Source organism: Scyliorhinus torazame, chromosome 17 (assembly GCF_047496885.1).
Source record: "Scyliorhinus torazame isolate Kashiwa2021f chromosome 17, sScyTor2.1, whole genome shotgun sequence".
Lineage (NCBI taxonomy): Eukaryota > Metazoa > Chordata > Chondrichthyes > Carcharhiniformes > Scyliorhinidae > Scyliorhinus > Scyliorhinus torazame.
In genome coordinates this window covers 117,126,659-117,198,747 of record NC_092723.1, presented here as the reverse complement: position 1 = coordinate 117,198,747, position 72,089 = coordinate 117,126,659, and the positions used below count along the sequence as shown (strand labels likewise).

The 72,089-nt window shown below is 49.1% G+C and overlaps 1 protein-coding gene across 1 annotated transcript; it reads left to right on the top strand.

Moving 5' to 3' along the window:
- Positions 1-46,000: 46,000 nt before the first annotated feature.
- Positions 46,001-62,927, top strand: LOC140394098 (mesothelin-like protein). Its single transcript, XM_072480941.1, has 11 exons — positions 46,001-46,074; positions 49,006-49,120; positions 50,145-50,176; positions 50,575-50,641; positions 54,631-54,812; positions 55,361-55,507; positions 57,013-57,146; positions 58,560-58,693; positions 59,090-59,184; positions 60,639-60,825; positions 61,208-62,927. The coding sequence occupies exons 2-11, from the start codon at positions 49,057-49,059 to the stop codon at positions 61,291-61,293; spliced, it is 1,128 nt and encodes a 375-aa protein (XP_072337042.1). The 5' UTR covers positions 46,001-46,074; positions 49,006-49,056; the 3' UTR covers positions 61,294-62,927.
- The last annotated feature ends 9,162 nt before the right edge of the window (positions 62,928-72,089 follow it).

Sequence of the window (72,089 nt, the reverse complement as noted above, 5' to 3'; positions counted from 1 at the left end):
AGGAGTGAATCACAGGTTGATCAGCAAGACTAGCTGACGCTGGGTAAGCAGCTTTATATCTTCCACATGTGCCCCATCTCCCCAAGTTCAAGTTAAGCTGGCTGCAATGAGTAAGGTTCCAGTGATTTCACCCTATTGCAGAGGCTGTAGGCAGTAGGCAGTTGGGGGAGGAAGATAATTCTGCCCAGGGATTTGATGGGCTGCTTTAGGATTTTCACTTACTGTAGAATGAAAGGGGCTAAAGTTTGAATTAACATTTATATTTAAATTTTATATCATTCTGTTCACAACATCCCAAAGCCAATGTATTACTTTTGAAGTGTAATCACTGCTATTTGTGCACAATGGGGTCCCCCAAACAGCAAACTGATAAATCACTGACCTGAAATGTTAATTCTGTCACTGTCTCTACTCACACACTATCAGGCCTGATGAATATTTCCACCATTTCCACCATTCTCCAGTATTTTTCTTTTGTTAAATGCTGTATGACTCAAGGCTATTCATCAATGAAGTAGAGATGTTTACAGCACAGATAGAGGCTTTGCGATAGTAATTCAAAACCAATTCTAATGCCATAACTAATGATTTCTTGTTACTCAATTTACTCCATGCATCCAATTGAAAAAAAACCCATAATGCTGAATCAAAACTTGGAGAAGAAAGCATACCTTGTCAAATTTCCCCTGGACTTAATGAAAAGATAATCTACCAATTTATAGCAGTTCTGGCATAGATATTCCAATTACATCCAAGATCAATTAAATATAAACACTACTTTCCCATCCTGATTAAATCCTGCCTTGAATCAGCATATTGAGTAGCACGGTAGCATTGTGGATAGCACAATTGCTTCACAGCTCCAGGGTCCCAGGTTCGATTCCGGCTTGGGTCACTATCTGTGCGGAGTCTGCACATCATAGAACATAGAACATAGAACATAGAACAATACAGCGCAGTACAGGCCCTTCGGCCCACGATGTTGCACCGAAACAAAAGCCATCTAACCTACACTATGCCATTATCATCCATATGTTTATCCAATAAACTTTTAAATGCCCTCAATGTTGGCATAGTCCACATTGAGGGCATTTGGCAACGCACATCCTCCCTGTGTGTGCGTGGGTTTCCTCCGGGTGCTCCGGTTTCCTCCCACAGTCCAAAGATGTGCAGGTTAGGTGGATTGGCCATGATAAATTGCCCTTAGTGTTTAAAATTGCCCTTAGTGTTGGGTGGGGTTACTGGGTTATGGGGATAGGGTGAAGGTGTTGACCTTGGGTAGGGTGCTCTTTCCAAGAGCTGGTGCAGACTCGATGGGCTGAATGGCCTCCTTCTGCAATGTAAATTCTATGATTATCTATGATAATCTATGATGATGGTTAATATCAGGGAGAACAAGAACCAATCATTCAGAATTCCAAACTTTCAATGATCATAGCACTGAATCTCTTTCAAATATGTGTCAGAAATCACAAGGCATTACAGCACAGAAGGAGGCTATTTGGCCCTTTGTGTCTGTGCTGGCTCCCTAAAGGAAAATTCACTTAGTGCCACTCCCCACTTCTCCCTCTAGCCCTGCACAGCCTTCCTTTTCAGAACCCTAACCCCCTCTCAAATACCATATTGAACCTGCTTCCAGCATACTTTCAGGCAGTGCATTCCAAATCCTAACTTCGCTGCAAGAATCTGTTTTTCCTTAAGTTGAGGCAAACATTTGTTTTTAAAAAGTGATCTAACTTGCAGAACTTTGCATGTTGGATGTGGTATAAATATTTTGAGCTGTGCAGCACGGTGGCGCATTGGTTAGCACTGCTACCTCACAGCGCTGAGGTCCCAGGTTCAATCCTGACTCTGGGTCACTGTCCGTGTGGAGTTTACACATTCTCCCCGCGTTTGAGTGGGTTTCGTCCCCCCCCAACCTAAAGATGTGCAGGGTAGGTGGATTGGCCACGCTAAATTGCCCCTTAATTGGAAAAAAACATGAATTGGGTACTCTAAATTTAAACAAAAAAAAACAATAATAAATCTTGTCGGATAAATGCACAGGGTAGGCCATTTAGGACTGAAATGAAGATAATTCTCTTCACTCAGAGGGTGGTGTGGTGAACCTGTGAAATTCTCCATCACAGAAGGCTGTGGAGGCCAAATCACTGAATATATTTAAGAAGGATTTAAGATTTGTAGACTCTAAAAGTGTCTCGGGGTGTGGGGAGAATGCTGGAGTATGACATTGAGATAGAGGATCAGTCGTGATCATGTTGAACGGCGCTTCCAGGCTCAAAAGTCCGAATGGCCTACTCCTTTTCCTATTTTCTATGTTCCTATGTTTCTATTACACTTTTCTGAGGTGTCATTGCTTTAGAATTGTAACCTTCATTTTATCCTGGGACTTGGCATTCTTCCTACTAAAAATCAATCCTACACACTTCTCTCCATCAAATTTCACCTGCCGCTTGTCTGCCCATGTCACCAACATGTCTTTGTCCTTTAAAAAGTTCTACACTATCTGCTTCACAGTTCACAATCAAGTTCCATGTCATCTGAAAATTTTGAAATCGTGTGGGGTACACCATTGTTTAGTCATTATACTGGGAGAAAATCCTCCCCCCTCATGGCATGTTTCTTGGCTGGGGGAGGCAGACTGCCATTGGCCGATGGCGGGATCTTGTGGTCCCCGCCACTGTCAATGCGATTTCTCATTGAATCCACCCCACACTGCCGGGTCACCTGGAATACCCTGTTGGTGAGAATGGCTGGAACCCCCTATATCAGGAAGAGCAGAGGTCCTAACGCCACATTTTGGGGAATTCCACCATACTTTCAACCAGTCACAAAACAGCCGTTAACCACAGGCGGCACGGCGGCACTGTGGTTAGCACTGCTGCCTCACAGCATCAGGGATCCGGGTTAAATTCCAGCCTTGAGTCACTGTCTGTGTGGAGTTTGCACTTTCTCCTCGTGTCTGCGTGGGTTTAATCTGGATGCTCCGGGTTCCTCCCAAAGTCCAAAGCTATATGAGTAAGGTGGAGTGACCATGCTAAATTGCCCCTTGATATGCAGGTTAGGCTATGGGATTATGGGGATAGGGCGGGATGGACAGGGAGCGCTCATTCAAAAGGGTTGGTGTGGACCCGATGGGCCGAATGGCCTCCTTCTGCATTGTAGGGATTCTATGATTCTAATCATTATTCCCTGTTTCCTGTATGCATGTTGCTATTGTCCCTTTTATTCCACGAGCTCTAACTTTGTTCACAGGTCTATTGTCTACCACTTTATCAATTGCCTTTTGGAAGACCATGTACAACTATATCAACAGCATCGCCCTCATCAATCCTTTCTCTTACCTCATCAAAGAACTCCAGCAAGTTAGTTTAACATTATTTTCCTTTAATAAATCTGTGCTGGCTTTTCTTAATTAACCCACATTTGCTCATGTGACTATTAAGTTTGTCCCTTTCTCTTTGCCTCTGTGACCGTGACAAAGGTAAACCTTCCCTCCTTGTCCTTCCTGTTCAGTCTGTGACCTTTGACACCGTCTTCCTCCTCCCCAATGCCTCCTCGTTGTCATCCAGCTGGGTGGAACTGCTCACACATCTCTCCATTCTTACCTATGTAACCGTTTACAATTATTTTTTTATCCCATCCCTAAAGTTACAAACCCAATGTGCAGAGTGGACAGGGCAAACCCTTAATCCATCTCATTGCTTGCTCCAAAAACCAAATCAAATTTGAATCAAAACCAATTTATCGTCACCACCAGAGAGACATACAAGATCCAAGCTGACAAGAAAACACATTACACTTCATCTTGGGCTTGGTCTGACACTTGATCTTAGCCAAAAGGCCGAGGATTTACCTATGTAATCATAACCATAGAATTACATGTAACGCCTCTCTTCTTGTTTCCAAACCATTCACTCTGATGTCCCCCAAGGATCAGATGTTGATCCCTCCTAATCCTCTTTGACATGCTGCCCCTTGGCAACATTATCCAAAGACATACGGCTTTTGTTTTCACATGTACGCTGAAACCACCCAGCTCTGCCTCGCCACCCCTCCCTTGACTCCTCTCCTGTTGCTAAATTAGCAAGCTGCTTTTTCTACATTCATTACTGGATGGGTGAAAATTCCCTCCAATTGGACAATGGGAAAGTTGAAGCCATTGTTTCAGTCCATGCTACAAAAAAACTGTACCCTGACCCCATTCCTCTCTCTGTTTACAACCTTGGTGTCACATTTGCCCTTGAGATGAACTTCCAATTTTATACTTGTTTGATGTCTTAGGCCACTTATTTCAACCTCTGTAACATCGCTTGACTTTGCTGTTGTCTCAGCTCATCTGATGACGAAACCCTCATCCATGCCTTTGTTACCTCCAGACTCATCTACTCCAATGCACTCTTGGCTAATCTCTCATATTCTATCCTCCATAAACTTCAGGCCACTGTCTGTGTCTTAACCCACAGTAAGTACCGTTGACCTGTTCTTGCTGACATGCATTGTCTCCCAGACAAGCAGCATCTTGATTTTAAGATTCTCATCCTTGTTTTCAAAGTCCTCTGGTCCTTCTCCTCCCTAATCTCTGTAATCTCCTCCAATCCCACAATCCTCCAACATAACTGTGTTTCTCTAATTCTGGCCATTTGAGCACTCCCAGACCAGGCACAGTTGCGTCACCATTGGTGGCTAAGCCTTCAGTTGCCAAGGCCCCGAGCTCTGAAATTCCCTACCTAAACCTCTGCAGTGATATCATGGTTGTGTTGTAATTCATTGACTGACCACTAGGTGTCTCATTAGTATATAAACAAAGGACAAAGAAATGTACAGCACAGGAACAGGCCCTTCGGCCCTCCAAGCCCGTGCCGACCATGCTGCCCGACTAAACTACAATCTTCTACACTTCCTGGGTCCGTATCCCTCTATTCCCATCCTATTCATGTATTTGTCAAGATGCCCCTTAAATGTCACTATTGTCCCTGCTTCCACCACCTCCTCCGGTAGCGAGTTCCAGGCACCCACTACCCTCTGCGTAAAAAACTTGCCTCGTACATCTACTCTAAACCTTGCCCCTCTCACCTTAAACCTATGCCCCCTAGTAATTGACCCCTCTACCCTGGGAAAAGCCTTTGACTATCCACTCTGTTTATGCCCCTCATAATTTTGTAGACCTCTATCAGGTCTCCCCTCAACCTCCTTTGTTCCAGTGAGAACAAACCGAGTTTATTCAACCGCTCCTCATAGCTAATGCCCTCCATACCAGGCAACATTCTGGTAAATCTCTTCTGCACCCTCTCTAAAGCCTCCACATCCTTCTGGTAGTGTGGCGACCAGAATTGAACACTATACTCCAAGTGTGGCCTAACTAAGGTTCTATACAGCTGCAACATGACATGCCAATTCTTATACTCAATGCCCCGGCCAATGAAGGCAAGCATGCCGTATGCCTTCTTGACTACCTTCTCCACCTGTGTTGCCCCTTTCAGTGACCTGTGGACCTGTACTCCTAGATCTCTTTGACTTTCAATACTCTTGAGGGTTCTACCATTCACTGTATATTCCCTACCTGCATTAGACCTTCCAAAATGCATTACCTCACATTTGTCCGGATTAAACTCCATCTGCCATCTCTCCGCCCAAGTCTCCAAACAATCTAAATCCTGCTGTATCCTCTGACAGTCCTCATCGCTATCCGCAATTCCACCAACCTTTGTGTCGTCTGCAAACTTATTAATCAGACCAGTTACATTTTCCTCCAAATCATTTATATATACTACAAAGAGCAAAGGTCCCAGCACTGATCCCTGTGGAACACCACTGGTCACAGCCCTCCAATTAGAAAAGCATCCTTCCATTGCTACTCTCTGCCTTCTATGACCTAGCCAGTTCTGTATTCACCTTGCCAGTGAATGTTAGAGTCAGGTGAATAAGTGAATGTTAGAGTCAGGTGACCTCTGACTGACTAGGGACCTGGGTGAGAGTTGTTTGTCCATGATCATACTATTATTCATCTGTTGTTTGCATATATTTGACCCACAGTTAATGTTAATAAATTGCTCATTGCTTTATCTACAAGTGTTCTTGTAATATAAATCAGGCCACCTGACAAGAATATTACAACCGTTACCTCCTTTTCTTGCTTTAAGGCATTTCTTAAAACCTACCCCTTCAACCAGGCCTTTGGTCATTTCACCCAATACCTCCTTATATAAATCGGTGTCATACCTTTCTTTAAAATGTTCCTGTGAAACATCCTGTAATGTTCCATTATGTTAAAGCCTAAGAGAGAGAAAATCCTGAAAGAGTGAAACAGAGAGAGGGAGAGAAAAAGAAAACAAGGAAAAAAATTGAAATCCAGTTACTGATCTTTCTAAGCAGTTACAGTGTCAACAATTAGAAATAGTTTATTGACTGTGGACTAATTTGGAACATCCTGAGATAATCAAAGGTGCTATGTAAGTTCTCTCTTTCTTTCCTTCTATCTTTCTTTCTCTTTTTTTCACTGCCTTTCATTTTCTCTTTGATCTTTTCCCCTCTTTCGTCCTCTTTACTTTCTCTCCCTCTCTTTCCTTTCTTGCATTTATGAGGAGAGGCAGTGGCGTAGTGGTATTGTCACTGGAATAGTAATCCAGAGACCCAGTGTAATGCTCTGGGGACCTAGGTTTGAATCCCGCCAGGGCAAATGGTGGAATTTAAATTCAATAAAAATCTGGAATTAAAAATCAAATGGCGACCATGAAACCATTGTTAACTGTCGTAAAAACCCATCTGGTGTACTAATGTCCCTTTAGGGAAGGAAATCTGCCGTCCTTACCTGGTCTGGCCTACATGTGACTCCAGACCCACAGCAATGTGGTTGACTCTTAAATGCCCTCAGGGGTGGGCAATAAATGCTGGGCCAGCCAGCGACACCCACATCCCATGAACGAATAAAAAAAACCCATACTTTTCACCCCCTCAGGATACTCCAGAATATTCTACAGCCCATTTCTGATGTGCTAATTGCTGGGAAGGGTCAGTAACTAGATTTCAGTCAGAGTCAGTTGTGAAATACAAAAAATTAAAAGACAAAAACAAAGTAATTAGTTGTAAGGAATAAGTTAGAAATTGGTGAACTCCTTCATCAGGCGGGTTGCAGAGTTTCAAGAAAGCAGCTCGCCAACATCATTTCAAGAACAATAAATGCTGGCTTTGCCAACAAAGCCCACATTGGTTTTAATTAATGAATTAAAAATTAATTTAGGAGCAAGAATTTCAACAATGACACAGAATGTAACCTGCAAAGACTGACTGAATCAGTAGACCAATAGCCACACGAGGGCGCTGTAGGATGAGAATTTCACCTGGCAAGTCAACTGCGCAAGATTTAGTGCAGAATTCTCTGGGAGACGAGGGGCTGAAATCTCCGCCTCGTGGCTGCCGGTAGTGGAGTTACTGATGAGGCAAATGATCCAGCGTCAGAAGAAAACGGGATTGGTGCCGGACGTCAATCTATTTCCGATGCTGCGGCCCCTTGTTGGCATCGGGATTGAAGTTCATGCCTCATGCCAGCAGGAGGATGCAAATTGGCCGTCAAGATCCACTTGCATCCGCTTAACAGGCCGGGCACCATATTCCCCGAACCCATGTGATTCTCCGGTCCTCTGGGCCGGGAATCGTGTGGGCGAGAATCACAACTGGTCCTGACAAATGTGGCCCTGACGTGGTGGACCTCGCGGTGGGCCAAGGGGGTAACTCTTTAAGGGAGTTGCCCCAAAGTCCATCGGAGGGCCAACCAATACCCCCCCCCCACACACAATGTAAGACCGGCCCACACCACCCCCACCACACCCCCAGCGGAGACCCCCTAAATACAAAACGCCCGCAGAGAGCCTTAAATAAAGAGACCCTCCAGAGACCTCCTAAATAAAGATACCCCCCAGAGACCTGTAAATCAAGAGACCCAGAGACCGCCTAAATAATGGGACACCCCACAGAGACGCCTAAATAAAGAGACCTCGCAAAGACCCTCTATTGCTATTGAGCTACCCGCTCAAAATGGCAGCCTCATAGCGGGATTCCCTCGGATATCCCTCACAATCCTCGCAATGCCTAAATTTGCATGGCTAAGGATTGGAAATCCCTTCCTGATTTGTGTTCCCATCAGGTGCAAATGGGAATCTTGTCCTAAGGCTTGACGCCAGGATGGAATTGTATGTGGTTCGCGTTCCCATTAGGAGCGCTATTTGGGGAGCAATTCAGGACATGCTAATGGGCCAGCACTCTGCCCACGTGAGTCTAGATTTCCAATCCTGCCGGTATCTGATTCGCTGGGGCTGGAGAGCCTCAAGGCTCCACTCCACTCCCCCACACGTTCTCATTCCAGCCAAGAATATTTCTGCACAAAGACCAGTCCCCCAGTTCCTGGACTAGGACCTCGAGAGAATGCTTGATGCTGTGGAGGAGAAGCAGGACAGTCTCTTCCCCGGGGGGAGGGGGCAGGAAGCTCCAGCCCGCTATTGTGAACATGACCTGGGAGGATGTGGTCGAGGTGGTGAGTGCTGCCAGCCTCACCAGTGCCGGAAGAAGATGAATGGTCTCCTTAGGGCAGCTCAGGTGAACCACCCCCTCTGTGCCCCTGGCATCACTCCTATCCCTCACTCCTCACATCACCCTCAAATTCCCCTAGCGACCAATCAAAATCCACCTGCCCACATCTCCCTTACATCCCACCCTGCACCAAACCCCAACACCTGTATTGCCCTCTTTGGCCAGGTGCCATGCCCACCCATGCCACCAGGTACAGACCCCCCATGGAATCCGCCTCCATGCGTCTCATTGTGTTCTTTCTTTTTCTCATGGGAAAAGGCAACCCACAATCGCCAGGAGCGGGAGAAGACCAGAGGAGATGTCCGTCCAGAACATGGTGGAGCAGAGCGAGCTGGATCTAGCCAGGGAGCTGAATGAGAAGACTGGAAAGCAGATTCAAAACGCGCCTGGGCAGCGGGATCTGGGTGTCTTTGTTCATGAATCACAGAAAGTTGGTATGCAGGTACAGCAAGTAATTAAAAAGCCAAATGGAATGGTAGCGTTTATTGTAAATGGACTGGAGTATAAAAGTCGAGAAGTGTTGTTGCAATTGTATAGGGTGTTGGTGAGACCACACCTGGAGTATTGTGTTCAGTTTTGGTCTCCTTATTTGAGGAAGGATGTGGTGGCATTGGAGGCAGTTCAGAGGAGGCTCGCCAGATTGATCCCACAGATGAAAGTGTTTTTGATAAACAATTTTATTAAGACATTTTGGCAGAACTTAATTTTCTCCAGACCTAGAAAGCTCGCCATATTCGATAGTCAGGCCTCCAACTTCAGAGGCTTTGAGTCCCTCCATGCCAACAGAATTTGTCGCCGGGCTACCAGGGAAGCAAGGCTAAAACGTCAGCCTCTCTCTCCTCCTGGGATCCCGGGTCCTCCGAAACACCCAAAATAGCCACCTCTGGACTCATCACCACCCCTGTTTTCAGTACGTGGGACATGACATCCGTGAATCCCTGCCAGTACCCCCTGAGTTTTGGGCATGCCCAAAACATGTGGACATGGTTCGCCGGCCCTCCCGAACATCTGGCGCACCTGTCCTCCAATCTGAAAAATTTGCTCATCCGGGCCATTGTCATGTGGGTCCGGTGAACGACCTTGAATTGAATCAGGCTGAGCCTGGCGCATGTTGCGGTCGCGTTTACCCTACTCAACGCCTCTGCCCATAAGCCCTCTTCTATCTCACCCCCGAGCTCCTCTTCCCACTTAAGCTTCAGCTCCTCGGCCTGTGTCCCATCCGCTCCCATAAGTTCCTTATATATATCCAAGACCCTCCCCTCCCCCACCCATCCACTGGACATTACCCTGTCCTGGATCCCCCTAAGTGGCAGGCGTGGAAAGGATGGAATCTGTCGGCGTAGAAGGCCCCGCACCTGCAGGTACCTGAAATCATTCCTTCTCGCCAGCTCAAATTTCTCCTCTAACGCCCTCATGCTCGGGAAGCTCCCTTCCAAGAACAAATCCCCCATCCTCTCAATCCCAGTCCTCCGCCATGCTCGGAACCTACCGTCCATATTCCCCGGGGCAAACCGGTGATTGTCGCAAATTGGGGACCAAACCAATGCTCCCACTCCCCCCACATGCCTTCTCCATTGGCCCCAGATCCGCAAGGTCGCCACCACTATAGGGCTGGTGGAGTACCATGCCGGCGGGAGCGGCATGGGCGCCGTAACCAGGGCTGCCAAACTGGTGCCCCTGCACAAAGCGGCCTCCATTCGCCCCCAAACCGACCCCACACCCACCATCCACTTCCATATCATAGCTATGTTGGCCGCCCAGTAGTAGTTACTAACGTTTGGCAGCGCCAGCCCCCCTTGCCCTCGGTTCTTCTCAAGCATCAATCTCCGCATCCCCCCCCCGGTACCAGCCCCTTCCAGCCCCTAGAAGCTCTTGGGGCAATTGCCAGCAGCTCTATTGCTAACGCAAACAGCAGTGGGGAGAGGGGACACCCCTGCCTTGTCCCACAGTACAGTCTGAAATAGTCAGATGTCGTCCTGTTCGTTCTCACACTCGCCTCCGGAACCTGGTACAACAGTCTGACCCAGTCGATAAAGCCCTCCCCGAACCCAAATCATCCCAGCACCTCCCATAAATAGTCCCACTCAACCCGGTCGAAAGCCTTCTCGGCATCCATTGCCACAACTACCTCTGCCTCCCTACTCCCCGGGGGCATCATGATCACATTCAGCAGCCTTCTTAGGTTGGCCACCAGCTGCCTGCCCTTGATGAACCCGGTTTGATCTTCCATAATAACGTCCGGCACACAGTCCTCAATCCTAGCAGCCAAGAGCTTGGCCAGTATTTTAGCATCTACGTTGAGCAGAGAGATTGGCCTAAACGACCCCCATGCCTCTGGGTCTTTGTCCCGTTTCAATATCAGGGAGATGGTGGCCTGTGACATCGTCGGGGGTTAACCCCTCTGTCTCTTGCCTCACTAAAAACCCTAACCAGCACCAGCCCCACTATCTCAGAGAACTTTTTATAAAACTCCACCAGATACCCATCCGGCCCCAGGGCTTTACCCGATTGCATGGCCCTCAAGCCCCTCAATATTTCTTCGGTCCTGATCAGGGCCCCCAACCCGTCTACCAATCCCCTGCCCACTTTTGGGAAGGTCAGTCCACCCAGAAAGCGCCTCACCCCCTCCAGCCTCGGGGCGGGGGGGGGGGGTTCCGAGGTGTAAAGCTTACTATAGTGCGGGGCATGGTTCGAAATAGCGATCGGCCAATATTCTACGCCTGTCACCCCGCTAGCAAATCCCTGCTCATGATGAAAAAATAAATTCGGGAATACACCTTATGAACATGTGAATAGAACAAAAACTCCCTCCCCGTCGGCCGACTAGCCCTCCATGGATAAGCCCCCCCCCCCGCCATTTGTTCCATAAACCCCCTCAGCTCTTTTGCCACTGCCTGCCTCGTACCCGTTCTTGAACACGACCGGTCTAGGCCGGGGTCAAGGACTGTGTTAAAATCCCTTCCCATAATCAACCTGTGCGAGTCCAGGTCAGGTATCTTCCCCAGCAGTCTCTTAATAAACTCCACATCATCCCAATTTGGGGCATATACATTGACCAAAACTACCCTCATCCCCTCGAGCTTACCACTCACCATGACAAATCTGCCTCCTCCATCCGAGATTGTGCTGCCCGCCTCAAATTGCACCCGTTTGTTGACCAAAATCGCAACCGCCCTGGTTTTAGTGTCCAGCCCCGAGTGGAAGACCTGGCTAATCCAGCCCTTCCTTAATCTGACCTGGTCCGCCACTTTCAGATGGGTCTCCTGAAGCATTATTACGTCCGCCTTCAGCGCCCTCAGATGTACGAACACATGTGCCCTCTTCACCGGCCCGTTTAACCCTCTGTGTTCCAGATGATCAGCCTGGTTGAGGGGCACCTTTGCCGATCAGCCATCTCCTTTCTTGAGGCCGTCCCCAGCCCCTGTGTCACGCTTCCCCCTGCCCGCCTTCTGGCAGCCCCCACCTCCGACCTCCTCTATGATCGGGGATGAAAGTGTTGACGTACGAGGAGGGATTGAACAGATTGGGCTTATACTCGCTGGAATTTAGAAGAATGAGAGACAACCTGATAATAAGAATAATCTTCATTAGTGTCACAAATAGGCTTACATTAACATTGCAATGACATCCCGTAATCACCACACTCTGGTGCCCGTTCGGGTACACTGCGGGAGAATTCAGAATGTCCAACTTTTGAGGTACATAAATTACTAAAAGGGATTTGATAAAGTAAACGTAGACCAAATCTTCCCCCTTATTGGGGCATAGATTGAGAGGTCACAGATATAGGTTGAGAGGTGGTAGATTTAAAACTGGGATGAGAAGGAACTACTTCTCGCAGAGGGTGGTGAATTTGTAGAACTAGCTGCCCCATAGTGCAGTGGAGTCCGAATGATAAAATTGTTTAAAGAAGGAGATAGATATATTTCTGATTTAAAAGTGGGTAAAGTGATATGGGGAATAGATAGGGAAGTGGATCTGAGACCAGGAAGAGATCAGCCATGATCTGATTAAATGGTGTTCAGGCTCAGAGGGCTGAATTGCCTACTTCTGCTCCTAATTCCTATGTTCCTATGCTACCTCTGATGTGGAGGTCAGCATGCGTTGACCTAATGCATAATGATGCCACTCAAGCAACTGAGTCACCCGTCTCCCACAGACTAATCCTTCCCAAGATCTCACCATGTCTCCTTGTCTTTTGTCTTGCATGATCACCAACAGACCATGATGGCCTGTCAGGGGTACCCCGCCCCCAGCCAGATCCCCAGCACACCCTTGAGCACCGCCCTTGGGGAGACACCAACTTTTCGTCACTGCTGTTACCTCACCCTCCATCATCGCAGAGACTATCACCTCGGTGGGACATTTTAGTAATGAGGCTCTTGGGTCACGTTACACATGTTGTGGCACATCATGTAGGAACACCTGAGGGAGTGGACAGTTTTAGTGCTGCCCAATGCCTGGAACTAGCTGTAGTCTGGACATCGTGCTTCTGGAAAGTAAGATCCCATCACTGATGTAGATGCAGACGCAGAGCAAGGATTTGCAGAACGGGGGGTTTCAGCAACTTTCCAGCACCTGTAGGTGGAGTTGGAGGAGTCCAACCACCTTGAGGTGCAAGAGATCATGCCGACAATGCGTGGTACCCAGGCCAACATTTAATGGGTGGCGACTGCAGTGAGAACCTTAGGTCAAAAAAGTCACAGCCATGGGTCAAAATGTCCAAGGCTTGGTGCACACTGTGGACGAAGGCTGGGGCTCAGGACAGGGGAGCCCAGTCACCGACAGCCAGGTACTAGGCCTTCATGGATATTGCTGTGGCGCTCCAGAGCTTGGCACAGTAACAAATGGTCATGGTGGAGGGTGTCAAGAACATTGACCGGGCACTGACTGACTTGGGCCAGTTACAGAGGGACGAGGCACAGTCCCAGAGGAACATGACCAAGGCAGTGAGGGACATGACTCACTCGCTGAGGGACATGGCCCAGTTTCAGTGCTGCATGGTTGAGACCATCGAGACCCTGGTTGAGACAAGGGCAGACGTCTAGGAGGGCAGGTGACGGTGGATCCTCTGGAGCTCACTCCCATCTCACCAAGTCCCATGGAGTAGCCCAGGGGCCATTGAGCACCCCGAGTGAGGAGGAAGTGACGAGGCCAGTGCCGGTAACTCCTGCAGAGGAGGTGCTTGGACACCTCAACACTTCCGAATCCTCCCCACTTGACACGGGCGCATTTGATGGGCACCGGGCAAAATAGGGTGGCACATCATCACTTGTGACACCTGAAAGTCATCCGGGCCCATCCAGATCCAGGTGCTCCAGAGGATGGCTGATAAAGGTATCACAGGTCAGACGGTGAGAAATGTAGCAGGCCGCCTCCATGTCTGATGTGCTGTCTGCGGTCACACCTTGAAGGAGCATTCGCGCACATAAGATAAGAAAGTTAGACATCAGTTAAGTCGGCATGGGTACAGCACATAGATTAGAGTTAGGGGTTGGGGCACAACAATTGTATATAGTCACCATTAAACACCTTTTCACCAACATTCCGACCTGCCTCAATCGTCTGTCTGACGGGTGTGAGGGATCGGCTGTTTCAAGTGTAGAGGGTGTGCCGGATGGATCGTCTGGGAGATTGGTAGTGGGGAGTGCGAGGGCAGGGATGCATGTTGGAGGATGGCATGGGGCCAGGCCCCCAGGATGCGTGAACGTTCCAGCTGGGGTCACCCTCAGAGTTGGCAGGGAACGGGGCCAGAAGTGTGAGGCCACCTTCGAGGACAGCTTACCCAGTGAGTAGTCCACCATCTCCATAACTGAACCCCTCCAAAGGATATATGGGCTAGTGAGATGGAATGGCCAGCACACACACAGGGATCACTCAGGCGACAGTGGAATGTGATCCTGAGGGTAGGAGTCAGATTTTGGCAAACAATAAGGAGCACCAGAGCTTATCTCACAGCAAGTCGTCATCATCCTCCATCCTGTGGACAAGACCCACTGTTACTGCCTGCCCAGGACCAACACCCTGAGAGTAGGACCCTCAGGGGGGGAAGGGGAGCTGGGATGGTGGCATGGAGTGAAGGGCAGTGGGACAGGGGATGTGAAGTGAAGGGAGGAGGGAAAGGGGAGGTGAAGTGAAAGGATGAGAGACGGGGAGGATGTTAGTGACTATGGGGAAGGGGGCACCACTTGGAAAATTGGACGGTATGGAGAGTTGGGACGGGATGGGGGAGCTGCAGGTGGCCAGGCCATTTAGTTGGCAAATCGAGAAGTGATAAGGTTGTCCTGTGTGCGGCGGCCCTGGAGCACATGTTGGGTGGCCAGCTGTGCCGGCTGTGCCCCATGCCCAGTTCTCCCTGGTGACCCTTCTCATTCTCCATGTCAGATGGGACCTGGCGTTCCTCCTCCTCCTCCGACTTGTTCCTCCCTTTGCTGTGCGATGTTGTGCAGGATGCAGCAGGCCTGGGCTATATTGGAGATCCACACCGGAGCGGTCCAGGCATCGAAAGAGCATCTTGAGGATGTCGATGCACGGCTCAATGACGCAACCTGTCTGCGAGAGCGCAATGAGGCTGGAGAATCACGCCCTGTGCATCTCTTTAACCAGTCAGGCTGACAGGCTTTGCTGCAGGGTGAGTGATGTGGGTGTGGTGCATCGAACAGTGTTTAGAGATGGGTGGTGTTGAAGATTGGAATAAGATTTACCTTGATTTTTCTTTTGAAATGATTTCAATTTGTAATAATAATATTTACGTAAGGTTGAACTGTAATTTGTGAGTTGTCATTCAAGGAGTGAAAGGATGTGCCAAATACAAATAATAAGGGGGCAGAGCCACAGAGCAGCTGTCTTGGCATGAACTATGTCACTGACATTCACCTGATTTGGCAAAAGCTGTGTTTGCCTTAAATATCTGATGAGCTTTTTTTCTGGATGAATGTACTGATAAGTTACAAAGGTAGGATATTGTCTTTCTTAAGGTAGTAATCTGAGGAAATTTGCCTGACCCAAATGCAGTAATTCTAAAATGTAAGCTGCCTGTTTAAGCAAAGCCTCTTCTCATAATAGGAAGGGATCTGAAGGGAAGTCGATGAGATTGATAAATGAAGCTTGCAAACCACATCAGCAATTGTCACCATCTATAAAAGATACACGTGACCATGATGGTTCTTACTTCAATCCAGAGATTGGCAGAGAAACAACAGGATGTCTTTATGAAATGTTAAAGAAGATGAAGAAATATTCACCTAAAATTGAGCTCAAATGTTTAAACTTGATTGATAAGCAGAAGAAAACCAGAGTTTGAGCTGGTGTTATTTTTTTAATTCATTCATAGGGTGTGGGCGTTGTTGGCTGGGGCAGAATTTATTGTCCATCCCTAACTGCCCTTGAACTGAGTGGCTTGCTTGGGCATTTCAGAGGACATTTATGGTTTAACCATATTGATGTGGGTCTGCGGTCACATGAAGGGCAGAGCAGACAACAATGGCAGATTTCTTTCCCTAGTGTGGACCAAATGTTTCGGTATTATTGCATCAGGTGCTGTGGGGAATAAAAGAAGCGGGATTTAGTCAGTCAAGCACAGGATTAGAAGAGAAGAAGACAGTTTAGGGTGTGTGGGTGGATACCATTTTTGCTGAAGTCTAACACTTGTATCACCAGCGTCACTTGCATTATGGGCCAGGGCTTAGAGAACCCCAAAGTGTATCATGGAGTTCACCTGACCCACAACTTTTAATAGATTGTGGTATGGGGAGCACACGGTCCACTCTACAGGTGTGGTAGAGCAGAAATGGAAAAGTATTTTTTAAAAACAAAACAATGTTTATTCTATGAACTCAAGTTAACCTTTTTAAAACATACAGTGAACGTCTTAGCAACCATCAATTCAAATACGACCCCCAAAGAATACAACACTAAGTAATCTTTACTAACTTCCCAAACAACATCCAGAAGACAAAAGAAACGCCTTTTAACAGAAGCACATTAGGTTCACATTCACTACTGAGAACATTTATAATTCTGAATTCATCAAATGATCAAGAGATAGTTTTTTCATGGCAGAGCGATCAACAGTACACCTGCTCTGTCTGGCTTCAGCTCCAACACTGAAAACGAAACTAAAACACACCCTGCAGCAAACAGCCTAAAATGAAAGTAAAAAGCTGACAAGACATCCCAGCTCCACCCACACTCTGACATCACTGCAGTAATTTGAGCAGCCAAACATTTCTTAAAGTGACATCCTTGTGACACCTCCCCCCAAGAAAAAGAAAACCCTATCAACTTCAAGATGGTTTCATTTTTCACCTTTTCACTATCCTTTAAGAAATGAACACAGTAAATATACTTTTCATTACAAAAAACAACACACGCAAACAGTTCTAACCATTTTTTTTCTTCTTCCTCCAACTGAAATCCTTCTCGATTGACAGTCTCTTTGAACAAGAAGGTCTCTGCACAATCCGTCTATTTCTCTACGCTGCGGCATTTCTCTTTAAAGTCAGATAATTTAGTTCAATCTGATCACAGAGTCCCTTGTAATTCTCCAACACAGGAGCATTGGTTATTACCAATTGGTCGGGGCAGCACGGTAGCATGGTGGTTAGCACAATTGCTTCACAGCTCCAGGGTCCCAGGTTCGATTCCCCACTGGGTCACTGTCTGTGTGGGGTCTGCACGTTCTCCCGTGTCTGCGTGGGTTTCCTCCGGGTGCTCCGGTTTCCTCCCACAGTCCAAAGATGTGCAGGTTAGGTGGATTGGCCAAGCTAAATTGCCCTTAGTGTCCAAAATTGCCCTTAGTGCTGGGTGGGGTTACTGGGTTATGGGGTTAGGGTGGAGGTGTGGACTTGGGTAGGATGCTCTTTCCAAGAGCCGGTGCAGACTCGATGGGCCGAATGGCCTCCTTCTGCACTGTAAATTCTATGTGTATTACATCTTTCAGACCATCAAATGCCAGTTGAAAGTCCGCTGTCCACTGAAAATTTCGACATTTCTTCAGCAAGTGTATCAGTGGAGCAATCTCACTACAAAACCTTTGCACAAATGTTCGATCAAATCCACTCATGCCAAGAAATCGCATTATTTCCCTTCGTCTTGAGGGTATCGGAAACTCCTCAAGGAAAATGACTTGGGCTTTTCCAAATTCACTTTTGGCTAGGTTTATCACCAAACCCACCTCCTGAAGTCGATTCAATAACTCCATCAAATGTTTTAAATGTTCTGTCCATGTCTGGCTGAAAATTACCAGATCGTCAATGTATACTGCACAATTGGGTAATCCTGAAACAACTTTGTTAGTTAACCGTTGAAATGTGGCTGGGGCGGTTTTCATGCCAAATGGCACAACCTTGAATTGGTATATACCATCTGGAGTCGTAAAAGCTGAAATCTCCTTCGCCCTTTCGGATAAAGGTACCTGCCAGTAACCTTTACGTAAATCCAGTTTGGAAATAAAATCTGATTGTCCCACTTTCTCAATGCAATCCTCCAAACGTGGATAGGATAAGAGTCCGTTCTTGCAACTGCATTAACCTTTCTATAGTCCACACACAACCGTTGGATACCGTCTGGTTTTGGTACCATCACTATGGGTGAGCTCCATTGACTGCAACCCACTTTAATTGTGCCAGTTTTAAGCATAATCTCCATCTCTTTGTTAACCTGTGCCAATTTTAATGGGTTAAATCTGCATGGATGTTGTTTGATTGGAACAACATTTCCCACATCTACATCATGTATAGACATTTTAGTGTATCCCAATTTATCTCCACAAACCTGCCCATGTGATATCAATAACTCTTTCAGGTCAGTCCGTTTTTCCTCTGGAAGGTAACTCAACAATTGATCCCAATTTATAAGAACATCCTTGTTTTCCAATTTAATTTGAGGTATGCCAAATTCACAGTCATCTGGATTTGGTTCGTCACTTTGAGTTAGAATCATTAAAACCTCCTCCTTTTTCTCTCCTTCCCTTTCAAAGTACTTTTTAAGCATATTCACATGACACACTCGGTGAGTTTTCCTTCTATCTGGTGTTTTTACCACATAATTCACCTCACTTAATGTCCTTTCAATCTGATAAGATCCACAAAACCTTGCTTTTAAAGGTTCACCTACCACTGGTAACAATACTAAAACTTTATCTCCACTGGCAAAACTACGAACTTTGGATTTCTTGTCCGCTACCCGTTTCATCACATTTGTGAAACTTTTAAATGTTGTCTAGCAAATTCACCTGCCCTATTTAATCATTCCCTAGAATTTGACACGTAATCCAATAATGTAAGTTCCGATTTCTCACTCACCAATTTTTCCTTAATCAATTTAAGTGGTCCTCTTACCTCATGACCAAAAATTAGTTCAAAAGGACTGAATTTGGTTGACTCATTAGGTGCATCCCTAATTGCAAACAGTACGAATGGAATTCCTTTATCCCAATCCTCTGGATAATCTTGACAATAAGCCCTCAACATTGTCTTTAATGTCTGATGCCACCTTTCTAACGCTCCCTGCGATTCAGGATGGTATGCAGTTGTTTAAATTGTTTTATTCCTAAGATATCCATAATTTCTTTGACTAACTTTGAGGCAAAATGTGATCCTTCATCCGATTGTATTTCTGTGGGTAGTCCATATCTTGTAAAGAATTTAAGTAACTCCTCCACAATCTTTTTAGCTGTAATGTTACATACTGGAATGGCCTCTGGAAACCTAGGAGACACATCCATTATAGTCAAAAGATATTGATTGCCACTTTTAGTTTGAGGAAGCGGTCCTACGCAATCAATTAGGACCCTTGTAAAAGGTTCCTCAAATGCTGGAATGGGTATTAAGGGTGCTGGTTTTATCACTGCTTGAGGTTTCCCTATCACTTGACATATGTGACATGATTGACAAAATTTAACTACATCTTGATGTAGTCCAGGCCAATAAAAATGTTCAGGCCAATAAAAATGTTTCTGGATTTTAGCTTGAGTTTTCCTTATTCCCAAATTACCTCCCACTGGTATCTCTTGTGAACTCGCAACACCTCCTTTCTATACCCTCCTGGCAATACTACTTGATGAACTTCTGCCCACTTTTCATCCGCCTGCATAAATAAAGTTCTCCATTTCCTCATCAAGACATCACTTTTACGGTAATAACACTCTGGTATACACTCAGATCATCTTCGATGTATGCTTTCTGATACATCCGTTTTATTACTACATCTTTCTGTTGTAACTCCGCCAATTTTCCTGAACTAAAAATATCCGCCTCATCCTCCAGCTGTTCTTGTTCTTTTTCAACGATCTGATCAAAATCGTTTCTGACAATTGCACTTCAACGTCATCTTCACTCTTTGATTTTGCGTCTTGTTTTAACCTGTGACTTTGCGACCTTGTCACTACACAATCCGGAAAAATCCCAGGATATTCGTTCTTCAGCACTTCAGTTGTCTGATTTTCCACTGGCTTATCAACCACAGTAGGCATCACTCCCACCTGCGATCCAGCTATATCATTACCCAAGATAAACTGTATTCCTGGACAAGATAGTTTCTCTATTACTCCTACCACTTCACCACTCTTCACTGGACTTTACAACCTTACCTTATATAATGGAACACTACTCCTCTCACCCTGAATTCCACATATTACCACCTTTTCTGGCAACATTCTTCCCAAACTACACAACTCCTCATCTCTTACCATTAAAGATTGACTAGCTACCGTATCTCTTAAAATTGTGACTTCTTTACCTGCTCCTCCTGATACACATGAGTAAACTTTACCCACACAAGTAAATTCTTGAAAGCGATCTGGCACCTTCTTATCAATCACCTCTTGATCAGGCTGTACAATCTTTTGCACCTCCTTCGATTCACTTGGGCTTTCCTTTCCCACTTTAACAAACCCCACTGTCTTATCCTGTTTTACCACATCAGCCTTCCCAGTGCTTTTCTTCAACCAACACTATGATTTTACATGGCCTTGTTTATTCCAGTGAAAACATTTGAAACTTTTAATTTCTTTTCCACCCTCCTGGATTTCTTTTTTAATCTGAGGTATACTCTCCTTATTATTTCCCATCAGATCACCTTTGCCTCTACCACTTAAGTATTTCTCATGTCCCCAGTTTCCATCCCTCACAGGCTGAAACTGATGTCGGAAACCAAGCTTTGATTTATGAACTAATTCATAATCATCTGCCATTTCTACTGCTAATCTCGCAGTTTTAACCTTCTGCTCTTCCACATGAATTCTCACTATATCAGGAATTGAATTTTTAAACTCCTCCAAAAGTATAATTTCTCTGAGAGCTTTGGGTCTATTTTCAATGCCCTTATCCACCTATCAAAATTACTCTGTTTGATCCTTTCAAACTCCATGTAGGTTTGACCAAATTCTTTCCTTAAATTTCTAAACCTTTGTCTGTAGGCTTCAGGCACTAGTTCATATGCACCGAGGATGGATTTTTTCACCTCCTCATGTGTCCCAGATACCTCCTCCGGTAGTGATGCAAACACTTCACTAGCCCTACCTATACCTTTGTTTGAATCAGTAATACCCTGTGGCCATTTCATTTGTTCAGCTACCTTCTCAAATGAAATGAAAAAGGCTTCAACCTCCTTCTCATCAAACCTTGGCAATGCTTGGACATATTTAAATAGATACCCACCAAGCCTTCGACTTTGACGCTCTTTCTCACTTTCCTCATCACTATCCACCAACTGTACGTTTCCCTTTACGTCTGCCAATTTTAACTGACTGTCATGTTTCATGGCCATTTTCTGAAGTCCAAACTCTCTCTCTTTATCTTTTTCCCTGATCTGTATCTCCCTTTCTCTTTCTTTTTGTTCTGCTAGGGCTATTCTTTCTTTTCTCCTTTCTTCACTCCTTTTCTTTTTCCACTCTATCACTTTCTATTTCCTCTCTCTCTCTTTCTTTTTCCTTTCTATCTCTTTCTCTCTCTTTCTTTTTCCTCTCTCTCGTATTCAAGCTGCTTTAATTCTTTCTCCTGTTTCATTTGTTTAATTTGTAACTGAATTTTTGCCATTTCCAATGAGTCAAACTGTATCTCAGGCAACTTTAAATGATTAGCCACGCCCATAATTACCTAATCTTTTCACATTTTGTCAGGTAATGTTAACTGCAATGTTTTTGCCAAATCTAACAGTCTGCTTTTAGTCTCTGCCTGTCTCCACCCCCAAAAACGTCAGAGCCGCTGAAAGAGCCATTGTCCACAACACACTCCCCACTTAAACTAGAATACCATACCTGAAAAGCAACCGCAATATGCTAACCCCTCACTGACTTTAAGTTCACTAAGCCAATCCAATAGATAGACTGTTATCCCGGATGAGCCACCAATTTATAGGCCAGGGTTTAGAGAACCACAAAGTGTATCATGGAGTTCATCTGCCCAACAACTTTTAATAGATTGTGGTTTGGGGAGCACACGGCCCACTCTACAGGTGTAGTAGAGCAGAAATGGAAAAGTGTTTTTTAAAACAAAACAATGTTTATTCTATGAACTCAAGTTAACCTTTTTAAAACATACAATGAACATCTTAGCAACCATCAATTCAAATACAACCCCCAAAGTATACAACACTAAGTAATCCTTAATAACTTCCCAAACAACATCCAGAAGACAAAAGAAACACCTTTTAACAGAAGCACTTTAGGTTTACATTCACTTCTGAGAACATTTATAATTCTGAATTCACCAAATGATCAAGGATCAAGAGATAGTCTTTTCATGGCAGAGAGAACAGCAGTAAACCTGCTCTGTCTGGTTTCAGCTCCAACACTGAAAACAAAACTAAAACACACCCTGCAGCAAACAGCCTAAAACGAAAGTAAAAAGCGGACAGACAGCCCAGCTCCACCCACACTCTGACATCACTGCAGTAATATGAGCAGCCAAACATTTCTTAAAGCGACATTCTCATGACACTTGGCTTTCATCAATGAATCAGGCCCCTCCACCTCCCCCCCCCCCCCCCCCCCTCCCCGCTCCCCCTGAACAGCATTGATCAAAGATTTGGAGTATGTTGTCTTTTCGATGAGGTGTTAAACCGAGGCCCTATCTGCCCTCTTAGGAGAATGTAAAAGATCTTGCGACAATATTTCAAAGCAGAGCAGGGGAATTATCTCTGGTGTCCTGAATAATGTTCATTTCTCAATCAATATTGCTGAAAACAGATCACCATATAGAGGTTTGTGGGAGCTTACTGAGTGCTAATTGGCTGCTGAAATTCATACATTACAACACGGCCCACCCTTCAAATATACTCCATTGGCTGCATAGCACTTTGGGAATGTAAATGTAAGTCTTTCTTGTAAAGGTACATTGAACACCAGCATCTCATGCTGAGCATGCTGGTCAAATTTCTTTGACCCTTGGGCCTCCTGGTTCAGGTATGAGCTGCTTGTTCAGTGCCCTGTCTGGATATGAAATCGCGCATCACTTTATAATGATCAAAAGTGGGAGCCCTGTCTGATTTTTGCACTCTGTGAGGACACTGAGGTCACTTGCAGTGCCCCACTGATACCCCATTTGAGATGTTAATGCAGTGTTTTTCAAACTTTTTTTCTGGCGACCCATTTTGCAAAATGGCCGCCTCTCATGACCCACGCCACGTTATGGATTCTATAGACAATAGATTCTTCACAGTTACTTTTTAAAACATCATGTTCATTTTTGGCACTTCTGAATTATTGAATGTAAAAAAATTGCAAATTAAAATATGTTTTCTATTTTTGTTGTTATTATCTGGCTCGAGCTAGATCCTGTATAAGGAAGTACTCCAGCTATGAGTTATTGACTGAGGTACTTGTGGAAACATATTCCAGTCAGCATTCACTTGTTTTTGAGTGGGAGATGCAGGCCTGGAAAAAAAAAAGAGGGTGAAGCTCTGCTGGAAACTAGCATTGTGCAGAAGGAGTTTCTGTAGGAAATAAATTTAAAGATAATTGATTATTTTCTTTAAAACTCTTCAGTTGTATGTGCAGGTGCTGCCTAACGTGGCTGATCAGCTGCTGCAGAAACGGAGTGGCTGCTGGAGGCTGTGTCGGTGGCGGTGACTGTAACAGTGGCCCAGGGAGGTAGAAAGTCCACGGCACCGGCCTCTACCTCAGCCTATTGTGGCCACACACTACACTGTAACCAGAATTCACCCAGAGAGAAAATGGGGTAAAGGTTATGCCATCCCCGGGGATCATTTTTGGAGACCTTTTGGCGACCCGTTTTACATCATCCCGTGACCCACCCGTGGCACGCGACCCCCACTTTGAAAAACACTGTGTTAATGGATTCGAGTTTAGGGATTGAATTTGGGATCTTCCTACTACCTATAGCTCAGTATCCAATTTAATGTTTGTGTTGCCGAGTGATAACTATACACATTAGGGAGGGTGTATCCCTGGGCAGTGCATCATACCCACTCCAGCTCTGACTCTTATTCGTCATTGAGTGACATTTTAGGGTGGTATGGAACTGACACAGTGATTATGGTTTCAGGTATAATTATACGCTGCTGTGGGCCTGGTGATGCTGACAGGATGAAGGGTGGAGACTAAACCCTTCCCTATGCTAAGAATTTTTAAAAATATGATTTGAAAAAGCAGTAAGCAATGGCATATTTTGAAACAATTCAGGGATCTGGTTGACTCATTGTTTTTGCTGGCAGCAAATAATCAAGAGGAGCAACCGCTCTGCCCATTTAAAAATCAAAATGGCACAAAACCTGTCAAAATATTTTTTTAACGTATTGAAAGATGGTTCAAACTAGAAGGAAAAGAAAGGCTAAGCAGGGAGGAAGGGAAGAGAAAGATCAAGGAAGTGGAAGCAATAAGGGACATTGAGAGGTGGAGGGTTTTAAGCTTTAAGATAGAGGCATGCAATATTTTGACTTCCACCTGAAAGGGCAGGTAAAGCATCTGTTTAGCATCTCATCTGAAACGCAGGACCTCAGCCAGCGCAGCATGCCATATGCACTGAACTGGGATCAATCTAAATAGATAAAGTGCTCAAGTTCTTGGAGTGGGCAACACGGCAGCATAGTGGGCAGCACGGTAGCACGGTGGTTAGCACAGTTGCTTCACAGCTCCAGGGTCCCAGGTTCGATTCCCGGCTTGGGTCACTGTCTGTGCGGAGTCTGCATGTTCTCCCCGTGTCTGCGTGGATTTCCTACGGGTGCTCCGGTTTCCTCCCACAGTCCAAAGATGTGCAGGTTAGGTGAATTGGCCATGCTAAATTGCCCTTCGTATCCAAAAAGGTTGGGTGGGGTTACTGGGTTACAGGAATAGAGTGATGGTGTGGGCTTGGGTAGGGTGCTCTTTCCAAGGGCCGGTGCAGACCCGATGGGCCGAATGACCTCCTTCTGCACTGTAAATTCTATGATTCTATGATTCTATGAACCAACTGCATTTGGGCTCAGAAACAAGAATGCTACTGAGGAATTAACAGCTGATGTTGCAGGAGTTCAGTGACTGGAGGGAGAGGTGCAGGCAGATAAACGGGAGCTACTGGGGGGGGGGGGGGCGGGGGGAGAGGTAAACATGTGACATTTGACTGCAGGAATTTGCTGTGCTTGGCTGAGGCCATGGAAGGATTTGAAGATGGAAACAGTGATCTGGATATCAATTTGCCAGGTCGTGAAACGAACTAAGGGACAAATCAAGACAGTAGCCCCTTAAAGGGACACTGCCTCAAACTAAAACAAATCACAAAGGAACTTAAAACGTTAAATCAAAATGTGATTAACGGGGTCAATAAGATGATCCAGTCTCCACAGTGCCCACTGGGCACGGAAGGACTGCCAGGATTAAGGTGAGCCAGTGCTGCTTGGGAACTATAGAAACAGTGATAGACTGGAACAGTGGATGTGGGATTCCAGTGTGCTGAACAATTGTCATTCGTGAAGGCCAACAAGGAGACAATTGGAGGAATTGAACCTCCAGACGATGGGTAACAACAACTTGCAATTATATAGTGCATTTCATGTAGAGCAGTTAAACAGACAAAAGGGTCAAAGATTTGGCAGGGTGACTAAGCTATGTCAAAAGATAGCATCTTCGGGAGAGAGAAAGAGAGAGGTGGAGAGTTTTAAGGAGGATTAAAAGTTATGGATTAGAATTTCAGAAAAGATAAAGGAGAGGTAAAGCATTGATGTTGTTTACAAGCGTGAAAGAAAGCAGATGGTTAGCTGCAGGAAAAATGAAGTTGAATTTAAGATTTGGCGCTAATGCCTCAGCAGCAAAAGCAGTTGTTTCATGTCAATTCTAGCACGCCGGTCACTTACATCCTGAATCACATTTGAAACGATAAGCACAAATCCATTTTTTCTGACTCAGAAAACCTCTTTTGCCTCAACTGAACGTAGAAAGTGGATAAACAAAGTTGCAACTGGAACATTTGTGCTCTACTGTCTCATTGCAGCCAACTGGAGCCTATACGCTCTATATTTCAACTGCAATTTGCCACAATTGATAGAATGGCAAAATACTGCGAATGCTGGAAATCTGAAATATAGCCAAGAGGCTATACCTAAATATGAAATGATATGAAATGATTGGTGTTTTCAGTGTTCACTATGCTTTTTGACGGTGAGGCGTCTTTAGGATGGCATTTGGCTCTAAAGTGACTCAGATCCAGCTGAGTTAATGGGGTAGATGTTTTTGTTCCACCCCTGTGCCACTATCTTACCACACCCGTTGTACAAACAGCAGTCTCCGTTGCTAAGGCTTAGACATAATTGAGCAATTAGCTGAAGTATTAAAAGACGACTGCAGCTACGGAGCGAACGATTCGAATTCACAGAAGTCGAAGTACACAAAGATGAGATAAAACATGTAGAAACATTGGGGAAACATCCCAGACGTGCTGTTTCTGTGACCATTAAGAACAATATTTAAAGTTGAATGCCTAGGTACTGCAAAGGTATTTCATTAATTTCCGAAATGTAAATGACCAAATTGGATTCATGCCCTGAATATTTTTGCAGTACCTGACCTTAGAGGAGCTATACGTTTCACGTCAATAAACTCTTTTACCTCAACATTGTCACAATGTAACAAGTTGCCAAAAGGTTTTTGAATGGTTGAAGGTGACTTGTGACATTCCCTGCCTGTAGGGAAGCATGACTCTTGCGTAATGGCTTCCACGCATCTTTCTATGATAATTTTTTTATTAAACGTCTCGCCAACAGGAGGTCATGTTAATAGGTAGTAAAATATGTGCCGGGATTCTCCGCTTGCTAACGCCGAAATTGTGAAACGAGATTGGGTGGAGAATAGCCTCCGACGCCAAAAGCGGGGAAGGTGCTGGTTTGATGTCAAATCGGGATGCTCCGACACCCCGAAAATGGCATAAATGCGTCGCTCACTGAGCAGGGTGAAAGTACAGTAGGCATATCATTAACGGGCCTGACACCCTATGCTCCGGGGCCTCCGCGATTCACCACCTCCGATGGGCCAAGTTCCCAACGGCGTCGTTCACTTATGATTTTTAAAATCGTGAACCTCACGTCCTGGCTGCTGAGCAAGAGAGAGGAGGTAGGAAATGGCGTGGAGTGACTGTGGGCTGCCGGCTCCGAATCTGGCCATGCTGGCTGCGACAGGGGGGCCCCTGTCAGGGCCGGAGGAAGGGAGGGAGAGGGCGGGCTGAGCAGCCGGGGTGCCCTCCCACGGGACTGGGACGGTGCCCAAGCACCGACCACTATCTTGCTGAGCACCCACTGACCCCCTCACCCTTGCCCCTGGTTCTACACAGTGTTTATTGTGGAGAAAAATATAGTCTGTGCCTTAGCCTCTATAATTGAATTGTGCCCTGCACCCGAGCCAACTTAACTGATGTCTAACTATCTGGCCTTACGGGCCCTAACACTCCGCTCAGGTGGTTCCCCAGATGGTACAGCAGGAGCGGAGGGGGCCAGCTGTGACTCCTGCCCTGCGACAAGGGTCCCCATTGGCGCACGTCTACTCGGGCAACCCAGCCTGGATGGGTACGGCCGCTGCTCGAGCGTCCTGGGTGGTGTGGTGCCACCCTGTTCTGCCCACTGCCCACCAGATGCACCAGGGGCAGGAGAGGGGGAGTCCGAGATGCGGCAGTGTTCTGGCACCTCCACTGCGGGAGTCATTGGCATGGGCCTCATCACCTCCTGCTCCCTCAGGGTGCCCAATGGCCCCCGGGCTACTCCATGGGACGGGGGTGCGAGTGGAGCCATCCCCTGAGGCCGAGGAGCCCTCCCCCCATCACCTGGCGCTGCCAGTCCTGGAGGCCCGCTCTGGTCTCGACCAGGGTCTGCACGTTCGCAGCCATGGAGCACAGGGAGTGGACCATCTCTGTCTGGGACTGTGCCATATCACACTGCGACTGTGCCACCATCCTGAGGGTCTGTGCCACATCAGCCAGTGACTGGGTCACCTCCCTCTGGGATTGGGACACGTCTGCACAGACTACCCCAGACCCTGGACACTCTGACCCACACCCAACACCATTGCCTCCACCGCGGACGCCACTCGTGCGGTGTCGGCCTGAGTGGCACGCATGACCGGCACCTGCTCCTCCACACGGATGATCTCCTCCGTCTGCCCTGCAGGTGCTGGATGCCCGCCGACATCCCCTCTTGTGGTCCCTGGGTCTCTGACTACACCTGCACTGTGGCTGAGACTGGATGTTCCAAGAGCCCAGGATTAGGCTGGACGACAGCTGGTTCCTGGGGCCAGCTTGCCCTCCGACCGTCCGACCCCTCAGCTGCTCATACCTCCACCTGCTGTACCGGATGCGATGTGTGGTGCGCACCAGTAGTGTCCCAGGAGTCTCTTCACTAATGTGTCCAACTGAAGTGATAGTCTCTGGGATGCTGGAAGGTGTTGGAGATAGCAGTGATGGAAAGTCTCCTCTACGACGTCCAGGAGGGTGTCCAGCTCAGCGTCCCTGAACCATGGCGCTGCTCTCCTTCCAGCCATCTTGTTTATTGGGACGGTGTGTGTGGGGGGATGGATTTTTTAAGAGCAGCTGTGGCGTGTGAGCCTCATGTGTGCCAATCACGGACCCGGCGAATATGGCGCAGTTTTGCATGGAACCGGTTGCGTTCCACGTGCCGATGGTGTTAGCCCATTCTGAGCTGCTGAATTGGTGCAGCTGTTGCGCCGTTTTTCCTGTCGTAAAACACCACAGTTCCCACACCGGCATCAGCACTTAGCCTCAGAAACAGAGAATCCAGCCCATGGTGTGGGTCGTATTAGGGTCAAAGAGGAAGACATGTGCTAAGAGCATATTAATACATTGCTACTTCTAAGTTTACCATTTGTGTTGCATGATTCGCAAAAAGCTGATTTGTCGGTGCGGCAGGTAATGAGGAAGGCAAATTAAATTTTGTCCTGCATTGTTAGAGGCATGGAGTTTAAAAATAGGGAGATTATGTTGCAGCTGTATAGGGTGCTGGTGAGGCCACACCTGAAGCATTGTATACAGTTTTGGCCTCCTTACCTGAGGAAGGAGACACTGGACGGGGTGCAGAGGAGATTGACTAGGTTGGTTCCGGAGTTGAGAAGTTGGCTCATGAAGAGAGGCTGAGTAGGCTGGGACTATACTCATTGGAATTTAGAAGAGTGAGGTGAGAACTTATGAAAACATAAAATTACGAAGGGAATAGTTAAGATAGAAGCAGGGAGGTTGTTTCCAATGATGGGTGAAAATAGAACTAGGGGGCCTAGTCTCAAAATAAAAGGATGCAGATTTAGGACTGAGTTGTAACTTTGAGCTGAATCACCGGATCGGTTGGCATAAGCCATTCTGGTGGGCGTTGTCTGTGGCACGAGCACCGTGGTGGATGATTGGCGGGAGATGGATGATCGCTGCCCGAGAACACTTCTGTGTCTCCATATCCAAATCTATGATACAACGTCGGGCATGTTGGCGTCGAGAGAGACTGGAGGCGTTACAGCAGGCTGGTTTGTCAATGGGGCCAAAGGAGCTAGGAAAGGTTTCCTTCGAGGAACCTCACGATGGAGCAACCTGCAGGAGCAAATGTGATCAAAATGCCTTCACATCAGTTGCCGCTGGATCCGAACTTGGTTCTGTTTGGTGGATAACAATCCCAGAGAGCCAGCGAGACCCGTTGTTGAAGTAACGAACGAACACCGCGTCGTCAGATTCGAAGTGTTGAAGAGGTCAACGGCGAATTGCATAACTCCCTTGCACATCTTCACGCACCTTCATGCCGATGTCTGGAATAATCAAACTCAGTTGTGTACGAAACCTACAACCCGTTAACATCTCAGTGGAGCCACCCCAGTTACTGCGTGTGGCATGTTCCTGTGTGAGAACTAGTGTCCATCGAGCCCAAAATCTGTTTCTTCAGTTCCCATTTCACCGTTTGCACAGCCCTCTCTGCCAACCCATTCGATGCGGGATGGTAAGGGGCAGTCCGGACATGGTGAACCCCATTGTTTTTCACAAAAACGGCAAACGCTTCGCTCATGAAAGAGGCCCCGTTTCTGTCACGAGTATCTCCGGGATTCCATGGGTGGTAAAGGAAATGTGCAATCGCTTGATGGTCGCCTGGAATTTGATCGTCGTCATTCTGAGGACCTCCAACCACTTTAAGTGGGTGTCCACCAGGACGAGAAACATCAACACCTTTGGACTGGCAAAGTCGGTGTGCATGCGAGCCTTTGGGCCTCCTGGCCACTCCCAAGGGTGGAGGAGTGCCGCCGCAGGGAAATTCTGGTGCTCTTGAAAGGTTGAGCATGGTTGGGTCGATGCCTCGATACCTGGCTTCTCACCAGCAACTTTGTTTTGGACACTTTGGGGTGCCTGTTGTGAAGGTCCTTCAACACGATTGCCCTCCTCATGCCCCAAAGGAGGACACCATCTTCCACAGTCAGTTCCAAGAGCTTGGAGGAGAAAGACTACAACTCCCCTGGCAGCTGTCAATGCTGCCCACCATATTGCACCAGATGAAGCATCTTGTCTAGGACGTGGTCGGCCTGTGTCCAGTCACGAATACATGCGTAGTGATGGGAACGGAGTGCATAAAATTCAGGACCGTTGCAGGGGAGTTTACGAATTTGGTCGGCAGGGAAAGGTGGTGCAACGCATCGGCATGTGCAATCTAGGACCCTGGGGCGTGCTTGAAAGAATATTCATAAGTGGCCAAAAGAAAGGCCCAGCGTTGAATCCTCGCATATGCAATTGGCAAGTTCGCCTTGACTTCGCGGAAGAAGCCCAGGAATGGCATGTGATCTGTGACGATAAAGAAATGGGGGCCATAGACGTACTGATGAAACCATTTAACCCCAAACATGACCGCCAGGCCTTCCTTCTCTATTTGGGCATATTCTATCTCAGCCGCAGCCATTGTCCGGGAGACAAAGGCGATCGTACGTTCACAGCTATAGCTCATCCGATGAGACAGGACAGCCCCAATGCCGTGCGGTGAAACATCGAACGTGATGTATAATGGTTTTGAAGGGCCAAAATGGACAACCGACTGTTTCTCCTTCCTAAATGCCTGATCCTGGGCCTTGCTGCATTCCCTTGGCTGGTGCTCCTTGAGGAGCAAGTAAAGGGGGTCAAGATGGTTGCCAAATTTGGAATAAATCGGCCATTGTGTTTAACAGTCCAAGAAAAAAGTGAAGTTCGGTGGCGTCTTGTGGTTCGGGGGCCATTTTGATGGTTCTCACCTTCTCAGTCACCGGGCGTAGGCCTTCCTAGTCCACCCAATACCCCAAATATAACACCTCCTTCACGTGAAACACAGGCGGACCGCATACTCCAAAAACCATTTCAATGCCGCCTCAAGGTCCTGCAAATGTCCTTGCTCTGTGGTCCCCATGACCAGCACATTGTCCAAGTAAACCGCAACAGGTGGCAATCCATGGAGGATATTCTCCATGATGGGCTGAAACACTGCACACACGGAGGATACTCTGAACGGAAGCTGAGTGTACTCATAGAGTTCCTTGAGCGCATTGATCATTAAATATTGTCACGATGATTCATCGGGTTTCAGCTGTAGATAAGCGTTGCACATGTACAATTTCATAAATGTACAGCCACCGGTCAATGTTGTAAACAGATCCTCGATGCGTGGTAAAGGATAGCGGTCTAACCCTGCGTACAATTGCTGGTGGTAAGGGCTGGTTTCTCATGATTGCCAGATTGCAGAACGTGTGGCAAATCATCACAAATCTGAAGATAATTCTTGAGCGAGTACAACAGTGCATGTCCTGGACAATCGAGGCATCTTATTCCATGCTTGAGGACCCCGAAGCTCTGCTTATTCATATTCACTGTGTGAAGGCTCACCTGGGGCGCGATTCTCCGACCCACCCACCGGATTGGAGAATCGCCGGGGGCTGGCGTGAATCCCGCCCCCGCCGTGTCCCGAATTCTCCGCCACCAGAGATTCGGCGGGGTGGGAATCGCGGCGCGCCGGTCGGCGGGAATTGCGCCACGCCGGGCGGCGGGAATCGCGCCGGTCAGCGGGCCCACCCCCGGCGATTCTCCAGCCCGCGATGGGCCGAAGTTCCGCCGCTGTCAACCCTCGCACGCCGGCATGGATTAAACCTCCTTTTGAACGGCGGGACAAGGTGGTGCGGGCAGGCTCCGGGCTCCGGGGGGGGGGGGGGGGGGGGGCGGGGTGCGGGGCGATCTGGCCCCGGGGGATGCCCCCACGGTGGCCTGGCCCGCGATCGGGGCCCATCGATCCGCGGGCGGGCCTGTGCCGTGGGGGCACACTTTTTCTTCCGCCTTCGCCATGGTCTTCACTATGGCGGAGGTGGAGGGGACCCCTCCCCTGTGCCTCGGCAATGCCCACCTGAGACTGGGACATGCCCCGCAGCCTCTTGGCAATGCCCACCTGAGACTGGGACATGCTCCGCAGCCTCTCGGCAATGCCCACCTGAGACTGGGACATGCTCCGCAGCCTCTCGGCAATGCCCACCTGAGACTGGGACATGCTCCGCAGCGCCTCGGCAAGTTCCACCTGACACTGGGACAAGTTCCGCAGTGCCTCGGCAATGCCCACCTGAGACTAGGGCATGCTCAGCAGTGCCTCAGCAATGCCCACCTGAGACTGGGACATGCTCCGCAGCACCTCGGCAATGCCCACCTGAGACTAGGGCATGCTCAGCAGTGCCTCGATATTGCCCACCTGAGACTGGGACATGCCCGCAGAGCCTCGGCAATGCCCACCTGAGACTAGGACATGCTCAGCAGTGCCTCGATATTGCCCACCTGAGACTGGGACATGCCCGCAGCGCCTCGGCAATGCCCACCTGAGACGAGGGCATGCTCAGCAGTACCTCGATATTGCCCACCTGAGACTGGGACATGCTCCGCAGCCTCTGGGCAATGCCCACCTGAGACTGGGACATGCTCCGCAGCGCCTCGGCAATGCCCACCTGAGACGAGGGCATGCTCAGCAGTACCTCGATATTGCCCACCTGAGACTGGGACATGCTCCGCAGCCTCTCGGCAATGCCCACCTGAGACTGGGACATGCCTGCAGTGCCTCGGCAATGCCCACCTGAGACTGGGACATGCCCGCAGTGCCTCGGCAATGCCCACCTGAGACTGGGACGTGCCCGCAGTGCCTCGGCAATGCCCACCTGAGACTAGGGCATGCTCAGCAGTGCCTCGATATTGCCCACCTGAGACTGGGACATGCCCACAGCGCCTCGGCAATGCCACCTGAGACTAGGGCATGCTCAGCAGTGCCTTGATATTGCCCACCTGAGACTGGGACATGCCCACAGCGCCTCGGCAATGCCCACCTGAGACTAGGGCATGCTCAGCAGTGCCTCGATATTGCCCACCTGAGACTGGGACATGCTCCGCAGCCTCTGGGCAATGCCCACCTGAGACTGGGACATGCTCCGCAGCCTCTTGGCAATGCCCACCTGAGACTGGGACATGCTCCGCAGCCTCTTGGCAATGCCCACCTGAGACTGGAACATGCCCGCAGTGCCTCGGCAATGCCCACCTGAGACTGGGACATGCCCGCAGTGCCTCGGCAATGCCCACCTGAGACTGGGACATGCTCGCAGTGCCTCGGCAATGCCCACCTGAGACTGGGACATGCCCGCAGTGCCTCGGCAATGCCCACCTGAGACTGGGGCATGCCCGCAGCGCCTCGGCAATGCCCACCTGAGACTGGGACATGCCCGCAGTGCCTCGGCAATGCCCACCTGAGACTGGGACATGCCCGCAGTGCCTCGGCAATGCCCACCTGAGACTGGGACATGCCCGCAGTGCCTCGGCAATGCCCACCTGAGACTGGGACATGCCCGCAGTGCCTTGGCAATGCCCACCTGAGACTGGGACATGCCCGCAGTGCCTCGGCAATGCCCACCTGAGACTGGGGCATGCTCCTCAGTGCCTCGGCAATGCCCACCTGAGACTGGAGCATGCCCGCAGCACCTCGGCAATGCCCACCTGAGACTGGAGCAAGCTCCGCAGTGCCTCGGCGATGCCCACCTGAGACTGGGACATGCCCGCAGCGCCTCAGCAAGTCCACCTAGTCCACCCCAGTGACTCAGACATGCTGCTGAGGTGCTCAGCCATGGCCATCACTATGAGCCATGCCCTGGAAAGCTCCACTTGTGTTGCTGATGCCATGTACCAGGCTTTCCACTGTGGTTGCCATGTTATTCTCTCGTTCTGAATAACAACTGTGGACTTACAGTTAACACAAACACTTTATTCAAAGAGTTCGTTCTGCTTCCAGAGCTCAACTAAATGTAAAATAGTCAAGAGGAATATTCAGTGAAACTAAGGAAAACTGCCTATGCTAAGCTATCCCTGTGTGCTGCTGCTCACTAGCTCTGTGCTTCTAAAAGAGGCGGATCCTGCCTTGGGCTCGACCCTTTATACCCGTCTCTGATGCTCCCTCTAGTGATGCTGTGGCTGTCACATCTGTGCTGCAGTCCCTGGTGTATGTGCAGATGTATGTACAGATGTACAGATCACTACAGTCGCCACCCTAACAGTGTTGACCTCGGTGCCATGCATTGCTGGCACCATTTCCAGTGTCAGCAGCCTTTGGGACACCTCCAATCAGCTATGGACCTGCTGGAGTATCGCTGACATGGCCACACCCTATCGACTGCATCAGCTCTGGGTAAACCTGGTCCAGAGGCTCAGCATCCGATCTCCGACTGCTGCCTCCACCAGATGTACATCAGCAACCGCGTGGTGCTCCCAGATTGTGCCCCAGAAATCTGACCACTACCTTTTCCCACCGAGGTGTCTGTCTCTGTGCTGGTGGAGGGTGGGGATCACAGCCTTGATGCAATTATGTTGGCATTCGCGGAGCTCTCCCCCGAGGCTTTCTCATGGGAGGCGGAGGTGGGGTGGGGGGCACCCCAGATGGGCCGGCACCATCAGGTGGAGATTCTGTGGGAGAATGGACATGTGATCATTGGGAGGGAAGGTTCAATATGCTTGCATGAACAACACACGTGCGACAGGTCATCAGGTTGAGGGCCGGTGGAGACTTAGCTCTGCAGGCCAACCTTGACACTTGGCCAACTGCATGACCCCCAGGGCTCATTCCTCGCAGCGGGCGAGGACCCTGTGTCCGGCACCCCACCGTCCGTCTGGACCCTCTCCCGTCTGTTGGTAAAGATACCAGTGATAACTCCACTGCCCTTCTTCTGATTAGTGCCATGGGGTCTTTCGCAAGTCTGGTTTAATGTTTCACCCAAAAGGACAACGCGTCCAACAGTGTAGCACTCTCTCACTGCTGTACTGAAGTGTCAGCCTTGACTTTGGGCTCAATTCTCTGGAGTGAGACTTGAACCAAGTGACTTAGAGACAAGAGCACCACCAATTGAGCCATTGTTAGAATAACCAGAGGCACCCTAGCTTGTGAGAGGGGAGTGTGAGACTGGCAGAGTTGGTGGGCATTTGACTATCAGGTATGAGGCTATTAGGTTCCGAGTGTCAGGGCGTGCTGTTGAGTGACTGTTAGAAGTGTAGTAGAATGAAGAGAGTGACAAGTTTGGTGTTGTGGATGAGAGATATATCGGTTCATCCACTCACCTTGGTTACCCGAGTGAGACCATGAAGCCTCTAGTAGCACTGCTGCCGTGTTCCCTATGCTACATTCTGGACATCCACTATCCTCACCATCGTCTCCCACTGGGTTAGCCTGGGCTCCCTGCTTCCTGCCGGGGATATGGCCGTCTTCACGGCCTGGAATTCTCTGCACAGTGGGCATAATGTTGAATTACAGAATCTGGAAACCCGCTCTTTTCCTTGCTATGCCGCAGGGTGCAATTCAATGGCCTTGTCGCACTCGAGCAACAGCGCGACGAGGCCGGTGAATAGTGGGAGAGGCCACAAACGAGAACCGCGGCGAGTGCCAATCGTTCGCAATGCAACCGGCCTGCTCCCACAGATGAGATCGGGATCCCGCTGTCGTGTGGCGAGAAAACAATAATCACCACTTAAGCACTATTTCCATGCAATTAACGGGCGCCACCCCATATCCAACGGCCTCCCGTGATTCAGCAGCCTCCCCATCGAGTGGTCGCGCCAGCGCCAATTAGTATTCCTTTTGAAAAACGTGAACCTGGCGGAGGGGCTTCTGTGGGGAGCCGAGGAGGTGATAGTGCCATCCCACTCTCCCCACCACCCCCTCACCCTCCTCCACCCCTTCCCCACACAAGCACACACTCCCCATTACATCTTGCATGCCTTCCTCAATGCCCTCTCAGTGATCCTCGACATGCTTATCCGTCCTTGTTCTACCGCTGCGTCTTTGTGTTTCCCCAGGATGCACAACAGGGGTGGAGCCAGCCAGCTGCTTACACTGTCCTGTGGCGTTCGATGCCCCTGGCATGCGTCCTCTGGGGGCTGTGGGGCCGGAGGGACCTGGTGCACTTACTGGTGGCACAGCAACAGCTGTGCCATACTATACCGGGTGCTTACTGCGAGACGCGTCGGAGGGTGGAACCCGTGGGAGCTGATGGACAACGTCACCACTCCGTAGGATCGTTCCGGGTTGGCAACCAGCGCTCCCTCCTCCAGTCGGTGCCAATAGGGCCCTGGGCTTCACCTCGGGGTGGAGGGGTGGCTGGATTGAGCCCCAGCTTCCCCTGCATCTTCTGGCACTGCCAGCCCTGGTGGCTCCCCAATGTCTGCACCATCGTGTCGACACCCTCGGCGATGCTCCTCGGTGACTGGGACATGCTCTGCAGTACCTGCAGGGGCGGCACGGTAGCACGAGTGGTTAGCACGGTTGCTTCACAGCTCCACGGTCCCAAGTTCGATTCCCAGCTTGGGCCGCTGACTGTGCGGAGGTCTGCACATCCTCCCCATGTGTGCGTGGGTTTCCTCCAGGTGCTCCGGTTTCCTCCCACAGTCCAAAGATGTGCAGGTTAGGTGGATTGGCCATGATAAATTGCCCGTAGGTTAGGTGGGGTTACTGGGTTACTGGGGATAGGGTGGAGGTGTGGGTTTAGGTAAGATGCTCTTTCCAAGAGCCGATGCAGACCCGATGGGCCGAATGGCCTCCTTCTGCACTGTAAATTCTATGTCATATCCTATGTCATACCTCAGCAATGCCCACCTGCGACTGAAAAAAGCTTTGCAGTGCCTCAACCATGCCCATCTGAGACTGGGACATGTCTCTCTGCGCCTCAAGGCCCGCCTGGTACTGGGCCACGTCCCCCAGCGAGTCGTATAGTCTACCGAGGCCCTCAGCCATGGCCCTCCCCGATTGAGCCACGCCTTGGACACCTCTACTCATGGCTGCTGTCAACCTGCACCAGGCTCTCCACTGCGATCGCCATCCTAGCAGTGTTGGCCTTGGTGCCACTCATTGCCGGCATCGTCTCCTGTGCCCAGAGCCTCTGGGACTGCTCCAATCGACTCTGGACCTGCTGGTGTGTCGCTGACATGCCCTCTGATTATCACAGCTGCATTACTCCGTGTAAACCTGTTCCAGAGACTCAGCATTTGACCGGGACCCAGCTGGGTCCTGGGAGCCAGCAGACCTCCGACTGCTATCTCTCCTGGGTGTTCCTGATGTGCATCTGTAACTGTGTAGTGCTCATCAGGATGTGCCCCAGAAGCCTGATCACGAACGTTGCCCACCGAGGTGTGCGTCTCTGCGCTGGTCGAGGTTGGGGATGACAATTGTGACACATCTATGCTGGCATCTTCAGAACTCCCCATTGAGGTGTTCTCATGGGAGGCTGGGGGAGAACCACCCTGGGTGGGCCTGCGCCGTCACCTGGCGGTCCTGCGGGAGAATGGACATGTAGTCAGTGTGAGGAATGGCTCATTTTGTACGGCATTAATAACTCACGTGACAGTCCATCTGGGTGGGGACCGGTAGATCTTCACCTCTCTGTCCTTGGCCAACCCCGTAACCTCCAGGCCCGTTCCTCGAAGGTAGTGAGGATTCTGATGTCCGGCATCCTGCCGCCAGTCTGGGCCCTCGCCTGATGGTTATGGGATAACTTCTCCTGGGGACACAGGGAGGGCATCGTCAGCTGCACGCGTGGTTCACCACAGTGGGGTTGAGTAGGGGGCTTGGGGAGGGGTTGGTTAGTTCAGTAGTGGTCCACACAAACGTGGACCAGGTGGAATGGCACTGGGGTGGGGAGGAGGGTCTCCCGGGCCATCGGAGGCGTCTGGATGGTCAGGGTTAGGGCAGACTGGCCCCCTGGCTCTCCTCCTGGAATGCAGGCACCTTGGTACTGGCAGGCTGGCATTTTGACACTGTCACTGCCAAAGTGCCCAGGTGGCACTGCAAAGCTGGCAGGAGCACTGCCTAGGTGTCAGTGCCGGAGTAGCCAGGTGGCACCACCAAAGGTCAGGGTCTGAGGGGGATGTGCCCATGAAAGAGATTTGTCCACTACTGTCACTCACTGAGGTGTGTGTCTCTGCGCTTGTGGAGGGTGGGGATAACAGCTGTGCTGCGAATACGGTGGTCTCCTTGGAGTTCCCCTACAAGGTGTTCTCGTGGGAGGTGGTGGGGGGTGGAGAAACGCCACTCCAGATGGGCCGGCACCGTCGGATAAGGATTCTGCGGAAGAATGGACATGTGGTCAGTGGGAGGGATGGGTCAGTCTGTATGGCATTAACAACTCACGTGTGACAGATCATTTGGGTGGGGCGGTGGAACCTCACCTCTGTTTCGTGTGCCAACCTCTACTTCAGTGACAGATCTGTCATCAGCCACCCTGTGAATTTCAGGGCCTGTTCCTCGTAGGAGGAAAAGACTCTGATGTCCAGCACCCCGCTGCCCGTCTGAACCCTTCCTGTCTGCTGTGTGCCAATTTCTCCTGCGGGGACAGAGAGAGAGCGCAGTGAGCCACCCGCATCGTTCATCGTGGGGTTTGAGGGGGAGAGGAGGTGGTGAGTATGGGGAGATGGGGTGTATGAGGGAATGAGGAGTAGGAGAGGAGGATGGGAAGTATGGGGGTTTGGGAAGTATGGGGAGGGAAGGAGAGTTTGCAGTGGGAGGGGGGTGAGTTTGGAGGGGGCCGGTGTGGGTGGCACTGCTGGACTATGTGGGCCGGGGCATGGATCTGTGCTGGGCGGGGGCGATGCCAGATCGCATGCTCGGGGGGAGCCGAGGGTGGCGGATGGGGCCAGTGCTGGCGGAGGGCGGGGGGAGGGGAAGGAGGTGGGGGGGGATGCGAACCCACCTGTGCAGCCCGGTGGAGGTTGTTAACCTTCTTATGGCACTGTGCCGGTCCTCCAGGTGGCGCTCCCCGAGCTGGTGACTGCTGCCACTTCCTCCCAGGCGGTACTGGCTGGTGAGCACCTCACAGGTGCTGATGTACATCAGGTCTGCTGGATCCCAGGACCCAGTTGGGTCCCATTCAGATGCTGAGCCTCTAGACCAGGTTCACCTGGAAATGATGCAGACGCTAGGGTGAGGCCGTGATATTCAGAAGGGGATGTGGGCGATACTCCAGCAGGTCCTTAGCCGATTGGATGAGTCCCAGAGGCTACAGGCGCAGGAGATGGCGCCGGGACAGAGGCCAACACTGCTAGGGTGGCGACCAGAGTGGAGAGCCTGGTGCATGACACCAGCTGCAAGGGTGGAGGCGTCTAAGGCCATGGCTGAACACCTCGACAGCATGTCTCCGTCCCATGTGGACCTTGATGAGGAGCTGCAGAGCATGTCCCAGTCTCAGATGGGCATTGCCCCCCCGAGACCCACCACCCTGACAATGGCATGACTCAGAGTCAGCACCCGGAATGGATGGCATAGTGGGGCATGTGCCGCTGGCAGGTGGGCCGGGGCTCTCTGGCCCCAGGGCTCCCAGAGGACATCCGCCAGGGGCATCAAAGGCCACGGGATGTGGTAGGCAGCAGGCTCCCTCCACCTCTGACGTGCATCCTGGGGACACACCTAGGCTAAGCAGGTCGAGGATCACTGAGAGAGCATGGGGGGGTTGGGGTAAGGGGGACGGTGCGATGAGAGGGTGGGTGGAAAAGGGGGAGGGTGCGATGAGGTGGGGCGATCGTTTGGGAGGAGTGGGGCAGACGGGACGGCACCATTGGGGGATTTGGGCAGTTGGGGACACAGATGTATTAAAAATTATTGCACTCCAGAAAAATGCAAGTTTCTCCGCAATGTGGGATGAGCACCAATGCAATGGCCCAACCCCTGGCTGTTAAGATAATAGCTGCTGCGTCCACAGTGTTGCCTCCCGCAGTGTTCAGGCACAGTGTCCAGGCATCACACTCTGATTGGAGTGCTAGGCAATAACTCCCACTTGCTACATGGCCCACCCATGGGAATCCACTTGGGATGTGTGAAGTGCTCATTAACTACGATTGCTAATTCCCAATTAGCAATAGCCTTCAGCTGTGCGGCCAGAGGCCTCCATGGTCAATGGGAATTATGGATGTTCGGTGGGACAGGCAGGCTGGAGCTGGGGTTGCCCCCGGAACATGGATACATGATCCAGGGGGTGACAAGGCAGACCCGTGGGCACTGAGACAACCCATCTTCCCCCTTCCCAGGCCATGGGCAGGCACCCCCACCCCACTCTGCACACCCCCAACACTGATGGCAGTACACCCCGACCAAGACCCCCCCTCCCTTCCCCCGGGGGCTCCCACCCCCCAACCCGGGCACTATGGCAGTGCCCCCGGGCTCATTGCCAGGAGGGAAGATGGCTACTCACCTCCTCGGATCCCCACAGCAGCCATTATGCCAGCTTCATGTTTTTAAAAAGGTGTACTAATCGGCGCCCGCGTGACCACTTGCTGGGAAGGGGTTTAGGTCACCAGGAGGCCATTAGATAGGGGGTCTTTCCCATTAATTGTATGAAGATTGGCCTTAAGTGATGATTATTGGATTCACCACGCTACGGCGGGTTCCTAATTTCGCCAACAGGGGCAGGCCAGTTAGATTGCAAATCAATCGGCGCATGGCACAGTTCTTGTTTTCAACCTCTCCGTGAACTAACGGCCTCATCGCCCTCTCGCTTAAGTGGAGCATGGCCATTAAATCACATCCATAGAAAACTATCCGCTAGATTGTGCTGAAAGCTTCCTCGAGGCTGAATAATAGGCGTTTGCGCAATGACAGCCCAGGTCCCATGATCCTCAGCCCACACCACAAAACTAATTACCATAAACATGATTTAGCTCTTTTTAGAATTTTCTCATTTTGTTTCGAAGTGGCAAATTCGATCGGAATTGTCCAGCATTTGCAGACGACGAGATTCTCAGTCCTGCTGGCAGCCTGTTGGTCGCCGCAGCCTTGGGGGATGTCCTGTGACTGTGCGAGCGGGCGCTGCTCGAGGAGGAGGAGGAAGCTGCAGCAGCAGAGTGGGCAGCAGCGGAGCGGGCAGCAGCGGTACGTGTAGCAGAGGGACAGGTGGTAACCGCCCAGGTTGGCGAGTCGGCTGACTAACTGGTCGAGGTGGAGGAGGTGCCGAAGAGGCGCCACATGAGGCTTTGTGTGGACCGGCACCGCCTGTCATTCGAGGACCTGCCGGACCGGGCATGCCTTCAAAGACTCTGGCTGTGCGACATCTGCCAGATGATGGCACATCTGGCACTGCGGGGGTATGGGAGAGGACACCTGTCCTAGTGGCCGCCAAGGGGTTTTTCACAGTGGCTCCAATGCAGTGTTACTGTAAGCCTACTTGTGACAATAACAATTATTATTATTATTATTATTATTAAGGTGACGGTCTCCCTGAACATTTACATGACGGGGTCCTCCCATGCACTGAGTGGGGACCTGTCCAGGATCTCACAGACCTCGGTGCACAGATGCATCTGCGCCGTCATGGAGGCCCTATATGCCCAGGCGGATCAAACATCAACTTCAATGTGGACCGAGCCCACCAGGGTGCCCAGGCAGCAGGATTCGTCGGCACCGCCGGGATGCCCCAAGTCCAGGGGTGATCGACGAGCTGCATCATGTCCCCCACGAGCGGCGGCTGTTGACAGGTCGCTCTACAACAACCGAAAGGGGTTCCACTCGATGAACGTGTAGCTGATACGTGACCATCAGCTGTGCATCATACACGTCTGTGCCCAGTACCCGGGCAGTGTGCACGACACCTTCATCCTGGCACACGCGACGATTCCTGACATGTTCGAGTTGCCCCAAGCTGCTCCATGATGTGCTCTAGTGCTCCGCATCGCTTGACAATCCCCACAGTAGCACTTTCCACCGCCCATCTGGGTGATCCCTGCATGCGAGCTGGCCATTCCGTCACACGGTCCCATCGGATCCCTGGGGTGGCGGTGGTGGGGACGGTCGGCGGGGGGAGACCTTGGACATGCTGATCCATACCCAAAACTGTCGCCCCCAATGCCTCCACTGCAGACAACACCCGTGCGTTGTTGGCCTGGATGGCACTCATGACCGGAACCACCCCCTGCTCCTGAATGCGGTTGGACTCCTCCAACTGCATCTGCAGGTGCTGGATGCTCGCCCACAATGCTAGCCCCTGACTCTGCAACTGCATCTCCACAATCGATGGGACTGTCTGTTCCAGAAACCCAAGAACCATCTGGATGGCAGCTAGTTCCTCGGGTCGGCCTGCCCTCCGACCGTGCGCCCCTTGGCAGTTCCTACCTCCACCTGCTATACCAGTTCAGCTGTGTGGTGCACACCAGATAGTGTCCCAGGAGCCTCTTCACTAAAGTTCCCAACCGAGGAGAGTGTCTCTGGGATGGTGGAGGATGTTGGTGACAGCTGTGACCGGAAATCTGTGTCATCCACTGACCCGAGTCTCGGGCGGAGGGCTGATGTCCGAGCTGCTCCCATCGTTACTCGGCTCACGGGGGGTCTCCGGCTGTGGCACTGGCTGGGGGCGGGAGACGCCAGATGGACCCTCCCCATCTCCAGCAGGTCTTGCAAGACACAAGACAAGATGCATGATTAGACCGTGGGCTGTGGTGGTTGGGGTGGCCATGGGGGTGGTGGTGTTGTGGGGTGAGGATGGTGAGGGTGGTGTTGCCATGATTTTACCCACTTCCGGCAGTTGTATGCGGCCTTCACAGTGTTAGACAATCCGATGCTTGCAGACCAGGGGGTGGGCAGGTGATGGTCTCTGTTGCCAGGGAACCCAGCCATGGCAGCAGGTATGGGTGCTTACATGTGCTGCAGGGTGGGGGCTCGGCCGCCCTCTGGAGGGGGTAGGTACGGTTACAGGTGTGTGGGAGAGGGTGTGAGGGAAGGGGGGGGGGAGAACAGGGGCACACTGCTGCCTACTCACCTTGGCCGCCCTGAGGATGTTGTGCAGTTTTTTCCTGCAATACCCCCCCCCCCCCCCCCCCCCCCCCCCCCCCCCGGACGGTGTTGCTGGTGGCGCTCACAGCCTCTGCCACCTGTGCCCAGGCAGTTCGAAGGGCGGTGGTAGGCAGCCTTCTTCCCGGCTGGTGTAGAGGGTCATCTGCCTCTCCTCCATCACGCCAAGACGTTCTCCCGCTTGGTGCCTGTGAACCTCAGGGCTGCTCTCCGCGCTGCCATCTTGTTGGCTGAGATGGTGTGTGTGGGGGGAGAATTGATGCGGCTGCAGCTTGTCAGCCTTTGGGTGCCAACGCGAACCGGCGAATCCGGCACCGTTTCCATTAGAAACAAATGTGTTCCACATGGCGCCGGTGCTAGCCCCTCAACAGTAGTGGAATTGGTCCTGGTGTGGCTGCAATGTCCAGGTGGCTCAGGCACATGGCTGCCTGTGAGAGGACAGTCCTGTCCTGGGCCTCGGCTACCGCATACACAGAATGCCCCAGGCCTTGGACACGCTGATCCATAGCCGAAACCGCCGCCTCCAATGCCTCCACCGTGGACGCCATCCGTCTGTGGTATTGGCCTGGGTGGCACGCATGACTGGAGCCAACCCCTGCTCCTGCATGTGGATGGACTCTTCCACCCACGCCTGCAGGTGCTGGATGCCTGCTGACATCCCCTCTTGTGGTCCTTGGGTCTCTGACTGCACCTGCACTGAGGCTGGAACTGGACGTTCCAGGAGCCCGGGACCCGTCTGGACAGCAGGTGGTTCCTGGAGCTGGCCTGCCCTCTGACCGTCCGGCCGCTCGGCTGCTCCTATCTCCACCTGCTGTACCAGATGCGATGTGTGGTGTGCACCAGATAGTGTCCCAGGAGCCTCTTCACTAATGTGCCCAATATCAACCGAGGTGATAGTCCCCTGGATGGTAGAGACAGCAGTGACGGAAAGTCCGTGTCCTCCTGCGACCCGAGCTCCAGAATGAATTGAGTCTGAGGCAGAGGGCTGGTGTTCGGGCTGCTCTCCCGGTCAATGCTCAGCTGTCTGGGGGGCACTGGCTCTGGCACTGGCTGGGGGCAGGGGACTGCATGTGGCGCCGGATGGACCGGCCCCATATCCGGCAGGTCCTGTAAGACATAAGACGGCATGTTTGATTAGACAGCGGACCTGGGGGGCATGGGGGGGGGGGGGGGGGGGGGCGGTGGGGGTGGTGGTGAGGCAGGTGTGTGTGGGGGAGGGGTGTCCACACATGTGTCATGGGGATCCGCAACTAAGCAGGGCCTCACTTGCTCGCCCGCTGCTGAACTCTGCCTCGGCGACCTCCCTTTCCTCCAGGCCGCCGACCACGTCCAGTGCCCTCTTCTCGGGCATGGTCAGGGGCTGCAGTTCTGGTGGGCCCCATGCAGTCTTCTCCTGCTCCTGGTGGTTGTGCCTGGCCTTCTCCCGGGGGGACGGAGGGGGGACGCACAAACAGCACAGCCATTAGATGTTCCGTCGCAAGCAGCCCAGGGGTTGGGTAGATGGTGGACTCAGTGGCCAGGGCACCTGGTGGCTGATATGTGGAGCAGGGTGCGGGTTTGGCCGTCCCCCGGGGGGGGGGGGGGGGGGGGGGGGGGTTGGGTTGCTGGTGTGTGGGGGGGCGGGGTTAGTGCCAGGGGCACAGTGCTGCCTACTCACCCTGGTCGCCCTGAAGAGGTCATGGATTTTCTTCCTGCACTGCATACCACCTGCGCCCAGGCACGGCGAACGGCGGCGCCTGTCGGCCTTCCTCCCGGGCCGGGGTACAGGATCGATCTGCGGGCAAGGGGGCTTTATTCAAGGCTGGCAGCACTGTGGGGCGGTTGGTCCAGGGCGAGCGAGCGGCCAAAGGGGAGACTATTTTTGCGGTACAGGTCTACTGGCTGCATCTGCCATGAAGCAATGCTCCGGGCCATGTCGGCAGCTAAAGCTGGGATCTCTATGCTGCCTGGCTGCTAGCCCCCCCACCCCCCCCGGAACAGGGAATCGGTGGCTGTTTTGCGCCGGTTTTCCTGGCGTAAACGCCATCGTTTTCACACCGGCGTGGGGACTTAGAATCCGGCCCCAGCTCTTAGTCGCGGAAACGGAGAAACCCGCCTGTAGAATTTGGCAATGTAATGAGTAATTGAGGCAAATAATGTCAATGCATTTAAAGGCAAGTTAGATAACTGCATGGGAGAGAAAAAATAGTGTATGCTGATAGGGTGAGGTGAAAAATGAGAAGAGGCTTTTGTAGAGCATTCTTGTCATCACAAAAGTTGCTTCAATTTGTTCATTTCTACATTGTAGTTCCACTGTAATGGAAGCAAGATCTATTAGTTGAGGAAGGGGAATAAATGTTTTCAGAAACTGGGAGAAAGATAGCTTTCTAAACATGGCACCTGATGTGGTACATGTTACTTTTACTTGGGGTTAAAGAGAAGACCAGTAATGAAAACAAAGAGAGAAACGACAGAGAGTAGAATGTCAAAAATGTTTGCCATGAATTGAAATTGTTAGACATCTTTTATAGTTTGGACACTAAAAATACCAAATAGCCTCAGAGCATGAACCACCCCTTTAGATTCCAATATGAATATCACTGATGTCTCTTGAGTGTTCAAAGGCGTAGGTTATGTTCGTAAAGACGTAGGAGCCACACCTGGATTTCACTATAAAGAGAAGCAGAAAGTGGGTGGCTACAGTCACAAGCTCTCAGTGTTCTGTTTCTCTATCCGGTGCTCAGCAGGTTGCCCGCAAAACAGGAGGTAAGCTTTCAAGGTTTGATTTAATTTCTCTGAAGTTAAGATGAACAATGCTTTTTTTTTTAAATTTAGAGTACCCAATTCATTTTTTCCAATTAAGGGGCAATTTAGCGTGGCCAATCCACCTACCCTGCACATCTTTTGGGTTGTGGGGGAAAAATCCACGCAAAAATGGGGAGAATGTGCAAACTCCACACGGACAGTGACCCAGAGCCAGGGTAGAACCTGGGACCTCGGCGCCGTGCTAGCCACGGCGCTGCCCTGCTGCCCTCAATGTTATGTTAAAACGATAAAAACAGAATTGACTTTGGAAAAAAGTTTGGCATTTATAGGACGCTCAAGTAGACCCAAACTTTGAAACTTTTCAGGTGGTTCATGTGCATCCCAGTGTACTGCCACATACCTCCCAGTGGCCATCTGTGTGGAGCAAGTGGAAACTTAATCTCCACCTGCCTGCTTCCACCTCTCCAAAGATAGTTATTTGCAGCAACGCATGCTTGCAAAATGATGGCACAATGATCCTTTTTTTTTTCATGTCTTAGGTAAAACATGTTTAGCACAACTCTTGACCTGTCATCTATCCCTGACCTTCTATTTTGCCTCTCCTGCTCAGATTTGATATTGTTGTGTAGATATTAGTACAGATGCTGTGGAATCTGTCTGGGTCGAGTTAAGAAACATCAAGGGACAAAAAACATTTGTTGGGGTTGTATAAAGACCACCAAACCGCAGTGGTGATGTTGGGAATAGCATGAGACAAGAAACCAGAGACGCGTGTAATAAAGGTACATCTGTGATTATGGGTGACTTTAGTCTGTATATAGATTGGGTGACTCAAATTAGTCACAGTACAATTCTCTTGAACATCACGGGCTTAATTCTCTGTTGGCGGGATCCTCCACTTCGCGGGCAGCGCACGCACGCCCGCGGATTTCCCCACAGCGTGGGGCTGCCCACAATGGGAAACCCCGTTGGCCGGCTGGTGGGACGGAGGATCCCACTGCCAGTGGGGCATGCCGCACCAGAAAACGGGTACGGTGGGACGGAGAATCCCACCCCACATTTCTCCCTAACTTTAGCTCTGAAGAGTCATACAGACTTGAAACATTAACTCTGTTTCTCTCTGCACCAATGCTGCCAGACCTGTTCAGGTTTTCCAGCATTTGCTGTATTTATTTTAGTAGAAAGTGAAACTTTGTGCTATTATGTGTGGCTTGAACTGTTGAGGCATAATTGGTCTGTACAACGCCCATGTAACAGGTTTGATGTTGACTTGCATGAATGGGGGAAAGGTTTTGATTATAAAGTCTAGGCATTACTTACGGTGTTTATCCACCTTTCACTGTAAAGAGGTCAATCGGAAACTTTATTTTAAGATCACCTCCTCACAGATGTTGACTGTCCTGCAATGTAGTTGAGGTAGTTTTCATTTCAATTGTATCTCACGTTGGAAGGTTCTCTCCAAGGTGACCAAGGATGGAAACAAAACATTGAGGGCTATTTGGTTTATTTAGGAAGGACAGACAGGAAGGAAAAGGTGGTGGAGTTGCAGTGTTGATTAAAGAAGATATTGATACAATATTGAGGAAAGATATTAGGACAGGCGATGTGGAATCAGTCTGGGTCGAGTTAAGAAATGTCAAGGGGCAAAAAATATTTGTTGGGGTTGTATACAGACCACCAAGTGGCGATGTTGGGAATAGCATTAGACAGGAAATCAGTGATGTGAGTGATAAAGGTACATCTGTGATTATGGGTGACTTTAGTCTGTATATAGATTGGGTGACTCAAATTAGTCACAGTACAATAGAGGAGGAATTTATGGAGTGTATGCCGGATGGTTTTCTGGACCAGAATATTGAGGAACCAGCAAGGGAACAGACCGTCTTGGACTGGGTATTGTGCAATGAGAAAGGATTAGTCGGCAATCTAGTTGTGAGAGAAATTTGGGGATGAGTGACCATAATATGGTAGAGTTCTTTATCAAGATGAATAGCAAGGTAGTTGATTCTGAGACCAGGGTCCTGAACCCCAATAAAGGTAAGTATGATGGTATGAGGCATAAGTTGGCTATGACGGACTGGGAAACATTACTGAAAGGAAGGACAGCGGACAGGCAATGACAGGCATTCAAGGAATGAATAGGTGAACTCCCAAAAGTTGTGTATTCCTATCTGGCGCAAGAGTAGAAAGGGAACTGTGGCCAAACCATGGCTTACATGGGAAATTAGAGATAGTATTAGATTCAAAGAAGAGGCATAACAATTATCAAGAAAAAGCAATAGACCTGAGAATTGGGAACAGTTTAAAATTCAGCAAAGACAGACCAAGGGATAGATAAAGAAGTGGAAAATACAATTTGTAAGTAAACTAGCAGGGAACATAAAAACTGACTGTAAAAGGCGGGATCAGGGTATTGAATTTGATGATCAGCCATGATCATAATGAGTGCAGAGCAGGCTCGAAGGGCTGAATGGCCTCCTCCTGCTTCTATGTTTCTATGTTTCTACATTTCTCCTCAAGTTGAACTGTAAACAGTCCTGAATCCTTCCTCATAAAAGGTCAGATGAATAATTGGTTGATTCCATTTCAAATTAGCCTGACCAAGTGAGTGTTAAAACTACTGAGGGGTGGGGGGAGGAAGGAAGTTAGAAGCAATTAATCATATTTGTTAACTTAGAAACAAGTCTTTGTGTAAAAAAATTATTCAATGAAGCAGAAAATACTCACTGGGACATGGCAGGCTTGACGAAGAAAGCTGCAAGTGATCTGAGAGTGCAGGACTGTCACCTTTTCTCAAGCTAGTCACAAGAGAAACCAGCAAATGCTGCAAGCATTCAGCTTCTGTGATATGTTTTCTTGGTCTGTCAATACTGAGGACACTGCTTTTCACTCATCTCGGGAATATTCACCATCTTTGTTCCCACTTTACAGGAAAGTCAAAGTTGTTTTTGGTTGGAGAAGTGTCACATTGCACCAGTAATAATGAAGAATACGGCATTAGCCAATTACATCTTTTCAGTGAAGCTCATAACAGTCACCATCATTGGTAAGTCAATGCTCTTCTTCCACTCCAGAAACCGTCGGTTGCTAAACACAGGTTACGAATTGGAAAAAACAGCAAAATAAAAGCCAGGCATTTTTTAGATTGCATTTGTGGTACCAGCTTCCCTGAGCAGCCGCTTACTGACCAAATACACAGCTGCCAAACAGACCAACCGCCCTGTTGGAAACCTGGTAGAAAAGGGTAGCCAGGCTCAATTTCGTATCTGGTTTTCAGATGGTACAAACCCTGCGCTTAGGACTCGGTACCCTGGCATAAATAAAAACAGTCAGAAGTCTTACAACACCAGATTTCACCTGAGGAAGGAGCAGTGCTCCCATAGCTAGTGATTTGAAACACACCTGTTGGACTTTAACCTGGTGTTGTAAGACTTCTTACTGTGCTCACCCCAGTCCAACGCCGGCATCTCCACATCATAAATAAAAACATCATAATTAAAACTATCCGAGCAATTTAATTTGTGGACTTCAATGCCTCCGAGTTTTTGAATATATTGTAGTGTTGACTGGTGCAAGACTTGTGTCTGTTAGCAAATAAAATCACTGAAATTTGACAGGAGGAATGTACTAAATATACAGTTGTGCTGTACTTTCCCATTTCTTGCTCTTGAGGTTGCTGATGCATTTGCATGGCTTTGTAGTGGTTTCAAGTGATTCACTCTGGGTATTGCAATGGCACAACATTGTGCAATATTGCTTTACAAAAAAGGCTCGTTTTTTTTAAGACAATGGTCCAGACGGTGCCCTCCTTCATCCTCGATGGTGCTCAATATTCAAGCATCAATGTACAGGGCTAGGTGTTCTGAATCAATGACCTTTCCTCATTGAAGTGCTGCGATCTGGTGTGTTATCTCACGGCATGATCCTTAATATTCCTTACAACCGTGATTAGCCAATTTATGAGCTACCAGACATATGCTTAAGTGTAAAGATACGAAGTGTGTATGTTTTGATCAACAAATAATTTGTGGGACTTACCTTGAATAGATCATTCTGCTATTTCCTTTTAGGTTTCTTTTTGACCACCGTGAATGCTCAGCAGGTAAGAGAAATTTGACATCTTCCTGGCATGTCACTGCTAATTGTTGAAAACATAATTCCATGCCAGATCAGAGAGCTCAGAGAAATTTCAAAATCAGGTTGATTACATTTACTTAACAATAACTAATGAGAAATTTGCTAAATGCAGTGCGAGGTAGTGGGAGAACATGAAGACATTGACATCTATGTTTTGGTACTTTTATAACCATGTTGTATTTATAAAACCAGCATAGCCCATATGGTAACATCAAAGGTGTCTTTAATCTTATGTTCACACCCTGTCTATGACTTATTCAACAAGTATTTATGACAGGCTATATCTTTAAAGAATTAATTGTTCATTTAAACTGTATCACATGAACAATTGTGACAGTTAGAATATTAAATTCCACCCTGCAGGTTCTTGGTGAGAACAAGGGGCGAAAATCCAGCCAGCTGTTGCTTAGAAGAGTGAAACGTGCCACTGGTAAGTAAGAAACAATGAAGCATAGTATGAATTAATCAAACTATCTCTGATGCATTTCCTAACTCTGCATCTGCCTCAGTTCTTCTGAGAGCTGCTGAAACCCTCATCGATGCCCATGTTGACTTCCGGTGATGAGATGTGTTGAGGAGTCACACATCAGGTGGCTCTCCTCCTAAAGAAAGGATAATAGGCATTTTTAGCTGAATTGAGCCCACAAACTGGGATTAAAACATACCCTCACCCTCACTCACCCTCAACAATACGAAAAACAGCAAGGATGCCAGGAAGCAGCAGTTTGAGAGGCCGCAGAGACACCAAAAACGGCAGCAAGGGAGCGGTGAGCAAACGGATCAGCAGACCCATGAAGCAAGGTATCTCCAGCCACTCCTGAGAGAGGGAGACCAGTGACCCGAAAAATGAGCTCCCCGCACTGCCAGGTGATGGATGGAAGACTTTCCTCACCAGAGAACTATAGGAGATGAAGGATGATAGTAAGGTTGAAATAAAGGCGGCAGTCAAGGTGGCGGAGGTGCTGGCCACCATGCAAATGACCCTCAACAGTATGGGAAAGAGATTGGAGGCCCGGGGAGCACGGTAAAGTAGCTGGAGAAAGCCTCAACAGCCCAGAGCAACCAAAGTGTCGCTGGAGGCCAAAATTAAGAGGTTGGAGGCGACCCAGGGGAACCTCAAAGAAAAGGTGCAGGACCAAGAAAATTGGTCGAGACGACAAAATATTGGAATAGTGGGACTTCCAGAAGGAATTGAGGGCAGGGATCCAACCGACTACGTGACCCAATACCTAGTGGGTAACCTAATGGGGAGAGACAGCTTCCCCAAGCTGCCAGAGGTCGACAGGGCCCGAAACCTAAGACGGGGAGCAGCCGAGAGCGGTCATTGCCAAGCTGCACAGGTACCAGGACAGGGAAAGGATCCTTCATTGGGCCAGACAAACGAAGGCTTGCAGCTGGGAGGGACACAAAATCAGAGTCTATCAGGACACTGGGGCAGAGCTGGCAAAGCGCCAGGCAGAATTTAACAAGGCAAATTCAGCCCTGTACAGGAACAATATCAAATTTGGGATGCTGTACCCAGCCTGGCTCTGGGTAACATACCAGGGCAGGGAACATTATTTCACTGCCCCTGCAGATGCGGACGAGTTCATCCAAAAATACCAGACAAGTCAGCCAAGAAGGGAGACAGCGATAAGGAGGACACAGAGGAGGCAGAGAAAAACCAATGAACAATTTGTGCGGGACTGCATCGCCCCGTTATGAACAGGGAAACCAGTTCCAAGAAAGGAGGGGGCGAGTGCAGCAGAGCGCAGGAGAGGGGGAGGAGGAGACAGAGCAGAACCCAACATAGCGGGTGTAGGAGAGGGTCAGATTGACTCCAGGAGAGGAGCCACCACACTAGAGGGAAAGCTAGCACCAGGAGGTATGAGTGAGAGGGGTTGCGGCGCATCTCCTACCAGGGAGAGAGTGCCTGGCAAAGGAGGGCACAACAGCAAGGCGGGGACAACAGAGGGGTAAACAGGAGGGGGGAATGGGGGGGCTATGGGGGGCAGCAAGAGGAGGGGGAAACAAATCCACAAGGGGAACAAAATGGCAGGGGAGTGGGCTATATATTGGCTTTAGCAGGTCATTCTTGAAAATGTGGAAGAAGATGGCACCGCAAGCAGCCACTTTGGAGGGTCCATAAACAAAGGGAAACCCCAGAGTGCAGGGGCTCATCCACATGGCGTACACACAGTTGGCGGCCATGTTGGGTGGTCCCTGGACATAGTGAAACGCCACAGCACAGGGGCCCGGTCTTACGGTGAGTACGGTGACAGTGGCCATATTGGATGGCCCCTGAACAAAGGGAAACCCTGGAGTGCAGGGGCACATCCACAAGGTACATATGGCTGATCACACAGGAGGGTCAGAATAGTCACGTGTAACGTCAGGGGACTTAACGGCCTAGTGAAAAGATCCAGAGTCTTTGCCCACCTGAAAAGTATGAAAGCTGACATAGTCTTCCTCCAAGAGGCACACCTGAGGGAGAAGGACCCACTACGGGTAAGGAAGGGCTCGGTGGGACAGACTTACCATTCCTGCTACGGGACAAGAGCTGGAGGGGTAGCCATACTGCTCAGTTAGAGGGCGGTGTTTACTGCGACAAAGACGGATACGGACCAAGGGGAACGGTACATCATGGTCAGCGGTGCCCAGGACGGGCACCGGTGGTTCTGGTTAACGTATATGCACCCAACTGGAATGACATAGAATTTGTAAAGAAAAACCATGGCAGAAATCCCCAACATAGACACCCAGAAACTAATCATGGGGGTGGGGAGACTTAAAATGTGTACAGGACCCCCAAAATGGGGAAAACGGCAGGCAAGGCTAGAGAACTGTGGACATTTATGGAGCAGATCGGGGCTGGGACCCATGAGGTTCATGCATCCAGCTGAGAAGGAGTTCTCATTTTTTTCACAAGTACACTGATCTAAACCCACATCAACTTCTTTGTTGTGGAGAAATCGGTGCTTCCAGGGATAGTAAGAGCTGAATACTCCGTGATTGTTATCTCCAACCACGCTCCACACTACATGGACGTGAGGTTGGAGGCGGGTCGTGCCCAACGCCTCTCCACTGAGGTTGGACACGGCCCTGCTGGCCGATAAGGTCTTCTGTCTGAAAGCATCACAGGCCATAGACAAGTCTACTACTAAGAGCCGGAACAGGGAGGTCTCTCCATGTTCTGGGAGGCGCTGAAGGATGAGATTAGAGGAGAAATGATTGCCTATAAGGTGCACAGGGACAGAGAAGAGAGGGTGGCCAGGCAACAACTGATTGACTCTATTCTGGAGGTCGACAGATGATACTCCAAAGCCCCGAGTGTAGAGCCTCTCGTGCAGAGGGAAAAAAATCTCTAAATGGACTTTAACCTGCTATCCACCAGGAAGGCATACACCAACTCCGCCAGACACGGGGCACCTCCTACGAACACGGAGAAAAAGCCAGCCGCCTGCCGTTTCACCATTTATGGTTTGTGGGCCTGTTGGCTAGGCCAGCATTTATTGCTTATCCCATATTGCCATTCTTGAACCACCGCAGTCCTTGTGGCATAGGTCCACCCACAGAATTTTCACCCTGGCGATATATTCCCATGTCAGGATGGCATAGTCATGGGTTTGGAATGTGCCGCCTGAGAAGCCTTGGTGAGTTCCTGCAGTGCATCTTGTAGATGATGCAAACAACTGCCACTGTTTGTCGGTGGATGAGGGAGTGAATATTTGTGAAGGGGTGCCAATCAAGCAGGTTGATTTGACCTGGATGGTGTCGAACTTCTTGCGTGTTGTTTGAGCTGCACTCATCCAGGCAAGTAGAGAGTATCCCATCACAGTCCTGACTAGTGTCTATAGTCATTCTTCTTGCATTTTATCTTGTGTTCAATTATCCAAAGGGTCCCCTGTAAAACATTTAACTCAATAAAAACTGTCTGATACTAATTTCCATGGATTTCTGTTGAATGTATAGCAAGGAAACAGGAGGAACCCACTGGAAATTCCAGGCCAATGTCCCAATAATACATTATAGATAGAGAGATACTACTTTTTTCCTCCAGGTTCCCTTCGTACTCATATTCCCTTTTCTTCATTCACTCCAAGTAAGTGATGTGATCAGCATTATTGAGCTCTGCATTCAAAGATACATTTGAAATTGTCTGTCCATAACAAGATAATTATGGACAATGGAGGGGGTGGGGGGCGGGGGGGGGGGGGGGGGGGGGGGGGTGAACAGAATGGCCTTTTCGCATTCTGGTTTCTCCTTCTGTTCTGGATAGAGCACGGACCAGCATCTTGTATGGGATCAGAAGGTTCAATTTCCTGCAATGTGCTAACGATTCAGATGCATTTTGTGGTGTCACATCCGGTTCCTTCTAACACTCTTTAGAAAATTAGAGTCTGCACCATTCTCACAAAAAAATGTGTTTTATTTTTACAGCTTGTACCAACAACTTCATTACAAATGACAGGACTAATGACCCATTATTGGCTGCGTTTTATCCTGCTGACCAGTTAGATGCCTGTTTGAACAATAGTGTGCTTGCGGCGAACCTCACTGAACTGGGACATATAGCTTTTAGCAAAAATCAGCTTCTTATTCTGAAAAGGAAGCTGGGAGAGGTAAGCCTACGAGATTTGAAGATAAGTTTTTCCAGCCAAGTGTTTCCGGGGCCCAAAGGAACTGACCATCAGGAGCCATCCCATTCATTGTTGGCAGCTCACTTTGTGGAGCTAATAATCAATGGGTACCAAACAAAGCTGTCTTGAAAGCCCTAGTGCATCTTAAACAACATTAGATTGCAGCTTTCGTGCTGCAATTGCTTATTCAGTTACACACCTAAGCTGCTGTTTATTTCCCTTTCAATGTAAGGTAACTGGACAATTTTTAATTTTAACCTGCCAGAGTCTCTACCTTGAGATGTATTCCAGAGAGCATCAGAAAGAAGCAATGAAAGGTTTGAATAGAGGTAATGGAGAAAATGACCGAACTTCCACAAAGCTCCACTTGGTAGTGTGAAGTCTTGGGAAGTTCCACCCTTGTATATGAGACAAGAGAAAGAGAAATCCCCTTACACAACCATACAACAGAACCAGTTACAGCAAATTGTTGAAGATGTCATTTGGGTGCGCACTTTAATCTAACTCTTATTTTTGATATTTTGGAACAGATCTACACAAGTGGACTGCCGGAAGATCAGATACAACAGTTGGGATTCATTATTACTGTGTATGGCCCTGAGGAGATCAGCACATGGAACATAACAAGGCTGGATACCCTTGCACTTGCTTTAAGTAATAGTGCAAATGTTAACACGGTACGGATTAGCAGCAAGCTTCTGACTCTATGGGAATGATCCAACCAAAACATTTCTAAGTGCCATTTTGGGTGGGTTTGGCGGGGAGTTTGCTGTAAGTTTTTAGGGTGAGATCCAGACCGGTATTCACCTACATTTTGTCATTTTGTTGGGTCTTGGGGAGCTCCTCATCAGTTTAACCCACACTTAGAAATATTTTCAGCAGTAGGGAGCTTAACCTGTTGGCGAGACCGGCTCCTCAGAGATCGGGCTGCTCTTTTGAAAGGGTGCCCCGATCCTTGAAGGTCTCCCATACCCTCCCACCCACAGGCAATTCCATCCTCCACTGACACAAGCATTAACCTCCCCCGCCGATCCAAGTGAGGCTCTTGGATCGCTGAGGTCTCCTCCCTTTTCAGGCGCCCCACCTCGACTTTCTGACACCTCCCTCTCAGGACCTTCCCCTTCACCGCCCCAACCTTTATGAGGACCCTTCATACCACCCCCTTCCCTCCCCCACCCTTCATGGCCCCTTCATGTCCCCTTTCATGGTTTGGCCCCCCTCAGGCCCAGGCCCTTGGCAATGCCCCTGACACCCTGACAGTGCCAACTAGGCACCCAGGTGCCAGGGTGCTGTCCTATCCTGTCCTCGACAACCAAGGGGGCTCCAATGACCTCTGAAACCCCTGAGTGGCCACCACGACTGGTCTCCGCTTGTGGAGGCCATACTAATTGGTGTCCAGTTGAGGTTTTGCCGGTATAGCCGGTGACTCTCGGCACTAGGTGAGTGTGGCATCAAGATGGCCACGTATAGTTAAATGAGGCTAATGGCTCATTTAGAAATCATTATCTGGATCACATTGGTCGCTGCGGGTCAGGTGACTTGCGCAAGGTTTCATGCCTGGTGCGAAGTCCGGTTCGGGCCTCTCCCGCGATTCATGCAACGGGCGCAACTCGGTGGTAGAATCGCGTGCTATGACTCTCATAAAGAGCTTACACCCATTCACTAAGCGGTTTGGGCTGCGATGAATGATGACAAGAGCTAGGAGTAGATGGAACTCTTTTGCTTCCAAATATTCTCCATCAGATAGTTTAAAAATGTTCTTTGAGCGGGAAATTCTCCGATGCTCAATTCCTGTTCCCCACCATTCCATCCCTGGGTGCCAGTCACTGAAATCATCCAAAATAGGGGGCACCAGTGCTGAGATGCTGAAAGATTTTAATTAGGGAATCAAATGCATCAAAAACCAGATTCTGATAAAACGTATTTTGATGGAAATACAGAGCAGGCCAGTCAATATCTAAAGGAACTTGCTTCCACTCTTTATTCATTTCTATTTCGATTCCAGGTTTCCAGCAAGTTCAGTGTATCATGTTCTCATTTCTCCTTTCTCAACAGTGCCTTCACATATTTTATAAAGTAGCACAAAAAATTTGAATAGGTCATTAGAGAAACCTTCTCAGTTCATACTGTGTGCGGAGCAAAAGTTAATGAAGTGAGCCTTCACTGTTTTCTTCCATTTCAGACCAAAGTAATTATTGAAAATTACCTGAGGGGCTCTGGGTCACTAAATGCTGGCGTGTTGGATGTGATCGGTGGTCCAGCATTGTGTAGTCTGAGTGAAGAGACCCTGCGAACCATTCTTCCCAGTGAACTAAAGTGAGTGTCAGATTATGTGAAGCTACTCTGCCAACCTATTGTTTTATTCAAATGTATAACATTCTAGCGACTCAGCAAACCTATAGAAGTCTAGAAGATTGCCCTGGACTGCATTTTTCACCTGTCGGACACGCGTATTCAGTGAGCCTGGAAGTGGGCATTAAACATCTTTCCAGGCTGCGATTGGCCCTCTGGATTGGTGGGATTCTCCGTTCCACTGGCAGCGCACCCCCGCCCACGGGTTTCCCAGTGGCGTGGGATGGCTGCAATGGAAAATTGGCAAGCCACTGGAATGAAGAATCCAGCTGCCAGTGATGGCTCGCCGCCGAGAAGCATTCGGCTGGGGAGGTGGAGAATTCACTACCCCATGATTTTGCTCGAGCTGGCCTATTAACAGGCAGCTAACATGGAACACGTGCAGTGAGAGCCTCAGTGCAGCTGGGGGAGAGCGGGAAAGGGTGGACGCTGAGTAAAGGGAGGATGTGGTTTGGCAATTCGCCTCAGAGGGATATCCGCTGCTGAGCTGTCTCAGAGAGCTGCTGACGTTTAAAAACAATGAAATGAAATGAAAATCGCTTATTGTCACGAGTAGGCTTCAAATTAAGTTACTGTGAAAAGCCCCTAGTCGCCACATTCCGGCGCCTGTTCGGGGAGGCTGGTACGGGAATTGAACCGTGCTGCTGGCCCACCTTGGTCTGCTTTCAAAGCCAGCGATTTAGCCCTGTGCTAAACAGCCCCAATGGGCGCGGTATTTTGTCGTGACAGTTCATCCGCCCTGGATCGAGGTTGCTGCTTAAATATAAAAGCCGGATTGTCCGGTCCTTTCGATTCTCCTTTCCCCCTGGCAGTGCACCCCGCCAGCACGTTTCCCGGCAGCGTGGGGTGGTTACAATGGGAAATCCCATTGGAAAGCGGCAGGAAGATAAATCACGCTGGCAGCGAATGGCGCGCGGCCGAGGAACACACGGCTGACGGACCGGCGAATCCAGCCCAAAGGGTTAAATTGTCTTTTTTATTGACAGTAGCTGTGCTTCCAATTCTCACGCACAATGGGCCAACCAGAATATTACTTGACAGCACGATGACATGCTGGCACGGAAAACTGTGGCTTTGTTTTCCATTTAGATGAAGCAAGGCTTCACAATGCTCAGCAGATCTAGCATCAGCTGTGGAGAGACAAACAGCTTCAAATTAAAGTTGTGCAAGGCCATGACTCGAAACATTATCCCTGTTTCTCTCTCTCTCGATGCTGCCAGGCCCGCTGAGCAGCCCCAGCATTTGGTGTATTGATCTGAGCTTTTCAGCAGTTGCAGTATTCTGTTTATCGGAAAGTGAAATGTTGACCCTGTCAATGAACACTAAATTTCTAAGTCCAAAAATATACAATATAACATCGTCACCATTCTGTTGCAGGAAAGCCAAGCCACTTGATATTTCCACATGCACTCAGGCAAAGAAAGACATCATTTTTGGGATCGCAAAAGTAGCATTCCAGGATCGAGCTGGTGATCCCAATGCTTATTATAACCTCACCAGGCCGTATGTTGGTAAGTAATCTTACAAATTGATTAAGGATTATTTGGAAATAAAAATGAAATGAAAATCGCTTATTGTCACAAGTAGGCTTCAAATGAAGTTACTGTGTAAAGCCCCTAGTTGCCACATTCTGGCGCCTGTTCAGGGAGGCTGGTACGGGAATTGAACCGTGCTGCTGGCCTGCCTTGGTCTGCTCTCAAAGCCAGCGATTTAGCCCTGTGCTAAACCAGTCCCTGAAGAATTATTCCAGACCTTCACTTTCAATTCATTGCAATATTTACCTTGGAAAGCTTATTACGAATACCAAATAAATTAAATCTTCATTTTAACTCTATATTATGTGTAGTTATGCAGATAAATATATATATGCACAGGTTAATCTGACGGTTCTTTCTGTTCTCTAAAAGGTGGTGCACGAGCATCTGATTTACGAAGTTTAGCTGCTGGTAACATCAGTATGGACTTCCAGACATTCAGCAGACTCAACCCAGTGGAAGTAGAAGTAAGTATCAATGGAGGATTGCAACATCATTCAGTGTTTTATTGCATTACGCACAAAACAGATATTAAATGCAGTGCCCAAAAACAGTCATTAATTCAATCCACTCCATATCAATCACCACAGACCACAACATTACCACACAACTATTATATTTATGATAGCTTAACTAGACAGAGACTGTTAGGGCAACATTATTTCCTCAGCTGTGTAGAAAAGAGACGTTCATGGGCTGGATTCTCCGCTCCCCGACGCCAAAATCGTGTTCGGCGACGGGGCAGAGAATCCGTTTTGGCGGCACAATTGGGAGTGACGCCGGTTTTTGAATTCTTCGCCCCCTGAAAATTATCCACCGCCTCAGGACATTGCCTGAGGCCCGCCCAACGATGCTCCGACCGGCCAAGTTCTCAACGGTCTGGGTTACGTGTGCTCAGGCCGTTCGTGAACTCAGCGTGGTGGCTGCGTCTCAATCTGGGGCCACCACAGTCAGGCGAGGGACGATTGGCGGGCAGGCAGGGGCTACATTCTGGGCTGGGGGCACTGTGGGCGGGTGGTCAGGGGCGCGCGAGCGGCCGATGGGGGGGGCACTACTTTGGCGATCCAGGTCCGCGGGCTGAATCCGCCATGGAGCACGGCGTGGCTGCTGCAGGCCGCCACCGTGCGCATGCACGGCCTCTGAACTGGAAGTGCTGGGTCCGTATCGGCAGCTAGCACTGTGAGCTCTACGCTGCCGCCCTGCTAGTGTCCAGCAAAACGGGGAATCAGTGGCAATTTTATGCAGGTTTTGCTAGCATAAATAACCACTGTTTTCACACCGGCGTGTGGACTTAGTCTCCAAAACGGAGAATGCAGCATATTTCAAGCAGGTTTAAAGTGGGACTAGATAAACTCAGACTGCTTTCCTGCTATTAAGCAAATGATATCATGTTAGATTTTCAGTGAAATGGTGCAGGGTCAACAAGACCACCGATTCACTATTGCCCAATTATGTTAAAGCTTAAGAGGCCATTTCACTCTCAATATTTCTATTTAAAGAGACAATTTCTAGAACCACTCAGTTAGATCTACACAGTTCTGATTGATTGGAGGGAGTCAGACTAAGATTGGAGTTAAATCCATCTGAATAGTGTTATTGACAGATATAAAACACTGAACAGGTTGAAGCAGAGACCATGTGAACACCGGATCCGGATCAAATTGAATAGGTAGATGAAGGAGATGGGGTGAAGGGATCTGGAACAGGGCTGGTAAATACATGATCAAGATTAGTTACTTGCAGGAGCTGTAAATGACAACACATTTGTGTTGAGCGGCCTGTCTTGGTGTTGTTTTGTATGTTTTTCGATATTTGTTATTTCTTAAATGGTGCGTTCCTTTGCTGCATATTATGACAGAACTACATGGAACAAAGAATGAGCATAATCCTGTTGTTACAATATAACCAATTTATTTTTCAGCAACTCACGGCTCAGAACATACGAGATCTACTTGGAATAAACCTGAATTCTCTTGGACTGAATAGAAACCATGAAATAGTGCAGCATTGGGTTAACTCACACACAGTCAAGGAGGTTATGAGTCTGGGGATTGGACTTCAAGGAGGAATAGCACCAGCTGGACTTGGGAACTTTTTCTTTAAGGAATGTAAGTGGATTTTTACATGTGTTATTCTCCACACCGATAAGAAGATTGGGTAGTATCTAGGATTGTTGGACACCATCACAAAGTGGAATTATTTCACTTGAAAGTTGTGCTGTCCTTGAGGATGCTAATGTATGTACTTATATGGAGGCTCAAAACTAACAATCTACACAGTCACAGTCTCTTCCACTCATAAATAATCGCATGGACAGATTTACAGGACCAGCTAACACTATGTAATTGTGCTTACTTAGGCGCATGTAGCAAAATAAAGCTGTAACAAAAAAATCACAGTTTGAAAGGTTGAAACGCTTCTTCAACTCAAGAAAGGTGGTCGAAGAATGTTGTAGAGGAAAACTGTTGACAATGTGTTTCTTTATTTTAGTTTCTGAGACTGGTTCAGCTCCAATCAACAGCTACAGTCTCCTGCTTTCCATCTGCATCGCTGTGATGGGAATCACATTGCAATAACTTTGCAATCAGCCCATCTGTGCCTTCTGCCATATTAAGTGGAGAGAATCAGAGATTCCAGTGTCGAGTATCAAATAATGGATCTTAAAGAAGATTTAACAAGTTCAGCACATGGAGTGAAACCTACTTAGACCAAACACTTTGGTCTAACTCTAAGCCAGCTATCTAGACATTGTGCTGATCAAGTATAATATTCAGAGACAACTTTGGATTGTCATTAGAACATTGATATCAAATAGCAGGCAGAATAATTCTGATTTTGTTGCTTACCTAATCTTGTACCACATTCTTTCTTAATTTTCATTTCTGTCTCATTGTCAAATAAAGATGAGAGTAAAATTCCAACTCTCTTTCATAGGCACTGTACATAACTTGAACTGTTTTTATAATGAGACTGGTATTGATGCAGCCGTTGGTTGACCAAAACCAATTTCATGGGAGCTAAAAGCCAAAGAGGATTGGGCCTACAGACATGAGGGACACGATTTCTGTCCCTGCTCTTGGGCAAGAACAGAGCAATGAGAGCGGCTGAACTTATTATCCTGTTCCCACTCCTGATTAATAGATTGACTTTTCTCTGTCGAGATAATTCTCACCAGTTTCAGGGGAGAGCCTTATTTAAAATCAACATATTTGGGTCCTACGCCAGCTTTAGGGCGGCAAACCATTGGGTGGAATGTGCACTGCCCACCCAATACCCGGGCAGAATTTTACACCCCCCCCCCCCCCCCCCCCCCCACACTCCCTCTCTCTCCCTCCCAGTGCGGTGGGATATTACAGTCCCGTCAAAGTAAATTGCAATTTAAATGGCGAGCTGCATGCCGTGGTGGGGCTGTGAAATCCGACCAGGCTGCAAAATCCTGGCCGTGGTCAAGTGATAATTGGCTATTTTGTGTACACAACTTTGTCCAATTTTGATGGGAAGTTGCATCATGTAAATAGGCAATTTAATTTATTGTATAAAGTTTCTCCCCAGTAAGTGATCTGTAAAGTTATCTTGTAAAGATTGAATTTTGAAATGTTAAGGATTTTTGTATGTATATATAAAACTTACAAAATTGCAGTTTTGTTAAATTTTGTGCCTCCCCGAGGGCAGCACGGTGGCATAGTGGTTAACTCTGCTACCTCACAGCGTCGAGGTCACTAATGCAGGTTCGGTCCCGGCTCTGGTCACTGTCCGTGCACGTTCTCCCTGTGTTTGCGTGGGTTTCGCCCCCAAAACCCAAAGATGTGCAGGGTAGGTGGATTGGCCACGCTAAATTGCCCCTTAATTGGAAAAAATGAATTGGGTACTCTAAATGTATTTTAAAAAAATGTTGTGCCTCCCCAACGGTCGAATATGTAAAGGCCTGAGAAGCAGTCAACAGTAAAAACGTGAATGTCTATGCTAATTCTGCTCATCTCAGTGGAATCGTAGTGATGATGCAACGGTTCATGTTAGATTTAAGCAGTCAGATTACTTGTATATGCTCTGTGTTAAGCAGTACCCAGTGTTGATAATATTGGATGTTTACATCATTTGGTTTCCCATCTTTAAGCTGCTTCATGTGATTATTATATGATGGATTTATTTATTTATATTGGGTCATAAAAAAGTTATATTTATATTTTCAATTAAAAGCAGCTAAATTGTACATGAGCTTGATTAATCCTGTCAGTCGCAAATATAAAGGTGTAGATTTGTCGCTGCCCACCACCAGTAGTGGGTTTCCGGATTCGGCAGAGAATCAGGCTTTGGCCGAAAAACGGATCTTAGCTGCTTATGATGTGGTGTAGGCTGTCAATCATAGCAAGCGTGTATAAATATTGTGGTTAGCATCAAAGCAGGGAAAAGGAAATGCATTCAAGTGTGAAGGGAAAGATAAATCAACAATTGTCCAAGCAGCTGTCTCTGAAGTAATAAAACTGTCAATCACTGGATAATGCAATGTATTGCAGCTGACATAGACATAGAATTTATAGTGCAGAAAGAGGACATTCGGCTCATCAAGTCTGCACCGGCCCATGGAAAGATCACTCCCCCTAAGCCCACGCCTCCACCCTATCCCTGTACCTCAGTAACCCCATCTAACCTTTTTTTGGACACTAAGGGCAATTTAGCATGGCCAATCCAGCTGACCTGCACATCTTTGGACTGTGGGAGGAAACCGGAGCACCCGGAAGAAACCCATGCAGACACGGGGAGAATGTGCAGACCCCACACAGACAGTGACCAAGCTAGGAATTGAACCTGGGAATCTGATACACTGGAGCTGTGAAGCAACTGTACTATCCACTGTGCTGTATTGCATTGCGGGGGCATTGACCCAGCTGCCAACTCAAAATGGCAGCCCGATAGTGTGATTCCTTAGGGAATCACTCGCAATCCCCGCCATGCATATATTTGAATGGGTGAGGATTGGGAATTGCTTCATGATTTGTGCTCCCAGAATGAGCGTAAATCAAGTGTGATTCAGCTCTGGCGGAGAACACAGGGTGGGATTCTCCATTTCACCACACCCGTTTCTGGTGTGGCGCATCCCCACCGGCAGCGGGATCCTCCAGTCCACCAGCCCGCCAATGGGGTTTCCCATTGTGGGCACCCCCAATCCATCAGGAAATCCGCGGGCGTGAGTGCATTGCCGGTGCAACGGAGGATCACGCCGATGGAGAATCCAGCCCACAATCTCTCAAACATGGAGCCAGATTTTGAGGCAATGTCCGGAGGATCCGTGGCATTTTATGTTGGAAAAATCGGCAGCACCGCCTCACCGGTCAGAGGATCGGTGAGGGGTTAGCAGCTGCGCCACATAAAACGTCTGACCTCCACGTAAAATGTCTGGCCTCTATGTAAAACGTCTGACCTCCACGAACTAAAACGGCCGCAGAATTACCGGGTCCGTGGCCGCGCATGTGCACGGTGATGACCTGCAGCGGTCGTGCCATACAACATGGCGCCAGCCGTACGCAGAACCGACCTGCCAAATAATGCCCCCCTGGACACCTCCTCGCCACCACCCGGACATCCCCCAGCAGTCCCCCCGGCCCTTGCCAAAGACTCCGTGGCCAGCAGCATGGCTCCCGCCCGACTGTGGCGGCGCTGGATACAGTCTGCAGCTGCCACGCCGGGTTCCCGCATGGCTGGGACCACACATCCCCCGCGCTGTCGTAAACTCGGCCCATCATGGTGGGGGAGCATCGGAGGAGGCCGCCCAAGATGTGCGGCGGGTGCCGTGATTATGCCATTTTGGAAGGCGTGGAACATGCAAAAACAGGTGCCGCCCCCAATTCCCTCGTAAAAAGGAATTCTCTGCCTGATCACCGGTTACGAAATCGGCATCGGGAAACAGGGAATTTCGCCCAGAGAATCCCAACCAAAAGCAATGCATTTTTAGCTTGCAACTGTGATTCCCAGCTTCCCTAAGCTGTTATCAATGTGTGGCCAAATGGACAACTGCTGCACACACTGCCTGTTGTGTTAAAAACCTGCTAGATAAAGGTTTCCTGAGCAGCCAGAATGGGTCCTGACTCCTGGCAGTTCTTATATTTAATTTTCAGTTGCTGAACAAATCCTGTGATTAGAACTCGGTACAGCTAAAAGCATTGTAATTCAAAACTATCATCAGAGCAATTTATTTTGTGGAATTTGATTCCTCAGTGTTCTTGAATATATTGAAAAGTTCATTGGACCAAGACTTTCACATGTCTCTGTTACACAAATATCAGAAAATCTTAGATGAAGATTATACTAAATATAGAATCGTGCCGTGACTTCAACTTTTCATACTTTCGTCTGCTGAAGCATTAACTTGGTTTGTAGCATGTTTCTCCTCCTCCACCTTCAGCACATTGCCCCTCTGCTCTGCCAGGTTGTGGAGGGCAGACCACCACAAATGGGCAACTATCCGGGGAGTGTACTAGAGGGCACTACCGGAGCGGTCGAGACATCCATCGGAACCGCATTTTGAGCACCGCTCAATGGCAGCCTGGGAAGGGTTTGAACTAATATGCCAGGGGGATGGGACCCTATGCAAGGAGTCAGAGAAAGAGGGAACAAGGACAAAACCAGAAGGTAGAAAAGGAAATAAGAAAAGTGATAGATGGAGAAACCAAGGGCAAAATTCAAACAGGGCAAAAGAGAAAAATATTGGGAGCAAGACAAACAATGTGAAAAAGACAAGGTTAAAGACTCTGCGCCTTAATGCACAGAGCATTTGCAATAAATTGGATGAACTAATCGCGCAGATAGATATAAATGGGTATGATATAATTGGGATTACGGAGACAGGGCTGCAGGGTGACCAGGGATGGGAACTGAATGTCCCAGGGTTCTCAGTATTCAGGAAGGACAGGCATAAAAGAAAAGGTGGTTGTCATGATATTCAAACACACATCACAACACACACATCATGATAGACAGACCAACAGACCAATTAGCACACATAACACGACAGCCAATGTAGCCACGTAAAATGGCTGCGTTCCGATTAATCTGGCCAAAACCCAGTTTAAAATGGTTAACCCGAAAGACTGCTGGGAAAAGCAGCCAAAAAGACACAAGCAGGCAGCTGCAGACAGGTTTGCAGCTTCAGCTCTGGGAACGTAGCCCAGACCGATACTCAGGGCTATCAACAGCCCATCAACCCAGGTATCCGCAGTTTCATTCAGGACTGTTTACACCTAATCTACTCAGACATCCACAGCTAAATCGGCTATCCCCGGGAACAATTGCAACATATTAGCAATTGAATACCGGGCCAGACCTGTCGGCGCCTGCAGTGGCCGAAACAAAGACAGGTGAGCGACCACCCCCCGATCGAGGAATCGCCTCACCATTGGACACATCGACCCCAGAGACTGGGGACAGAATCCAATCACTTGGGACTCAGGGTCAAGGGCCGCCCCGGGAGGCGGGAAGCCCCTGGGCCCTATAAAAGTAAAGGTCCAAGTTCAGATCTCTCTCTCTCTCTTCGCCTGCTCGAGACCTTCGCAAGACCAGCCACCGGCAAGTGTAAGTTTGCATCCAACGATTGCTATCCGGTAGAGACACCTAGCCACTGATCTGTAGCAGCCTTTTGAATCCCGCGGGCCAGGTTTGATTGGACAAGCCATTTGTTTCCCTGACCTGGTGGGCTCTTCCTAAGTTAAGTATTGGCCAGTCCTCAGAGGTTTATTATATAGAAAGTAGTATTAGGGTATTAATATTGCTTGTTGTATATAATAAATGACCGTACCCCAACATTTTGAATTAGAAGTCCAATCGGAAACAAAACAAAAAACCCACAAGTGTTCAAGTGGTTCTGGTTAATAATTCACAATTCGGAAGTGTGTGTATGCATGCGTAACTAACAGGGTTATAAGGCAAAACTGATAGATTTTTTGTTGTTGCGTCAAAACTATCGCCAGTTGGTATTTTGGAAATTAGCGCAAGCCGTACCCGCATCTACCACACCACCTTAGCCCCCTGTTCCAAATTTGAACGTAATGAGCAGATAAGAGAGAGCCATGCAGGCAATGCAAGCGATGCAGCGCCTCATGAACCCCGAAAATTTTGCTGTCGCACCAGTCAGCAGCGTAGGAGCGGGACTGTGTCCCGTTTGGGAGGTGGAAATCCGCAAAATTCTGCAGGGCAAAGGATGGCCCGTGTGGAAGGATTTCTGCAGTAACGACGACTCAGGTCCTGGAAGTATAGGGCATACTTGGTGGGAGAACCTGAGTGAGATTCACAGAAAGAGTTTAGCAAAAGCGCGCAAGCCGATGGCAATTGTGTCCTGTCTGGCACAATTGCGAGGCACAGATGAGGTCCTCAGGACGCTCCGCAAGGAAATAGAAGGCATACATCGGATAAGTAAAACCGATATATGTGAAATTGAGAAAGAGAACCAGGAATTGAAAGGGAAATTAGCAGCAAAAGACGAAGAGGTGGCTGACGCCAAACGGGGTCACCAATCTTGTCTGGCGCACTTGAGTAGTTTCCAGTCACAGTATGAGAAGGCTTATCAGGACCTGCAGCGTGCAGTCCTGATAAAGAAAGAAACAGAAAACCAGTTAGAAAAGCTCCAGAAACAGTGCAGTGATCTCAAGGCAGCCTTGAGAGCGCTCCACGCCACAACAACGGAACAAAGGCAGAGTACTTTAGACCATGCAGAGTGCCGAAAGCAGATTGCAGACTTGAAAGCACTGCTTTCTGTCCAAAAGGGATTTCAAGAAACCTTTGGGGAAAGTTTAGAACAGGAAGACGGCCCTGATTGGGAAGAATTGCACGAGACAACGCAGAGATATGTTCAGGGAGCATGTGCGCAGAAAAAACCCCAAAGGAGGAAAGCACCCCCACCCCCCCACACAACAGATAATGCAGGCTCCCATGAACCCTGTAACAACCCACCGCACCGCCACAGCAGACGAGGCAGAAGTCTTATATTCCACCCCCCTCACAGTGACCCAATTACGGGACGCGTGTGCCAAAATCACACCGTTCCTCCCCGCTTCAGACCCACACCATTTCTTTGCCACCGTCAAACACCAGGCGACCATGTACGGCCTGGATGAGAAAGAGCAGGTAAAGCTCACGGTCCTCAGCTTAGACCCATCGGTCGCAGCAGCCCTTCCCGACCCACAGAATGCCTTGCAGAAATGCATACCGCGATCCTGGGTGCGATCGAGTACAACCGGGGCGACCCCGTAGACGGTCTGAATAAATGCAGACAGAAAAAGTCTGAACACCCCACAGTGTTCGCAGGACGCTTGTGGATTCATTTTGAAGCCGTTTTCGGCAACGTAGATCATGCCCATTTGTCCGAAACAATATGGCCAAGTGGACCCGCACCCTTATCTCCCATGCCATGGAAGCAGGACAGAATGCCTGTAACAATTATGACCCCTCGGAGGAGGCTCATAATGAGAAGTGGGTGGTCAAGAGGTTGTCCCGCGTTTGGGAACAAGCAGCTCACGGTAAATCAGCCACTAGAACACCCGAGGAAAACCAAGCTGCCGCAGATGTGCAGGCAGTAAGAACCACTCTTCACAACCCCGCCTGGGTAAACGAGGGAAAGAACAGCCCCCGAGCCAAACAGCAAGAGTGCTACAATTGCGGCCAATTGGGACATTTTGCTAGGGAATGCAAAGGCCCTAAGAAACCACAGAGTGCCCAACCGACACGCACTCTCGATAAGAAAAAGGCAGAGCCCGTAGCGACCGAGAACTGAGGTGTCCACATGATGATTTAAAGGAGACACTTGGTGAAAAGTGTTGTCCTTTCTGATGGAACCTGCAGAATGTTTTACGTTGTCTGTCTGTTTGTTAAATGTTTTATGTTGTCTGTCCGTTTGTTAAATGTTGTTCGTCCTACAGGAGAGTTTTCTCACCGCCCCACACCCATTCACCTGAACTTTTAATTTTTCCCGCTGGCACCCACCGCGGCCACACGCCCATTCTGTCGATACCTCTGAGGACTTGCCTCAGACACACACCACCGCCACACGCCCATTCGGCCGATACCTCTGAGGACTTGCCTCAGAGGCCCACCAGACCAGACGCCCGATCGTAGCTACTCTTCTGATTGGACGGTAGAATCAGAACAGTAACCCCACCATGATGACTACATTTTTGTCCGCTCTTTGGTCGCTCAGGCAGTGGAGAAATGGCGTGAGACCCGCCCTGCCTGGGGACCCCCCCGTTGGTCAAAAACGCTCAGGTAGGGAAGATACGGTATTGGTAGCCGTCCTACCCGGGGACTCCACCCAAATCGTACCCGTCGCGGCCCAAACGCACCTCATTCGAACTTTACTTTCAAAAACCGTTTTATTTTATTTAGGCAACCTTTGGGTTGCTGCCACATGCTATTTACATCCTGGAACATTTGGATGATAAAGTTAGTACTGGTCCACCATTGGGAAGTGTGCTGTATCCAAACATTTGTTTTGAAAATAAAATGGGGGGAGAGTCACATACTGTGACCAATTATCAGGGTTTAATTGGCTCCAAGAAGGACAGACACACTAACACACCAGATATTAAACCAAAGTATTTACACACACTACGCTTGTCTTACAGAACTCCAGAAGCTCCAAGTCCGGAGAAAACCAGCAAACAGGAAAAAGAAAAGAAAGAAGACAGCCATGGGGACTCCTTTCTTTGTGCTCAACATATTTATTATGGACTTTTGGTTGCGCCGTTAAATCTTCACTGCCCAGTAGTACCGAGGGCCCAGTCACCAACCACGCTGCATTATCCTGGTGTGCCAAGCTCATAACTTGGTACTCTCTATCATACATCATTGAGGCACTGTTGGCATTGGCTATACTCAGTTGTGCAGTACAGACCATGCGCCTCCGCAAGTGGAAAAGGAGAGCGTACCGCGCTCGAACCCCGGTATATCGGATCCGATCCCCGATATTCGGCTATGACCAGACCCCAGACCCCCGCGACCTATAAAGAATAAAGAGTATTCACGTGCATTATTCCTGTAAATAAAGAGATATACGGAACGTTTCATAAAAAAAAATGTATGATCTTGAGCTTGACTGCCAAGCCAGGAAAGAGTATATTAAATGTTGTGATTGTTGTTGTATGTTTTAGGAAGATAGGATAATGCAATGTTTAGGAGTATAGAGTGTTTAGGTAAAATTAGAGATTCCCAGTTTATTTTTTTTATAGATACATGCCCCTGCCTGACATAGCGCCCTCAAGAATTGTTTAGGTAAATTTTTGTGCATAGCTAGGGTCAGAGTAGTGGCCATGGGGGAGGTGCCCCCCCCCCCCAGTCAGGAAACGAAGAGGACAAAATTTATGTGATCCTTCACGCTTCGCGTTAGGATCACAAGGCGGGAATGTAGCCATGTAAAATAGCTGCGTTTCGATTAATCTGGCCAAAACCCAGTTTAAAATGGCTAACCCGAAAGACTGCTGGGAAAAGCAGCCAAAAAGACACAAGCAGGCAGCTGCAGACAGGTTTGCAGCTTCAGCTCTGGGAACGTAGCCCAGATCGATACTCAGGGCTATCAACAGCCCATCAACCCAGGTATCCACAGTTTCATTCAGGACTGTTCACACCTAATCAACTCAGACATCCGCAGTTAAATCGGCTATCCCCGGGAACAATTGCAACATATTAGCAATTGAATACCGGGCCAGACCTCTCAACGCCTGCAGTGGCCGAAACAAAGACAGGTGAGCGACCACCCCCCGATCAAGGAATCGCCTCACCATTGGACACATCAACCCCAGAGACTGGGGACAGAATCACTTGGGACTCAGGGTCAAGGGCCGCCCCGGGAGGCGGGAAGCCCCTGGGCCCTATAAAAGTAAAGGTCCAAGTTCAGATCTCTCTCTCTCTCATCTTTGCCTGCTCGAGACCTTCGCAAGACCAGCCACCGTGTATAGTAAGTTTGAATCCAACGATCGCTATCCGGTAGAGACACCTAGCCACCGACCTGTAGCAGCCTTTTAAATCCCGCGGGCCAGATTTGTTTGGACAAGCCATTCGTTTCCCTGACCTGGTGGGCTCTTCCTAAGTTAAGTATTGGCCAGTAGTGATAGGTTTATTATATAGAAAGTAGTATTAGGGTATTAATATTGCTTGTTGTATATAATAAATGATCGTTGTTTTAATCCTTACTAAGCAGTGTGCTGTGTTATTAATCATAACCTGAACTTGAACCACGTGGCGGTATCATAAAGATACCTGGCGACTCATGAGCAAAGGTGACCTAAACAGAGCAAATAGACTAAGGTTAAAAAGAGCAACACCAATCACAGACAAGAGCAGACACAGTATAAGACAAGAAACCCAACACCTCCTGGTCAGTCCATCTGGAGACAGGACAAGGCCAGGACCTCATTAACAAGACACTCACACACTCACCACGTGCTGAGTACCAAGTCTGATGTGTAAATAACTAGTTGGAATAAAACTGCGTTGTACCAATCGCAACCGTGTTGGTTCGTCTGTACCTCAGAGCACCCAACACCACATGGTACCAGGAGTAGGGTGAATCGATACTTACTGGCAAATCTGCCATCCTGAGTCATGGACACCCACAACAAACCACAGCCGTTGCAAGTCGCTGGGAACCTGGGCACCAATTGGAAGCTCTTCAAGCAGCGATTCGAACTGTTCATGCGAGCCAACGAAAAACAGGGCGCCTCAGACGAAACAAAGATTGCCATGCTCCTCACTACCGTAGGTCAGCACGCCATCGATGTATACAACTCCTTGGTGTTCGCGGAAGGCGAGAACAAATCTAAATATGACACGGTCCTCCTCAAGCTCGATCAGCACTTCAACGTTGAGGTCAATGAAAGCTTTGAGAGGTATATCTTTCAGCAACGCCTACAAGGTAAGGATGAGCTCTTTCAGTCCCTCCTGACGCACCTCCGCATACTCGCGCAGTCCTGCGGTTACGGCACCACCTCAGAGTCCATGATCCGGGACCAGATCGTTTTTGGCGTTGCCTTCAGTGGCCTACGCCAGCAGCTTCTAAAAATTAAAGGCCTGACCTTAGCATCTGCAGTTGAAGCCTGTGTCCTGCATGAAAATGCGACCAGCCGCTATGCCCAATTTCAGGCGACCGAATCGGCACGGAGGGGGTCCCAAGCGATTGAATTGGCAAGCCAGGCCGCCCACGAGGCCGAACGCATCCAGGCAATCGAGTTTCTCCCGGCCCGCGGCCCGGACGAGGGCGGCCGTTTCGCTTGCTTTTTGAGGCCTCCCGAGTTTGTGCGCACCAAAACCTACGGCAACACTGAGGGACGTGCTGCGCAGGCGCGCCCGACGCAAGACCGAACTGCGCATGCGCAGTGGCGTAACGAACGCCATG

Excerpts from the sequence above, each read along its gene's own strand:
- LOC140394098 (XM_072480941.1), top strand. The coding sequence starts at position 49,057 with ATGAAGAATACGGCATTAGCCAATTACATCTTTTCAGTGAAGCTCATA. Across the intron at positions 50,177-50,574 it reads CCACCGTGAATGCTCAGCAG|GTTCTTGGTGAGAACAAGGG; the intron begins GTAAGAGAAATT and ends TCCACCCTGCAG. Across the intron at positions 60,826-61,207 it reads GAACTTTTTCTTTAAGGAAT|TTTCTGAGACTGGTTCAGCT; the intron begins GTAAGTGGATTT and ends TCTTTATTTTAG.